This window comes from Folsomia candida, unplaced genomic scaffold (assembly GCF_002217175.1).
Source record: "Folsomia candida strain VU population unplaced genomic scaffold, ASM221717v1 Fcan01_Sc029, whole genome shotgun sequence".
NCBI classification, from domain to species: Eukaryota; Metazoa; Arthropoda; class Collembola; order Entomobryomorpha; family Isotomidae; genus Folsomia; species Folsomia candida.
In genome coordinates this window covers 1,080,633-1,151,483 of record NW_019091221.1, presented here as the reverse complement: position 1 = coordinate 1,151,483, position 70,851 = coordinate 1,080,633, and the positions used below count along the sequence as shown (strand labels likewise).

The window sequence follows — 70,851 nt, the reverse complement described above, 5'->3', positions numbered from 1 at the left end:
TTGTCGAGATCGCTGATCTGTACTGGGGCAGTGTGTTCCAGTGAGAATGGGACGAAAGGTTTTTTGCACGATTTGGATTTGGCTGCCCACATTATTTTCTGAGAATTCCTCGGGAGGAATTACCATTCCATTTCTTCATCAGAGCTACGTTGTAATTTCTCCTTAATTTCTTCTAATCTTCCTTCTAAAGCCGCTGGGGGAACAAACCCCAGCGGTAGCAGTCCGTTTCTGCATTCAGAAACTGCCTGCGAGTGGATATGAAAAAGGGTCTGATAATGCATTACACTATATTGAAGTATAATTGACGCTAAAAACACGTGATCCGTGGAACTTGTGGATCTTGGAAAACCATGCAAAGATCCTACTGCTTCACTAATCATGTTGCCTGCAGTTTTTTCTGTTGAAACAAGTTCTGATTCTAAATTTGGAATGTCGAGAAAATATTTCCAGGAGTTTGGCAGGGCTGCTCGCACCACTATTCTCCAACCCGAATTAGACTCGAGTTGTACCTATATCCATTAATCCCCTTGAAGGTAAATTGCTTTTCGAGTGTTTCGAAAAGCTGAGAGACACCGACAACGGCTTTGTTCATGGGGATAAGTAGATCACAAATGGGGTTGTCTTGTGCTCGGCATGGAACAACCCGAAGCTTTGGAGCGTCCGGAAGATCTGGGATGAGGAACAGTATTTCTTGCTTATCCGAGTAGACACGAGCATCTTCAATCTCCCGGATAACAGCGGACGGGCCAACCCAAACACTGGAGTCGGCTGGGCTCGTCCAACAGGGAGGTAGTAGCATGATGGCGACGAAAGCGGCGAAAGAGACACGACCAGCCATGGTCTGACTTGATACTTCCAGGCTCAGGGAAAGTTTCCACGCGTTTTCTAAAAAAAAGCACAAATATACATATGTAAGGCGAAAATTAAAGACGCAAAAAGTATTTCGTCGCTTTAGGTCGATCAGGTTGCAGGAAAAAATAAATTGAAACCATATAATGTTTAGAAGAAAGCTAATAATAAAATTCCATCACTGAAAACTTTAGCTTTCTAGCTCTTTAAAGATCTTGCATAATGACTACTCTATACTATCTGGTAATTAATTCATATTTAAATTTCATCCATATGATTTGAAATTTAAAATGGGCATGTAGAAATTTATTCCAAAATAATGGTCCGTTTCGATCGGTATGAGTGTTCGAAATAAAAACCTTTAAAAAACATGGTTATCTATTTTTAAGATTAGTATCGATCGGAAGGGTAATTGATTTTATATTATGACTACAAATATATTTATGCATATTCATATAAAATTTCAAATCATCTGTATAAAATTTAAATTTGCATTAAGCAAAAAACCATGCCAAAATAAACCAGTATGCTTTGTACATGAATGTGCTCTTGACCAACAAACTAAACAGGAAAATTACTAAAGACCCAAGAAGTTTACTTTGGTACAACGTTTAAATGGCACTTACCTTTCAAAGACGATATAGCAGATCCAAATACGGATGTAATCGGTATTGTTCCTGTGGGATTAAGTTTACAAAATTAACTAAGTAAATAACAGACGACCCGACACAGTCAGTAATTGCTATTGCAAAATATTACATGTAATTGGTAATTAGTAGTTGAAGTAATTAATAATTTTATATTTAAGCTAATTCGTAATTGAATGAATGTTGGAAATGTGATTAAACGTCGGACTTTGCTTACCAAGGAATAAGGCCAGCTCGGGCAGTTAGAGGGACGCGAGAGAGGAATTAAATTCGACTGGACAGCTCAAAGACTTGCGAAGGACTAATAGCACTGGATATTTATGACGTGCACAAAAAGACATGTGAAGCATGTCACGCCCGTTTCCAGCCCCCCGAGCGTAACGTGTGCAGCAAAATAAACAATGCATAACAATGCACAAACTTGTACACGCACTCCAGTGAATGGTTACTAATTCACTGGAGTGGGTTCGGAGTTATTCAGAGTTCAATGACTCAAATGACTCACTGTATGAAGCTCACTCGGTATCTCTCCAGTGACTCAAAGTACACAGCTCTCAGGTTATCACTCTGGTCACCGGAGTGAAACCCTCTGAGCTGGGTACTTTGAGTCACTGGAGAGATACCGAGTGAACTGTGTAGTTTGAGTCACTGCAAAGATACCGACTGAGCTGTGCACTTTAAGTCACCAGAGACCGGTGACCAGAGTTGGGTAACTTCGTGTTTTTTTTTGTTCCGGATTAGGGATTAGTGATTAGTTTCTACGGATTATTTGATTAGATTTGAATTAGAATTGGTTCATTTTTCTGGTATTGAATTTTTCAGGGACTAGTTTTTAGAAGAACAGTATAGAATAAAGATAATGGAATTATCCGCAATACTTCTTTGGTTAAGGATTAGTTTTAATTTATCGAGTCTCAAACGTGATGGGTGTAATAAAACCTGAAGCAAATAGCATTAAGCTTGGCAAATTGGAAAATACAACGAATAAATACACATTTATTCTTTATATTAATAGGGTTTCAATGTATTTCCTGTGTAAAATAAACGGCTCGTCGGCTGGATTCACGCTTAAAGATTCAATATTGCTGAAGTTTCACATTTATGAACTATAGTGACTTCATATTTAATTTATTTTCCCTAGTGACAATTATCTTCTACTTTAGACGATTGAAAGAAGTTTCAGCATTGAAAGTTTAATTGGGAAGAGGTACATAGATCTAGCATGACAATACTAATGCGATGTAGGTCAATTTATTGACATTGATTTTTGCTTTGGTTTATTATAAAAATAGAAATGTTGCAGTCAAATTTTTGTGAAGCTGAACCAGGAGAATAATACCGAGAGACAAAGAGCTGGCAATACATGCGCGACCATAGAATTATTTAGCAGAAAATGTAATCCCTAAACGTGAGTAGTTTTTGGTTAAGGCTTACATACTTTCAAATTTTCTGTCGGGAATAGGATTAGTTCGACAAAAATTGAATTGCGGATTAACGATTATAGATTAGTTTCAAAATTAGGTCTTCACTGGATCAGGGCTTAGGAATTAGTCAATTCTAATCCGGATTACTAATTACCAATCCCTAGATCCTATTTTTCCCAACTCTGCCGGTGACTCACAATTTAAAGTCAAATAATTTGACTTTAATCTAATCGAACCTAAGACTTAAAGTTCATAGTGTACATAGTATTGCACTACATCATATCAAACCACCACTACGTTGTATGTCAGCCCATTTGATTTCATGTACCACCACATATTTAAACCGTCATGACTTGGTGTTGAGCCCATTATCAAAAACTGTGAGACAAAGGGAGCCCACTGATGGTTATCTTATTAAAAAGAAGTGTTTGCTTACTGAATTATTGATATTGTGAAAAAAATTCCTGTGACATTATTGGTTGGCTATGAAGCACAACGTGGAGTGAATGAATGATATGTTTCTTACTTCCAAGTACTCAATTGAGATGACATAATATCCTTTAACAAGAAATTGTCCTTTATCTATATTTCAATGAACCATGGGTCACTCAGTGACCCACAGTTCAGTGATTCATAGTTCAGTGATTCATAGTTTACAGTTCACAGTGAATTAAATACTCAATAATCACTAAGTCACAGTTCATAGTGTCTCTCCTCAGTTTCTCAACGGAGTTCACCGGATTGAGTGCTATCGTGACCCACAGCTTATCCATTTTCTCAAAATATAGCAGGGGTCTATATAGACATCTATAGGGTAATTTTTTGTAAAACAAATTAAGATAAAATAACAGAAAGAGGGGGGAGGCAAAAATTTTGAACACAAGCTTGAAAATTACGAAAGAATTAGTGGCTGAGAAGTATGGTCGCATAAGTTATTAAGGGTTGAAAGAACTTTATATCTGTCTGTTTCGCCGCCCATGACGGCTGTTGCAGGTCATAATCTCCAGGCCCTGGTGTGAAGTTTACGTTCGAAAGTGAAATTTTGTAGTAGTTTTGGGGTGGGGATTTGAGATATCGGGGTAGGTTTCGAATTTGATGACCCTAAGATTCTGTGTGTAAATTCTTTCACAATGTTCGCAATATTATCAAAATTTTGATTTAGATCTCACTAATTTAAATAATTAATGAGAATATGGGTGGGTATATTTTAATAAAACGGCAGACAGTTTTTGCACGTTTTTATATTTTAAAGCGAAGTGGTTCATTTTGAGTTTTCAACTAGCAGTTGTTTCTCTCCCCTGTGTGATTTAAACTGCTTGTTAAAAATATTTTTTGAAATAATTTTTTCACGTCTTTCAATATTTCAATTGTTAGCTAGTTTCATGCAAAACCATCTATTTTTGAGAAAAAGCTACGCTGCGGGTTACTCCTATCATATAGTTGTTCATATAATGATTGACCTTGTATAGGGAAGTTGTAAATTTTGAGAAACTACATACATCGTGACCAATTAAGTTGCGTCCGTTTCAGCTATTGTAAGGAATCCGGAATATTGTAAGTATTAAAAACAGCGTAACTTAATCATTATTTAAGCAGCATTATTTAAGCATTAGGGTAGGCTAGAAATTAATTATAATTAATTTGCCGTAGGCAGATTTTTCTGAACTAATTTACGAAAAAAATTCCGCCGATGGCATTGCGTCCAAATTAAGACACTTGCAGAAGCCATTTTTTCCTCTGTTGGAGGAAATTGTACATTACTTGAGGATTCGCATCAATCCGCCAGTGGAATTTGGAACACTGTAGCAGTTAACATAAGTCCAAAGTGTATCACGCGCCTAGACAGATTCTGGTGTTCTACGGCATGGGCAACAAATAAAGGTGGCGTCCAGGTAAAAATCTACTTCTTTTGACTATGACAAATTAATTTTTGCTTGAAGGAATTGCACCGAGAAATATGCAAGCAATTAAAGAAGAAGCACACTCCGAAGGACAATGATAGTAGCCAGCGTTCGAGCAGCAAGGGTTATTGCATCTGTGGAAAGCCAGAAACCAATAGCCCAGAGGAAGAAATGCTGCAGTGCGACCAATGTGGAGAATGGTAACACTAATCCTAGATACTAATAAGGAAATCAGGTACTCATTAGTACAGGCTTTATTTACCATTTCACTTTCAACCATCTTAGGCCATCCGGATCCTTAATGCATGAGTAAAATTGTAAAACGGAATCTCACCGGTGCAGATAGGGACGATGTAAAAAAGAAACTGGCGTTTAAAAAGCCGGGTGTAATTATCAGAGAGAAAATGGCTGACAAGGATTTACAACTCACCCCCATCAAAAAAGGAAATGTTACATTAGTTCAAACTAAGTCTGTTTTAGAAAGCCTGAACAAGAAGGTAAACTATGTATAAATGAAATATTTCTAATGTATTATTTATTATTTAGCTTAATTTAGCTTATATTATTTTTAACAGCGATTGAAGGAGCTGGACGTCGACCAAGACATATTTATAGACTTAGTCGAACGCCGTGAGCAGTTCAAAACCCAGGAGCATCTTAAGCCAACGACGGGAAAAGGGGTCAAAGGCTACGTCCAGGAGCTGAGTGCATTTCCGTTTGTGGCTGCCCTGTATACTGATAAGCAGATGGATATCCTCCGGAGGCTGCTCAGATACAAAAAAGAAACAGTTATTCATATGGACGCTCCGGGGGGTCTAGCAACTCACCTTCCCCTGAAATATCGAAGGAAAAGGATGTTTTATTATGCAGCTACAGTAACATTGGGGGAGGACGACCTTGTCTCTGTTGTACCCATATTTGAATTTTTTACAAACAAGCAGACATCAAAGGCTATTTCTATTGCAATGACCGGATTTTTTGACAGGTAATTCAAAAATTTTGTTACAAATCCAGTGGATTTTATCAGTGAGGCCAATTCCAAACATCGAAAGTCTAACAATGGAGGCTCAAACCATGTTCAGCCCAGATTATTTTTTGACCTTATTAGTTTGAAAGAGCAAGTCTCTAGAAACAACATTTGGTTAGGCACTTGGGCAGATGCGCAAAATTCAGCACGTTATGGGCGCCACAAGTTCGCAAAAACGCATAATTTTTATGCAAGGTCCAGCGTGAGCTCACTCTCGACCACTTTTTGCGAACTTGTGGCGCCCATAACTTGCTGAATTTTGCGCATCTGCGCAAATGGTGAACCAAATGTTGTTTCCAGAGACTTCCGAACTAACATGGTCAAAAAATAATCTCGGATGAACATTGTTTGCGCTCCCATTGTAAGTATTTGACCTTTTCAAAAAAAGTGATATAATCAAATTTATCGCCAATTTCTGAACCGATTTTGATGAAATTATGGACCGATTGTTTTTGGACAATTCAAAAACGATGTGCTAGTCGCTTCTCAAATTTTTATTGTTAAGACGTATTGGGAAAAAATAATTGCGGTTACTTTGAGACCCAAATTATCCTAATCCGTTAGGAACTGAGAAAGTTATTCAAATTTGAAATCCAAAATAATTGTCATATCCTATTGACATTGGCAAGCAAAATTACTTATTGTATGCACTTCTCAACGATCTTGATTAAATTTTACACCGATTTTGCTTATGATATACTGTACAAAAAGAAAAGGCCTTATAAATGACCTTTAGACTGATTAGGTGAGTTTATGATCCGGATGATCAAAATCGGTTAAAATATCGAAAAATTATTAATTTGGATAACACAAATTTTTTCAACAACGCAGAGTGTTAATGTCGTTGACATTAAACGTTCTAATTAACAATAAGAATAAGGAATGTATGATGGTTATTATTAAATGTATAAAGAGCTCAAGTTCAAGTATTAAATAAACAATGTCTCAAAATAGGTAAGTCTCAGTGAGGCTTAGTGCAACTATAAGTAATAAATAAAATTAGATTATAGAATTTTTGCGTCACAGGACTTGCCAATATTTAATGGAAGCATGAAATCATCTCATGAGGATCGGAATTAATATCATATCCATATTAATATATCGAAATACAAATTTGTAAACTTAAAGTTTAGTAGTTCACAATTGTTTAGGCATTATATGTGATCTTAGTTAATTTATCAAACTTCTCTACTAGAAACGTCTTCTTAAAATCTCAATTAGTTCACTAAATGTAAGACTTCATGCGTTTGCAAAACAAAATTTAAATTGGATCCAATAAGAACGGTGCAGAGAGCGACGAGGAAAAAATTCTGCAATCTAGTCTTATTTTTCAGTTGCAGTTGAAATTAGCTTCACTAAGATTCCCCTTTTTTGGGACGACCTTATTTATTTATCCTCTAATTGTTTTATTAAGTTATTGCCTTTTCAAATTACTAGATATAGAAAATATCGGTCTCACAACGTCCAGAATTGCGGAATTGAAAGGGTGGAAACAGACGATTCTCTCGCATTAATTGCAGCTACAATGCAGACGTTAGATGCTGGACCGATACATTTTTATCTCATGCGGGCTTGGGAAGCGCTTAACCAACAGCAAAAATTCGGATCCTACGTGCATCATGTGTGCGGGTATCTGTAGATTGATATACATTACAAAACTGGCTTTATACTGCCTGATAATTTTACCACTGTGAGGATGTTACTATCAGTATTTTATTCTTTAGGCGGCATGCTATCAAGTTTATCTTCAACCGCATCGAGATTGACTACAAGAAATCTAGCAGTTCGGACCTGTTTAAGAAATGGGCCATAGAATTCCTAAACGGTAAAGATTTGTGGGATTTCTGTCGTAGGGTTCAAGACGTCTTTCTTCTTGCAGGAAAAAAGTTTTTCACACACTCTGTGAAAACTGCTTGCAGAAAGATTTCTGAAAGTACCAGCAGAGGTAGCTAAATTGTCTTTCTGTATTTCTGCAGATAACATTAATATTTTAGTGTATTAAAGATGATATAACTAATTTTAGGCAATAAACCCTGGGGTACCTCTAATCCATACGATTATGAAGACTGCGCTCCATTCTATGCGAAGTCACCATTTGGAAAATATACCCTTCAGATATGCAGCGAATATGGGATTGCTTTACCGGATGCCATGTATAAGTACGTCTCAGACAACCCGTCACAGAGAGATTATGAAAACCAGGAAGAGGAAGATGAAGAAGATAGCGGAGGAATCAGGAACCCCCAGTACAGCCTGGCATTTTTGGAATATGTACTCCGACACATATTTCCAATGGGATGCTTATTAGATCACAGTCTACTGCACTTAAATGGTCACATACTTACCACGGACACAAATGCCACCTCTGAGTCTTGGAATAATGTAAGGACTTACATACATATATTGAAATAATTTCATCATTGAAATACTGTGCATTAAATTGATGATGTAATTACAAATGGATAGGTACTGAAAGGGAATGAGTTAGTTGGTGTTCTGCCCATGAAAATTAGACGATTAATGAACGCCATGGAACCGATTATCAAAGGTATTAACTCCCTAATTTGGATGCTGAATTTGCCTTACCCCTTAATGGTTTTTAGGACGGATTGAAAACTTCAATCATGGATTGGCTCGCTGTGAAATTAAACGAAGGCGAAGAAATGTTCCACTGCCATTTTCCGGGCAAACAGAGAAACAGCACGCACAAAGAACACTTGACGGAAAAAACAGGGCAGACTCTACAGACCCTCCTGTTAGACCACAAACTGCTCGAAAGAGTACGGGTGGAGTTCCAAAAAATTCCGGAAAACGTCAACCATTTACCCAGAATTGTAAAAAATCTAAGGCACCGGCTACGGACCCAGAAAATTCTCAAGATGTCTGGCGAAGAAAGGGGAAAAAACCACCGCCTCCCTCCCAATCTACGCCCCTACACGGAATAACGAGAATACCTTAGGGCGGAACTATCAAATTGCTTGGTCACATAATTAGTGTATCAAACACATGTAGTGTAGACAACCAGCTTCAAATTCTGTATTCCCTAAACAAACTCGACTATACAACAAAAGATTATTTGGCGACATCGTCAAAAATTGGACAAAATTCAGCAACCATAATCCAGCAAATATTTTCAGCAACCATAATCCAGCAAATATTTTCAGCAATCGATGCTAGTGAGTTTGACAAAGCAAGGGAGCTTACTTTGTTGAACTTGATGAACTGCGCCCCAGCAACGCTTCTGAAAGGCGACGCCTTCAATGCGGAAGATGTTTTTCTAAACTCAATTGGGTTCTTTTTCAGAATCCGACAGCACAAGAATTGTAGTAATTCTGATTGCAACCTGGATAACGAAAATGAGATAAATCCGATCAGCGGGCTAATCCTAACAAAACCAAATGTTATAGAAAAAATTCTTAATACGACAACGGTTTCCAACCCGTGCGAAGTCTGCAATAATGGGGAATGTAAGACTTGGTATACCTGGGGGCCGCAGGGAGCCCATCCGTTTTTTTGTCTCAACCTTGCAGCTACTGCTGATCCTTGCTCCAAAGATGATGTCCCGAAGAGTTTAAATGTTATTCAAGAAAGGTATGACGTTTTTGCCTACACAAGAATGAAATGGGGCCATTTTAAAACAGTCTTTCTGTGGAACGGATCTAAGTATGTCTACGACGGATTAAAGCCGCATATTTTGCAAAAGTACTTTGCTGAAGAAGGAAGCATTATAAGTACTATTTGGTTAAAAAAACGCTAGCTCACTGGTAAGAACATGGTTGAAATTAATTTGAAAATTCGGAATTTTTACGCCCATATTTATAACTATACTGTCTAACTTGTAAATACTATCGTTTAGTTCGTATAATTCACCGTTGTAGCAGCACAATTAAATTAAATTTAGAACTTTAAATCGATACTTATTTCTAAAATTGCCATCCGTATTTTTTAAAACATACTTGTTACTAAATAATTTACAATGCAACTGCTTAATAGTTTGCATGATTATTAATTTTTAAAAAACCTGCCGGAATAGCTGATCGCAAGGGAGTCGAATATTAAAACTCGTAAGCTTAATCTGAGATCAAAATTTACGAAAACGTAAAAACCTGTCTAAACTCTAATTTTATGTTAACAAATATTTATATTTAATAAGTATTAAGTTTCCAAGTACTAGTTCTTAAATTTTTACCTTTAAATCGAATTACAAATCTTTTCCTGATCATAAACAACCAATAATCAAACAATAAAAATTAGAAATGTAAATTGATGCACATCAAATTTCCTTGCTTGAGAAAAAGTCATAACGAAGTTGTACAATTAACAATATTTGAAATTCAGTTAATTAATAAGCCAAATAGAAAGGAACGAAACATTCTGTATTAATTAAATGTAGTGATTTATTTCTTATTTGATCATGTGCTAAATTTATGATTTTTATATACATATGTTATGAATTTTGTAAGGTTTGAAACAATGCAACTATATAATTTATGACCAGTAATTACTTGCCAATGAGTTACGAATTATGAGCAATTTGGTTCCAATGTCTGATTATTAACCAATTTAGACTTAAGTACAAACATTGAAAGAATTTAACATTTTGTAATAAAATTTCTATTGATTGTAAGGTTTTGATTACTTATTGGAGAAAAATTCAAAAGACGAAAATGCATGTTATAGATCTTTGTACAAAGATTATGCAACTCAAAGAAACACAAATGAACAATTTAATATCATAAAATGAATTCCGTACCACATCTGAAGGTACACATATTGTATGAAAATTACAATCCAGTACCCAAAATTTTGTTTCTCAAACTATGTGACCTTTTAAATCAGTATCGAATAAACGTGGGCTAACATGTAAAATAATCAGAAAATCTTCAGTCACTAATTGATCACCCACTAGAAGCATTTGTGAATAGTTTTTTATAATGCTACATAAATTGTGAAAACACAACTGAAAAACGTTGGCTGCTTCAAATAATTTCACTCGTTTTTATATAAACATGTCCCTTCCTTTCAGGGGGTGACCCAAGTAGGTTTTATAATTGTTAGTAATTCACGCCCACGATAGGGTACAATCTTTGTTAAAATAAAATAATTCCAAAAAAGGTGCCCTAAAAATTAAATGTTGGTACTCCAAAATAAACTTAAAAATATCGATCCGTTCCAGCGTTCCGTCTTGTCACGCATACATACATACGGAGACAGTAGCTGAAGCAACTGAAGCAGTGGAGGCGAAATGAGCAACTTATGAGGTCAACTCAGATGTTTGGGGTGATCTTATGAAGGGAAGTTCCGGAGTAAAATGAAGATTTCCCGTAGTGGGTTAATGACATTTTTGAGGTAAAATGAGAAAAAGGGGCTAGGGGTAGGGGCTGAGGCCAGCCTTTAAGGGGCTAGGGGCTGAGGCCCGCCTTTAAGGGGCTAGGGGTTAGTGGCTGAGGCCTGCCTTCAAGGGGCTGGGGGCTGAGGCCCAAGGGGCTAGGGGCTAGGGGCTGGGGCCCACGGGGATAGGGGGTAGGGGCTGAGGTCTACCTTCAAGGGGCTAGGGGATGGGGCCCACGGGGCTAGGGGCTGAGGCCCACGCCATACGAATTGTATTGATCCTGAGTTTTTTTTTACTTTGTCCTCGCGTAGCTTTTTCACATGAATTTATTTCCATTGGGGAAGTTGAGAGTGGGAGTAAATAAGTCATGCAACGCTCTTGGGATATTTGTACCATTACTACAAATTTTGCAGTGCTACTCATTAAGTAGTTGGCCTGAAATTAACTACAACTAGTCTCCAAATTGTGAAAAATTGATTTTTCGACTCCCATATAAATTTGGATTGAAGTTTTATTTACAAGGTTCAAATAAATAAAACGCTTTCAATTTTATTAAATTTCAGATCAAACTGTTAATGAGCCGTAAATATGTAAGTTGTGAACAAGCGGACTCTATCGCAATTTTTTAATTTGTTTGAATTTCTACTATTGCACCCAGAATTTTTCTGGGAGTTCAAAAATGCTAAAAAAAATCAGTTTTCCAAACGTTGGCGACTGATAGACAAGCTCATTTTCAGCTCATTTACATTACATTGCATTACAACTCCTACGCAATGCTATACATTTGCATATGTGATACGGTAAATATGTAAAGTGGAACTACAAAATTACACGTATTGAATCTTTTCAAAACTTCTAGACATCAAAATGCATGTGATTTCCTAAGCAGTGGGTGGAAATTTGTCTCCAAATTATTTGCAGTGTCCACGTGTGCTGTCGCCTACAACGTAAATAAACCCTCCAAACGAATATAAATAAGTAGCCTCAGACCGATTCCAGTTTCCTTTAAAATTTCTCCATATATGACCAGAGGTCATAAGGTCAAAAATTTTAACGTCCTTGAAGTCGCGATCAAATTTCCTTTAAAATGACACTCCATTTGACAATTAAGTATCTTTTTGACCTGTGACCTTGTCCTCAAGGTCATGAGGTCAAAAATATTAACGTCCTTGAATTCGTGGTCAAATTTCCTTTAAAATGACACCTCATATGAAAATTAAAGTTAAATTTAATTTGGACCACACCCCCTGGCGCCGTAGGGTGTGGTCCGATTGACACAATTTCCGAACTCGACCGAGAACTAAAAATTAGAAGCACAATGGCGAAAACCGGGTTTGATTATGTTGACTCGTTCTGAAGATATCCTGCTTACGGACGGACGGACGGACGGACAGACAGACAGACAGACAGACGGACAAAGTGATCACAATAAGTAGCTGACGCTACTTAATAAATTTGATCCGTGTACAAACTCTACACATGTATTTAGGTATTTATGTATAAATATGCCGGCGAGTTACATAAGAATTTAAGGATTCATACATGCTAATATGCAATATTAGCATGTATGAATCCAATATTGCATGCTTTAACAGGATTAAATATTATTTATTTAAGTTTTAAGACTTACAATTAGCAGTACATATATGGAAATAATTATTTAATGAGACACCATTTCGCATGAAATATACTATTTAACGTCTTGTTTTATTAAGTAGCGCAAGCTACTTTATGCGATGAGTTAGTTAGTCTGTCTGTCCGTCTGTCTGTCTGTCTGTCTGTCAACACGATAACAGGAGAACGGATCGAGATAATCGAAATCCGTTTGCGGTATCATACATATGACCCTAGAGGGAGGATCCTGTAAGCTTTTGGGGTCAACCGGACCACAACCCCCGGGCGCCAGGGGGTGTGGTCGGGGCAAAATGAGATTTTTAGAAAAATTGAATCTATGGATGAAGTAGAGTTGAATTAAGTGTTCACGAGTTGTGCCACACACCCCGGGCGCCAGGGGGTGTGGTCGGGGCAAAATGAGATTTTTATAAAAATTGAATCTAACATGTAGGGCAAGTAAAAGAGTAAGATTGATTAATTAGTTAATTAAGATTGATTAATGAAGATTGATAAAACAGTAAAACATGTAAGATGCATGGTTTTTCAGAGTGGCTACATATAAATGAGGAAGTTTAAATTATTTTATTATTTTAAAATAATTCAGATTCTGCAATCTATATTTTGTATCGCATTCTCAGCATTATTGCGCTACTTGTGTACCCTGCGTTGCCGCAGTTTATTTAAATTTCAATAACTTAAATTAGACAATATTGGGTTTGGTTAATCGAACCTAACTCAACGTGTCGCTTTTTGAAACCCGAGTGAATGATCGGTGACTTTGTCGAATAAACGCACCTAAGAATGTAAATACAAAAATTTACAAAATTATTCATGTAAAATTTAGTTGACTCGACCTAAATGCAACAACCTTTTTATTTCTATCTAATCAGTTCGTTATCAAACACAAATATTCAATTACATAAATATGAGGTGACCACGGTGCCAGCTGCAAAGTCCGAGTGGGTACATGCAAATGTCCATATATAACCGAATCAATCGAGCAAACGTGATCATTACGTTTCTTTAAGCACAACTTGTCTTATTATTGCAGAAATGGCGATCTCGAAGAACTTGCACATAAACGGGTTGATTGGTTTTGTGATGGGAATCTTGATTTGCTGTGAGGGCTCTGCTATTGGATTACAAATGGACCAGCTCCCAGTCGTTTCACCGACTCCACATCACTGTGCTAATTGTAAGACATTATATTGCAAGCTTATTATCTAAATAAATACACTTTATGAGATAAGTATATGTTTGGGTATGTTGGAAGGCATCGAACTGCACACGAGTCAAAACTAGTTCACGTAACTCAGAATAAACTTACAAAAAACTTCCTTAGCAACGTTTAAAAAATTTCTTAGCAACCTTAAAAAAATCCTTGGCAACCTTAAAAAAATCCTTGACAACCTTAAAAAAATTCCTTTGCAACCTTACAAAAATTTATGTTGCAGGGTCCAATCCCAATCCCTATCCTACCCAATCCTTAACGACGTTAGGAAATTACATAACCAATTTTGAATTTCATATTCAACGACTAACCATGGTATTTCCTTATTACCTTTACTTCCGAATAATACTTGTGAGTTTACACTATTATGCATAAGAGGATGACTCTATTATCAAGATGGAATTATAATTTCCATCTAGATTCGTAAATGACGCGACTTACATATCGTCGTTGAAGCTGCCAAAGGAGCTAAATCCATTTTGTGTTAAATGCCAAAGGAGCCTAATTTACCTAACTTAACATTGAGAAGGCTCCTTTGGCATTTAACACAAAATGGATTTAGCTCCTTTAGCAGCTTCAACGACGATATGTAACGCGGTTCATAATTTTGGTACGTCGGTTTAAAAGTTTAAGTGCACTCTAAACAAAATTGAGTAAAAAAGAGGATGACACAACAGTCGAGGTAAAATTTGTCCAAAATTGAGTAAAATTTGCCCAACGTTGTGCGAACAAGGTGCATCATCATCATAATTTTACTCAATGTTGGACAAATTTTACCTCGACTGTTGTGTCATCCTCTTTTTTACTCAAGGTTGGGCAAATTTAGTACAACTTTTTTTAGAGTGTGTATTAAATAAGCCAAATTTTATTTCCCAAGCTGAACATTCAACCTTCATTATGATGGAGGTAACCAACTGCACTGAACAACCGTGTCCTATGGAGGTGGGAGGGACATACGAAGTGTCACCTTCATTCGTGCCTGGTTGGTGATGTCAAATAATTTTATTCAAATTCATATTGTACCGACTGGTTAACTCGGTTAATATGTAATATATATTTACTTGTAGCCTTCAACACGACGGGAATGAGCTACTACGCCTTGTTTTTCTACGAAGGTCAAAACTACGGTTTTAGTCCGATCTATTATCCCGATGCTTTTGTGGCTTTCAAGCAGCACAAATTACAACGAGAATTTGTGATTCCGACCAACATCCGTGGGGTGTGGTTTTATTACAATCTTGGTTTTTTAATAAATCATTTCACTGATTTAGACACATCCATATTTTGTATTTACAGCAACCCGGCACCTTTCGAATGTTTCTGGTCGACCGTACCGGTGTAGTTCACATCAGTCGGTGTTTCAGTGCTACTGTCGGAATTTGAGTGTTCTATAGGAAATGTTTTATCAATTTACGATAATATTGAATTCTAAGCGTTAAATTATTCTCATGGCTGATAGTGAGATATTGCCAAATTATATGTAAATTGGCGAAAATAAATAACTTGCAGAAAATACGAAATTCGAATGCGTCATTTGTTCTTTTGCATTTAGTGATGACGAGATATTTGTATTTATGGATGGACGATAAGCTTATGAATAAACTTTATAAAATCATCAATAAAACCAATTTATGTAGAACAATGTACATATTTATTATTCACTTTGACATTGAAAATCGATACATAAATACTAAATATGTATTTATAGACTACAAAGTTTGATTAACTTTTGTTCTCTTGTACACATTTTTCCGTGCGAAACACAAACTTTTCTCGTTCCATGATAAGCGTTTTTTGCATCCCTTAAGTCCGTCATATTTCATTCTGGAAAGGCATTGGTTTCCCAGTGTAGTTCGTAATTGTTGTGTAAATTTGTTCACAATTTTAAAGATATTTTGCATCTTTACAGCAACAGTTTTACACTTAACATTCCTTTCCAGGAGCAATATTCCGAACCCTATTAAAATATACATGAAGCCACACGTCCAAAAGATTGGGACCAAGTGTATCACCCTGACATACAAACTGCCACTAGCATTCACCTCGAACCGTTTCCCGGTTTCCTCCCTCACCCTCATCTCACCCCAATAGGCGTAATATTTCTCCAACAAGGTCGAAATTCCGGCAGCTTCTAAAGCTTTAATTCCCCTAATGATGGGGACCCTTAAGGGATTCTGAACCACCCAGAAAATCATTGTTTGGGAAAACGTTTCTTCAAATTCGTAACAATTTTTGGATGTAATTTTCTGTAATCTTTGAATATACGCTTTCACCGCCCCTTTCTTACTTGTTCCCAGTCCTTTTAGAAAAACTCCGGTGAAACCGATGTTCTCAGGGTCTTGAAGAAATGCGTCTTCCGCTTCGTCCAGGTTTGAGACGACGTGGAAAAAACTGGTTAATTTAGTCTTTTCGGTGTGTGGAAATAGTTTTTTGAGTTCTGGGAAACGATGCTGCACAGGATTTGCATCCTTTGGTACGGCCACCGCATAGCCGAGGTCCATTAGTTCGGCTGAAAATATGATGGGGTTATGTCAAATTTTTAAATTATGCAAAAGTTTGGATTATGCAAAATTGTAGATTATGAAAATTTTGTAAATCAGACAGAACTTTCTAATTATGCCAAATTGTGCATAATTCTAAAATTTTGATAATCTTAAAATTTGCGGAACTCAAATGCTTTCGCAAAATTTAAAAATTACGTAATTTAAAAATTTTGCAGAATTTAAAATTTTGCACAAACTTTTATCACTAAGAATCTTTTAACTATCGAACATTGTCATAGTGTGCAAAATTTGTAAATGACACAAATTTATAAAATATGAAAATTATAAAAATTTTGATAATCTAAAAATTTGCGGAACTATAATGTTTTTGGCAAATTTAAAAAATGCGTAATTTAAAAATTTTGCAGAATTTAGATTCGTACAAACTTTTAAATTAAGAATTTTTTAATTATTGGACATTTTTAAAGCATGCAAAATTTGTAAATTACACAAATTTGTAAACCATGAAAATTATAATTTCAACCCTTACGTAAAGATTTGGCCACATAACGTGGCGCTGGAACTAGAATCGTACTCGTAAATTCCGCCTCGTATCCCAACAAAATAAAAAAACTTGCCAGGCTCATGGTAACCAAGAGTTTTCCCCTGGTGGACGTCTCTTGTCGCACAGTTATGCCAAAACTGCAGAAAAGTGTTTGCCCTAGATTTTTCGCGAATAAGAAATATTGCAGAAAACCAACCGAAATAAAGGAAATTAAATACAAAGCCCACACCCTCGCTTGCATCGGGATCACCCAACTTCTTAATTTGTAGAGAAATCCTTCCATCTGTGGGGAAAAGCCGTGTCGCTTTTCGCAAAATATTACTTGATACCCTGCAGCCTTAATGAGGAGGAGGATATTGGGGTCGAATTCGTATGGATTCGTTACAAATCTGTGGTGCAGCATAAATCCGCTAGGAACGTGTCGAGCGTTGAAAGTGTAGGTTGCCGTAAAGTTGACTTTTTTCGAGAGGATTTCTATAATTGAGATGTGATAAGTGCAATACCTGTCGGGGCGAAGGGACCACATGGGAGATGGGCAGATGGGGAGGGTAGAGGTGTGTAGTTCATATCTAAAGAGGGTGTCGGCTGGTGCGACAAATACACCGATGACAGTGGTACCCTGGGTGGATAAAGGGTCGATTTTATGGGTTTCGAAGATAATCGTAATTTCGTAGGGAGGCCTTCTGGCATACGTTTTTGGCAAGGGAAGAGGGAAATTTTTGATAATAGTTCGAGGGGTCCCTACCGGATATATGTGGAGGTTCCAGTGACCCTTAAAGGTAGTGAGGATTAATTCTAAGTATGGAATTGGGAGAGGTTCCGAATTATGAATTTGATATAAGATGGCGACGGTAGAACATTTAATCGACAAGTTATTTTTCCCAATTATGTCGGAAAATATGGCTACTTGATTATTTATTGTGGTAGTGTATCGTGCAATTGCAAATGTGGCTGGATCGAAGAGGGTTGTGTCATTTTTGAATAAAATGCAAGCTAAGGGTAGAGATCTCTTGTCAATTGGAAGGAATCCGGAAATTAATGGGAGAAAAGTGAAATATATTGAAATAGTTTTCTCCATTTTTAAGCCAGGTGATGATGAGTGGGTGAGAAAGTCAGCCACAGTGTAAAAGTTGTAAAAAGATAAGAAATCAATTGACTATGGAACAAAAATACTATGGAATAGTTTGCCAAGATCACTCAATGTATCCCAGTTGAATTTACAGCCTTTAAAGAAGTCATGAATATTGTGGTCTAGAAGGGAAATGATCAGTTTTTATACTACATATGTACATACTATTGCGTGTCTAGAAATTCATGGCTGGCATTTAAAGGCGGATATAAATAAAATATTATATGTTCCGCGTGGTGGACATGCATACGTGACTGCTGTTTACAGGTATGTGTGCTCGTAGGCAAATTCAGCACCAAGAATTTCATATACATTAATTATTTTGATGTTAAGTGCACTCAAAATAATATAATGAATCGGCACCGTGTGGAGTCAGGATGAGGCGCTACCGACTTCTTGATCATCTAATGCAAAAACGGTAATGATAAATTTTGGGAAATTTGAATTTATTACCATTCGTAAAATAGTATTGCCTTATAGCACTATATTCAGTTTTCTGGAATTTATTGTTATTGATTTGAAGTATAACAGACTACTACGAACTCGATAGAGCTAGGGGATTCAAAACCGGTTTTGCAAAACCGGAGAAAAACCGGTTTTCCGTGAAACCGAAAACCGGTTTTTGCAATTCTAAAAACCGGGTTTTCGCCAAAATTTAAAATTTTTAAACGCTATTATTTTTCGAATTTTGAAGCTATTTAAACAAAATCGATAACGTTCATGCTTAAAATTAAGGCCTGTAATTGTTCTGAAAAACTATTTGATAATTTTTAACAGAATTTTGCTGTTCATTGGATTTTACACAATTTAAAAAGTGGCAAAAAGAATCAACAAAAATAAAAGCAGTGAATTTGAAAAACTACATGAATTATTAGCACGGGGTGGTGTGTTCGTATCATACTAGGATAACCATTTTTAACCTTATTACGATTTCGCATTTCATTCATAAATTAATACTCGGAACTTCAAATTTCTATTTACATAAATTTCGAATAAACTTCGAACTTTGTTCTAACCTAGGTATATGTACACGTGTAAAAATCCGGGAAGTTATAGAATTTGAACAGTTTTAAGTTTTGGCTGAAAATTGTATGAATGCGTATTTTAAAAAGTCATACATACATACCGTAAAAACTCAAATAGTAACCCTTGCTCAAATAGTAGCCGTGTTCAAATAGTAGCCCTGCCTTTTTTCATAATTTAAAAAATAGTGACCTTGCCCAAATAGTAGCCTTGCTCAAATAGTAGCCCTGTCCAAATAGTAGCCTTATTCAAATTATCTCCGTGCGTCAACTTCCAATGTACAGAAGTGTTCCAATGTAGATACATACATAGATACAACCACACATGTAAATATCCCGAGACAGCTCATTTAAGCAATTCAACTACGATTAGATTTAATCCCAGATGCACAAAATCGAAGTGAACAAGAAATTCTGCTTATCGAGGAAATTGATTATGAGCAGGCCGAAACAATAGGATTGGCATCGATTATGATTTTAAGAGAGAAATTTGTGCCGTTATTAAAATTTACTCTGAACTTGATTCCGGACAGAAACATAATAGGTGTGCTCAAATAGTAGCCCTGCCGTTTTTCGTAATTTGAAAAATAGTGCCCTTGCCCAAACAGTAGCCGGGTCCCTGCCTCCCATTTTGTAAATAGTAGCCCCCGGCTACTATTTGAGTTTTTACGGTATGTAAATATGTGCGGTCCCACTTGTACATTTTAGAAAATGCTTATCTTGTCCATGAATGGATAACAAAATTTCCGGTCGAAATCCATTGCAAATGTTACGTAAGGTTGCTCGTATAGACATTCGCCAAAAATGCGCAACCTTGAAAATGGGTTAAAATCTTAAAGATGACACGCTGGTCTCTATTTTTATCTCATTTCCTACGAATGTAGTATTTTCTTCTGGATTGTATATCGAAGTATATCATGCTTTCGTATAATTTTTAGAATACAACAAGGCTTCGGTTATATATTTACAATTAATTGATATTGTCGTATTACGTTAATTGATAATCCATTAATTTAGGATATATTTTCTCAAAGAATTAGAGACGATATATTTTTTAATTAGTTTGACGTTTTTCGTAAATCTTTCTGTAATGCCATTGTTTTTAAGATTAGGGTTTTTAAACCTAGGATACCCACATACTCAATTTTTCTACCCTTCTAGTCCGCAAAACATTATTTTCGAAAAACGGTGAAAACCCGGTTTTTCACCGGTTTTGGTGGGTGGAAAACCGGAAAAACCGAAAACCGGTTTTCAGAAAAGGGTCGGTTTTGAATTCCCTAGATAGAGCCTAATAGTGACTCCGCAAAGTGGCGATTTATTAGAAAATTATTATTTTTTAATTGTACATTTGTTCATGGCATCAAATTTGCTATCCACGTGTGAACCGATTCTTTTGAATGCTTCAGTGAGATGGGGGTAAGGCATCAATAGGTTTGAAGTCTGCAGTTTGGAGAATTTTAAAATAGTAAACCTGCACATTTTCTAAACTTAAACACTTCGGTTTATCGATCTCATTCGCAAAAATGGAAGAAACACGGAAACACGATTCAATAAAACTTAGCATTGCTCCTAGCTGGTTTTGACTGGGCAGGATTTCATATAAATTTTTGATAAATTAATAGGTTGCGTGTTTTTAAGTTGATAATTTAATTCTTGAGGCATGCAATCATTCTTGGGCATATGAGATAAGAATAGATTTATTTTAAAGAAGAAAAGTTCAATTGTTAGGATTGCGCCGGTATTATTCGACACGTGGAATTGATTAGTCTCAGGTCTCGATCAATTACTATATTTTATTAAAGGAATATGTACATTTCAGAAGGAAAATAATTTTCTTTTATTTATTAGCTCACCCTACGCGTAGTGTAATATAATGCCAGGGCAGGTCCCAAAAGTCCCTAGGGGTGTAACCCGAACTAAATATGCATATGTGTAATCAGAGGGACTCAGTAGACGCATACCAAGATTTTTAGTGACCACACCCCCTGTGGGAGGCGTTAGCCCCCAGGGGGTGTGGTTCCTGAAATTTTTATATTTTCGGAATCAGTAACTCATACTGTCTCCAAATCCAAAATTTTTTTAATTAAAAAAATTTTTTGGCCAAGATAAAGCCGTAAATATAACCAAAAACATGCGTATTTTGGAAATTTTGAAGGGGTGCACCTTTTTTTGAGCAGCTACCCTGCCGAGTTATTGGCGTTATCTAATACAAATGGGGTAGTACTACAGGCCACAATAAAAAGGTCCGTCGGGAACCTGCTCACTTGGCGGTTATCCAATTTCAAAATTCCTTGAAAAACGTCCATCTGCGCCTTTTTGTAAAGGTCCGATTTCAAAAGTTTTTCTGAGTTTAGCGGACGTAAACTATAAAACCAGACTCGAACAAACATTCTACGTTCGCTAAACTCAGAAAAACTTTTGAAATCGGACCTTTACAAAAAGGCGCAGATGGACGTTTTTCAAGGAATTTTGAAATTGGATAACCGCCAAGTGAGCAGGTTCCCGACGGACCTTTTTATTGTGGCCTGTAGTACTACCCCATTTGTATTAGATAACGCCAATAACTCGGCAGGGTAGCTGCTCGAAAAAAGGTGCACCCCTTCAAAATTTCCAAAATACGCATGTTTTTGGTTATATTTACGGCTTTATCTTGGCCAAAAAATTTTTTTAATTAAAAAAATTTTGGATTTGGAGACAGTATGAGTTACTGATTCCGAAAATATAAAAATTTCAGGAACCACACCCCCTGGGGGCTAACGCCTCCCACAGGGGGTGTGGTCACTAAAAATCTTGGTATGCGTCTACTGAGTCCCTCTGATTACACATATGCATATTTAGTTCGGGTTACACCCCTAGGGACTTTTGGGACCTGCCCTGGCATTATATTACACTGTGCTACGTAGTATGAGAGCTATTGAATTCCTCTTGTTTGTCTGTCTTTCCGTCTGTGTGATCACGAGTTTTTTCAATCAATTGATGCCAATTAAAAATTCCCTTGTCCATTATTGATTAACTTATTCGCACCCTTTGGTATCCAACCGATGCCGGAAGTTTGGTCCAAGTGGCGTCTAAACGAGGGAAAATTAGACGTGGGTAGTGTGATGGGATACAATGAAAGTTGTGAAAGAAGATGTGGGCGTGCATAAATCATTTGTAATCCAGTATTAAAATAATACCAAACGGTATTCATGTCTACCCTAAGGCAATTTCGTGTGTTTTCACCCATTTGCTTCATCTCATTTGCAACGGTTTATTATAATAAAATTAAGGGATGCACTGACTGAGTAGTGAAAATCACGCCGGCCGCAAGTACTCGGTGGCCAAGTACTCGATGGATCACTAATTTAGTTTCAATTTCCGATTAAATAGTGGGATGAAATCAGTTGAAAAAAATGGCCGTTAAAATTGCTTTGATTTTTCCTTAAGGTTTTGCGTCACGAGAGGAGGAGAAATCGGTGTTGCGGAATTTTCCCAGTCTTGCTGATTAGATTTATCTTTCTCTGGTTAGGTTACTCTTTCTTCATCTGATGGTACCTTTTTTTAATTTTTTGGACTCGGGGGAGGGACTCAAAATCTTTTACCAGTCTACATAAGGTTACATTAAGAGCTGCCCGCATATTGTAAGTGTCAGGACGTTTGGACCTGCAGAAAATGAATGCATGAATCAAATCCAACGAAATTTTTGTGCAATACTAATGATGATCATTCCGAGGTTTTTTAATCGTTTAGTGGTCCAAATACACCTTCCCAACCGGAGGAGAGAAGACTTTGTCGCGCACCTCTCATGAGCGCATATGACGAATTTCTCTATAACCCGCCGAGATTTTGGTGTCCTTTTTTCATGAGAATAGTATTTCTTAATTTATGCCCAAAATCATTCAATGGGTCGACACTGAGGTACTTTTGGAGCGCAGTCTTTCTTATCGACGAAATCAACGTTTTTTCCTCGGAGGTCCTCGGCCATTATTTTGGCATTGTGGCACGTACCCAAGTTCGGCGAAAATAAAACGTGTTTGTTTTCGATAGAGGGGGTCAATCTCTTGATGACACACTCTTTCAAATAAAGTTCAAAGTTCACGTTCTTGGTGGAAGCGAATGGATTTGAGACGCTCCCATTTTTATCGATCGTCAGCCATTTTATGTATTTCATTAGAAATTTTGCTTGGCTTTGAATTTATATTTCTAACGAACGTCATTTTTAGTTCTACATGAGTAGAACTTTGCGCGATTGACGCTTCAAGGTCAACGGGGCAGTAGTTTCCATGATCCACGACGACAAACTTCTGGGAGTCGATTTCAACATTTTCTCGTCAAGTTTTCGACAATTTGTTTTAGCTCCTGTTTTTGTGTCTTCATTATATTTTGGTGCGGTTTTAGTGTTGCAAGTTTTGAAGCCCATCTTATTGGCTTTGATCTTGCGCAGATAGGCCTTTGAAATTTTAAGTTGTCTGGGTGCAATCCTCACGGATCTGTTGCGGTTTTCTGTAAAAAAAATTCCACGTTTTTCGTCAGGGTTTTGGTCTGCTGGGGGACAGGTCGACAAGGCCAAATTTTATATTTTGCATTTTCACGATCCTTACATCCGTATAGTGTATGATTAATTTTGTCCGGTGCATCCCTTGAGGGATAAAGTGGCACCAGCCTATTTTCGATTCGAGAAAATCACTTTTTCGCACGATTGGCAAACTAATTTTTCCACCTCCTCTTAATTTTGTGCTGTCATTTTTTAACGAATAGAGATAATCAAATTCTGTTTTCGGTTTTAGAAAGCTTATTAAATTTACCGCTTTTGATGCCTTTTACATTTGCAAAATTCATTTTTAACTCGGTGAACCAATAGAGGGAACCTTGACACTTTCAATATGCGGGCAACTCTTACTTGATTGTAGTCAGGTTGCAATAATAAAAACCAGAATCTCGAGGGCCACAAAAAAATTGATCCTGTTAAGATTTTCATAGTTGGTAGAGGTGATTTTTGTGAGTACAACGGTACCAATACTTTGGTTTAACTCCGCCCCTTCCCCCTGGGGGAGGGGCCGAAAGTCGCAAAAATTGTAAACCGGACAGCGGATTTCTCGATGATGGGTGAAATCGAAATGCTACTTTCACCAAAAGATTCCTATTTGTTTTCTCTACAACCCTACATAATCGAGCGTTTTTGGAAATTCGAAAATAATATTTTCAAAAAATAACTTTATAACAAAATAATAATAAGATTTACTTCATAATAAAATTTTGGATGAAAATTGCATGTCTCACATCACCCTCTAAATAAAAATGAGTAAAATTTACTCAAGGTTAGGTAAAAAAGAGGATGACACAACTAAAAGGTAAATTGTACCCAACGTTGGGCAAATTTTACACAATTTTGGTCAAATTTGGAACAACTTTGGACGAATTTTACCCGTTAGTTGTGTCATCCTCTTTTTTACCCAACCTTGAGTAAATTTTACTCATCTTTATTTAGTGCACGGAAGCACGAATGGGAAAAACTCAAAAATATTCTTCTGGCCCTATGTTTGTATGCAAATATGCATATATTTATATCCAACTACCTGCATATGCAAATATTAATCAAATCAAATTTTTTTATGACCCTGGAGCTTCCGGTTTTCATTATTGCTACTCATTGCTACTCGTGGCTTACATTACTTATGTAAGAGCAGGGTTCAGAAAACCCCGGGGTTTTTCTAGAAAAACCCGACCCCGGGGGTTTTTCCGGGGTCTTTGGGGTTTTTGTGGGTTTTTGGGTTTTTGTGGGTTTTTGTGGGTTTTTGTAGATTTTGGGGCAGGTTGAACCAAAATTCCTAAAATTATATATTAGAGAAAAACGAATTTAATATACGAATTTAGCATGCAATTTTAAGCGTTATCATTTACTTGGACTGTTACATCGAAAATTCATGTTTAACATGTCAATCTGGAAATATGCAATGATACTTGGAAATTCAAGTCTCACATTAAAATTCTCAAAACTTCATGATGAATCCGACAATTTAATTAGCATTGATCTAACTTAAAATTTAAGGGATTTTGTTTCAATATGCCTTAAAATCTTACAAAAACCCCGGAAAAACCCACAAAAACCCACAAAAACCCTCAAAACCCCAACCCACAAAAACCCGGGGTGGCGAACCCTGCTTAAGAGACCCGTTGGCACCGTTGTTGCAAGCATCACCTCATTTCATTAGTTCCTCGCTCTCTCTTTTCTCGACTAACGGGCCAATTTGTATGTTAGCACCAAGACAGTTAATATAACTATGCAAAGCAGACATACAGGACAGACGATGAACAACGAGTCTTGCTTCTGCCTGTAATCTCTCCCCAGCTGATTGTACATACCCCTGCCGGTTGAAAAATCATTTATTGTACAGACGTCATCATCCGCACTTTTTGGGGATAATTAGCGAACCACGCCCCCCAGTGTATTTTTAACGAAGAAATAATATTTTTAGTTGTGGAGTAAATACGAATATCACGTGTGTACATATTTACATACGTACAAATACATCTTGTGATCACTTAATAATTACAATTTAGCAAACTGATACGAACCTGGAAATATTAAAATCACCTTGGAATGGAATTAGCACATCAATCGAATTCCTGCCTCGTGGAAGATGTAAGTAATTATTCGTTTAATTCGTCCTTTTTTAGCTAAATTTTACTTGAGAGCTTTTACTGCTTAGTTTTTTAAGGGTAGAAATATTTAATTGGCATCGTACGTACATGCCTTCTAAAATTTAGTCGATTATGTAATAAGGAATGAATAAATAATTCATTAATTATTTAATAAATTTATGAATAATTAGAAAAAAATCTTACAATGGAGGTCTCCCAACGTATGCTCACAGACTTGGATCAAACTAGCGTCAATCGATCACAAATATAATTAGTATGAAATTTGCAAATCGAACTATCTGCCAATGTGCAGGTTTGGCGGAGATATTGGTGGAGATATTTTGGCGGGAAAAAATCAAAATTTATAGCAATTCGAATGGTAACCAACTATATTTCATGGTGACATATTTCGACACACATTATGCAAACAAAAAAACATTCAGTTTTCATGTTTCAATTTGGGGGCCCCGTTCGGGCCCGGTAATTCATGATTACGGCACTGCATCCCTGGCAGTCATGTGACGAAATCTGCAGCTGGATTAACCATACAACAGAAGGCTATAATAGTATCATTGCGGAAAGAGTCACACGGCCTCTAATGTAAGAGTACCATTGGTATGGATTTCGGTCTGGGCTAATTTTGTGCAACAAATTTCAAAAAAGGAAAACTGTAATTTTTTTGTAAGGTGACGTACCTATTTTTTGGTGGAATACGAATTATGCAAACAAAGAAGAAAAATTTTACGTTTTAAAATTATTTGAAAATTAGCCCGTGCCTAAATGCTTGCACAAATCCGTACCAAAGGTATTAATACCAGAGATGAGTCGGGACATAAATTTTTGATTTTCCCGATCCGTTTTTCGGGCTAGAAATACTCATTTTGACCCGACCCGTTGTTTCGATTCTCCAAAAAACCCTACTTTTTTCAAATCGGAGCGTACAAAAGTGTAGACAACAGGCTTGATGAGGAGTATAGAGAAATCCATTTTATAAGTCGATTTTGAGATGAATGAATAGAAATATGAATGATGAAAAAAATATTTATTTTCAAGCTTTGAATAAATTAATAATGAATATTTTGTATCAAATTTATTAACTGGACGAATTTCGAATTAATAAATATCAGCGTCCTTACTTCGATTAAACAATCATTATTACACATCAATTAATCCATATAATTAAATTGGTTCTAGGTGGTCATCCTGATTTGCAAATCGTTGTCCGTGAAAGACATTAAAAATGCCAGATTGGTCAGCAAAGTGTGGAATTGTGGGGCGTCATACCGATTAAAAGAGTTGACCCGACTTCACGTGGATTTCAACCCAAGAAACTTGGATATAAGTTTGATTAAGGAGCAATTAAATTTCTTCCCACACCACGTGTGCATCCTTCTCAGAGGGATGACGCGGATAAAGGCAGCAATGTTTTCACCGGAATTGGTTCCGTCGGGCCTGAATTTAAGAAGTTTGTGGATTTCGGGCTGCCCACGGAATAAGTGGGACGACCTGGTGGTGACGTTAGTTGGCGAAATGCTTGCCAATAGTTCCTCATCTTTAGAGGAAGTTAAATACTATGGTTACATCCGGCCAAAATTTGGGGAAGGAGTGGTGTTTAAAAAAGTGAAAAAATTGAGGGTTTATTCCCTCCAGTTGCGAGAATTGTCGCATATTTGTCGAATTTTTCTAAATACTTGTCCCAACTTGGAGCGGCTGGAGATGGATTATGCAGGGAACAATTTGTGGGTGAGGGATCCTGCACGGTTTCCGAGGTAGGTAAATTTGGAACTTTGAAAGTGGTTTAGTAAAGTTTGATTAATCGTTAAAAATAGTCATTCATTAACGCAGTCAGTGAGTAGTATACAAATTACAAATCAGAAACACCATCAATAAATTAATAGCCATCATAGCGGACATAAAAATCAGAACCCAGAAGAAATATTTCCAAGTAAAATTAGTTTCAGCATTGTTTATAGTTTTCTCAGATAACGAGCGTATTTGTGTTTTGTAGAAATGTGAAAAATTATTTTACGTAATGTATCTACGGATTTTACAAAGTGTGCTAGAACTGTCCGTTTATTTTAAGTTAAAATGCGTTTATGTTTCACGTCCTCCTCCCAATTCGATTTTTTGATTGGCTGAGCGAAATTATCACTACGACAATTTTAACCAATCAATAAATAGGATTTGGAGGAGGACGTGACAGTGATGTGAAGCATAAACGTCACTTTAGAAGACCAGAAAATTCATGAAGGCCTTTTTTTATATATTTCCCTCGTTTTTCCTATGATTTTCATTAGTTATATTTGGCATAAAAGGAATTTCATAATAAAATATTGCGGCAGTTCACGGAAGGCTTAGTAAAATTCGTAACTTGTGCAGTTACGAATGCAGTAATTCGTAACAGTTAGTCAAAATAATTTGACTAACTGTTACAAAATAAAATGACGCCCTTCATCTGAGCAAGTTTACAAAAAATTTGCAAGTTTATTATAAACATGAGTAAAATTCTGAAAATGTTTGTAAGTTTATGGAATTTTATAAAGTAACGAAAGATTACGTGAATTGGCTATCAAGTAAAATTTCTTACCCGTGCTTTCAGCTCCTTGACGAGTCTGATCTTCAACTCGGTATACCTTCAGGAAGCCTGGATTGGGAAGAATTTTGCCAAACAGCTTTACCTAAATTTTCCAAATCCTCTCCGAGTCCTGCATTTGAGTCAATACTGTGACGAACCGGAAATGCATATGTCGCTATATGACCTTCTACAAAAACATGCCAGTACCCTTGTCGAGCTGGGTGTAACCTTGAAGGCATACCACCGCGATCTGTATCTTCCTCCCCTGCCCGTTTTGGAATTTCTGGAAATTAACGTGGGCCGAGATCACGAACTCTGGTGGCTGGAGGAGGACGAACAGGGCGTGGACCGGGAAACGTTAGGCTATGCAAAATTCTTGCCGAAATTATCCCGCCTCCATTTAATGTGTGGTCAGCATGTGGATAGTACTTCTTTGGTGGATTCATTCATCCCAGTTGACCCAAATGAGTTGGAGGACTATGCCGGACCGGGTTGCAGAACTGTGAAGAATGTCGTTATTCGTGAAAATCTAGTGGATCCGGCAAGATTGAAAGATCGGTTTGAACAATACTGCTATTTGTGTAGGGTTTGGCCGGAAGCGGAAATAAAGTGGGATACGTTCCCTTAATGGCATTCAGTGTCCGCATGCATATTTTGGTGATTTTAGAAATGGCCAGGGCTGTGGTACTTAATTACTTTTGTACTTAATTACTTACTTAATTACAGAACTTGAAGTAATTAGTAATTGGTAATTGATTTCAATTACTCCGGTATTTGTCAAAGTAATTAATGGTCATATTAACAATCGAAAGGACGACCTCAACCTAAACTCATCCTCAACTTAGGATGAGGAGAGGTTGAGTGGCTCCTCAGATTTATTTGATATAAATAATGAAAATCGCTCCCTTCCTCAATTGAGGAGAACCTTGACCTCCACTCAACTCAGCCGCTATTATTTCCGCTCAGTTTTTTTTGCCCAATAACACAGTTCCCAATTTGTTTCGAACTTATTTTCATTTTAGCTCACTGTAAAGTATTTTTGAGCAAGTTTTTAATAATTTCGAGAACAATTAACATGTCACACAGTGATTGTGAAAGTGTCACAACCAATAAAAATTTGTCCATCGGGACAAAACTCACACCGTTTACTACGTTAGAAACAAAATTACTACAGAGGTCAACGCCGACCAACTTGGCGGGGGCGGCGCCAAGTTTGGAGATTTTTCGGCTCGGCGCGGCGCCTCAATGTTGAAGGAATAGGGAATTAGCTTTATCAGCGGCGGCGGCGCGTAAAATTCTATCGGCGTATGGCGGCGCGGCGGCTTGAGTTCGGCGGCGTTCACCACTGAATTACTACTCTCCCTCGTTGAAACTAAAAATAAAATTTTAGAAGAGAAGAAGACAGATTTTAAGACAGGTTTTTAAAATCGTAGGAAAAAAAAGCCAATCGCCATATTCATAATTGTAGTCCATGCGATTGTCGACCTATCATAAAAATGTCATCCAAATCCGTCCATAAACAAAACAGTTATGAGCCAGGGAACCTCGGCGACAGTCAAAAAACGCCGACTTTAGGGGCGTGGTTCTACGAATGGGTCAGATACAAACCTCCAGAAAAGGCTCTAAATGGTAGTCCCAGATGAGATCTACGTGATCCAGGAAGAACGGAGATCTTGAATCTGCCCCTTCCCAAGATATTAGCTCGGGAACATTGAAAATAATCATGTCGAAATTGGTCAAAACGGGTGAAATTCAACATGACGCAGAGCAGCGAAAATCGATATTTAGCTTCAGCTAGGCATTAAATGTCTGTCGCAAGTGAAATTAACCCATGTCGCAAGGGAACGACGTCGACATGTCGAAATTTCGACATGAAGCTAGAGAGCTGAAATTCAAAACGAACACTTCCATATTCTTCAAATTACATATTCAAGCACTTTTGACCATGTCGACAGCCTATGGCGTTAAACTAAATTCCAATGTTGAAATTTCGACATGCCAAGGCTGATATTTGGGGATGAAATTTTTATGGTAGGTCGACAATCGCATGGACTGCAATTTTGAATATGGCGATTGGCTCTAACTCCACTAGGAAAAAACCACACCCAAAGTGGGTGTGGTTCTTCGGAATATTTAGAAACAGTTGTTCGACCCCTCAGGGCTAGGATGATACAAAAATATCTCCTAAAAGTGCTCCTGGAAATTTGAGCGATAATTTGGTTGGATTTCCCATTGTGTAGATGGGGACATTAGCATTGTGGGATTAGGGGAGGGGCTTATTACGACGATTTTGCTCAATTTCTGGGGGGACTGTCCCCCTGCTTCCGCCACCACAAGTTTTTTGCGTTGGCAGCGTGGTGCGACGCGGCGTCCCAATGTTAAAATTAGAAATCAGATTTATCGGCGGCGCGTAAAATGCTACCGGAGTTCGGAGGCGATCATGGGTGGAATGTACTCACCTCTGGACTTATCGGAAAGATAAGTCTGGACTGATGAGGTCCGTTAAAAATAGCTATTTCCGTGTACATATGATACCGTGTTTTTAGCTTGACAGCATTGTACTACTCGAGAGGATTGTGCATATCTCGAAGTCTGGTCAGAGGCATTTTGCGACCCGAATTTGTCATTCCGGACGATAATTAAAATTTACAAACCATAAAAGTGATTTTTTGGCTAATAATACTGCTTTAACCACAAAAACAACGCTAAAATTGTATGTAAGTGGCCGTTAAGGAAGGTACATGAGGTACCTTGAGAATTGAGTGAAAAACTCAAGTTCTGAGGATTAGGTCAACCTTAAGTTTTCATTGTTTATATGGAGAAGTTGAGGTGAGGTTGAGGTTAAGGGTCACTTAAGGTCAAGGTGAGGTTGAGGTTGAGGGATCCCTAAGTTTTCATTGTTTATATAAATTAAGGAGCCACTCAACCTTTCCTCATCCTTAGGAAGCATTATTTATAGGGCCATAAGTACTTAAGTACTTGGAGGACCTGGAGTAATTAAAATTGGAAGTACTTAATTAGTTTGCCAAGTAGTAATTAGTAATTGAATACTCAATTACTTTGATCAATTACTTAATCGAACATACTTGGAATGAAATACGACAAGCCTCCCTCTCCCGAAGAACTCGAATTATGTAAATATATTTTGTTGTGAACGCTTTGGTCATCATTCCCATTCAGCTTTTGGACTTCAAGCTTAGTACAATTTTATATTACAATTGTTTCGACCACCTGTGTTCCATGAACTGCAAAAATTACTTCAGCAATCTCGTTAGTCAGATTCAGATAAAATACATTGGGTAGAAATGTACGCATTAACAATTTTAATGTTGTAATTGTGGGAAGAAAAGGCCATTATCTATCTGGAGTAAAGATCCACAGCAATTTTAAACTTTTGGATCATATAAGATGAACTGTTTGCTGTACCAAGATATTTATAAAAGTTTTATCCTATTCGGAAATGAATGTTTGGTCGAAAGTTAGCCTTTAAATAGCGTTTAATTAGTCTTAAGTATGAGAATTAAGTAATTAGTAATTAAGTAATTGACTTTCAATTACTAATAAGTAATTGGTAATTGAAAGTCAATTACATTCTCGCAAAGTAATTGTAATTGATAATTAAGTTCAATTACTGGACAAAGAAGTATTTGTAATTAGTACTTAATTCCAATTTTCGCAGTCGGAGTAAATTAAGAATTAATTACTTCCATTGGTAATTGAACAGCCCTGGAAATGGCTCCTTGATTTTGAAAAAATATTGGCAATCTTAGATTTAACTTTGAAGGAGCTCTATTGTTAGATAATTATTTTAAAATAAGGGTGAAGTTTACATTCACATATGAGTGTTTCATGTTGTGGAAGCTATTGTTTTTATGCATGCATGCACAAGAATACATGCACAAAAATGGGTGAAATGCAAGTTTTGCAGGGAAATATTTAGTTTCTAGAAATTTAAATTTTGGTACCCCTCAAATAGGGGTAGGATTGACAATGCGATGGTGTGAAGTGTAACCGTCCGATTTGGTTGAAATTTTGAAATTATGTGGTCCATGTAAGTAAAAGCAACGTTTCCCTGCAAATACGTAGTTATCGCTATTATTATCCACGCATGTACTGAAATGCATGGTTATTTTCAACAAAGTGCAGTCCTGTCTTAATTCGAAAAAGTAGTAGTATGTAGAATTATAATGCTAGAAACACGTATGTATGTAAGTGCACAACAAAAGCTAATAAAAGCCCCAAGTACAATTCTACTATAAAGAGGTAACTAATTGTGCATGATTATGCTGTGAGTCGAAATATGTATGCATATCTTCGCAATCTTATCAAATCTATATTGTGACTAAGCATACGTAAGTTGGCTCAAATTAAAATTAAACAGTTTCAAAGGATCATCTTGTACGAAATTCTTTATAATTTTTAGTATTTTTTGCCGTCCTATACACATTGCAGTTTTTTAATTTGCGGTGCGAGAAATGAAGGAAATTCACAAAAAAACGAAATACTGAAGTTGGACAAAAAATTTATCGACTTGAAAGTTTAATTCATACAAATATTTAAATAAGTCTTGTAAATTTCTGGACTGTTGAGTTAATTTTCCAGCAAATCGGCTCCAAACTTGGTCCAACTGCAACATTTTAAATAAGTCAGATTGGCCAATTTTGGTCAAAATGGTTTTTATTTTTACGGTGCGTGCAAAATATTGCTTGTTTAAAAACTCAAAATATTTAGTTGTAATCTGACGTATGTATTAAGCTTTTTAAATAGGGCAAGACACACCACTCAAGATTGAATCACTTCTGCATGCAAATCTTGACACAAAGCAGGATAAGAAGTACTCACCACGTATTTACATAGTTGTAGTTGTTTGTCTGTAGTATGCATGTACAGAGTGTGAAAGAGTGGTGGTGGGTTTACTTATTATGTAAATGTTACATAATGTACCTGTCGTCAAGCCGGTGGCATATATATGTATAATTACTTTGGTACATGGAATACTATGCAGCATGACTAAATAATATAAAGGCTGGTTAGCAGCTGGAAGGATTAATCTAAGATCCAAGACATTCGCTTCTGGCGAGACAATTTTTTAAGTACTGATAAAAAAAACAATTTACTTAATACAAGGTTTCGATGCTAGACTTGCATCATCGTCGGGAAATAAGTATTTACTTAGCATATGGATTTATTCATAACATAAGTAGAAAGAAGTTCGGTAATTTTACCAAGTTGTGGGGAAGAATTGAGTAAACACGACAACCTGATTTCGTAACAGTCCTGTTTTATTTTTATTTACATACCGAGCGGTCCAGAAACCAGGTAACAAAAGGGGCGAATTTTCGTCCAAATTTTTTCAATGCTAGGTAACAAATTGTCATTTTTCACAAAAGAAAAAAAGTGCCAATAAAATAATGTAATTTGGAAGGAACCATAATTTAATAAAATTTTAATAATTTTTCGGAAAAGATATAACCCGTGGTTACCTTATTCCTTGACCGCTGCGTACTTATTTACATACCATTTAATTTGTAATAATAAAACTTTTACAGGAGTCGAAATGTGTTCAGATGAAAAATACACGCGTATTTATTCTCACGGTTGGAATTGTGCAGTGTTTCCACTCCTCTCCGCAATTGTGCTGGGTTGTTTAATAATTGTTGGAAAATTGATCATAACCCCGAATCAGGATTCGCAAAGTGCAATATCACCTACTAAATTCCACTACTTTTTAAAAGGTCGGAAAGACGTAGATTTGACCAGGGAGAAAGTTTTGGCCCAGTTATCGTCATCCACAAGACCAAAAAGTGTTTATTTCTATATTCATGGATTCGACAGCGGTTCCCTTGAAGGGGCGGAATCACTCGTAGTTAAGGATGCCATCCTAGAAACTCAGCAGGTTTGAAGGTTTAATAATTACTGCTAAATATTAAAAGGGATTAAATTAACGACCCACCTAACATTAGGAATTTTGCCCCCTAAATTGTGCGAATTAACCCCATTGATTTTTGCCCCCACATAATTCTTTTTTTACCCCCTAAATATCAAACGAATCCCCCTAATAAAATGACCTGAGAAATACTGAAAATCAAGTGTAATTACATATACTCCAAACAAAGTTGAGTAAAATTTGCGATGACACAACGAGTTGTGCAAAATTTACCCGACGAAGGTAAAATTTAATCAAGGTTGAGCTAAAATTCTACAATGTTGGATAAATTCTAACTTTCATAGTGTAAATTTTACCCAACCAGTTGTGTCATCGCAAATTTTACTCAACCTTGAGTAAATTCTAATCAAATTTATTTACAGTGTATATTTAGATCGGAATTATCAAGGATAATCAAACTAATTAAAATTTAAAGATATTTTATCTTGCGGGATTTCTAAAATATTTCAATATTTTGCAAATTTAAATTTTGCGTAGCATTTTTACATATAAATATTCTACATTTGTAGGAGATTGATCTGGTTGTTGTGGTCGATTGGTGTGAAGAAAGCAGCCGAGGACTCTTCACCTATCCGGATACGGCGTCCTTCACCGTGCCTAAAGTTGCGGAACACGTGACCCAGGAGGTGAAATGGATTGAGCGGAATTTAGGAATTCCTCGGTCTCAAATTAACATGGCAGGCCATAGTTTGGTACGTATTCTTTATTTATACCCAGTAGTTGTAATTTTTGCAAATATGTACATTTTTTAGGGTGCCCACATTATGGGAAGAACTGGAGAATTACTGCAGGAAAGTGGGGGTGGAAAAATCGCTCGCATGACCGGCCTGGATGCCGCGGGGCCAATGTTTGACGATTTTTTTCCACAAGATGACCACAGACTTTCGAAAGGAGATGCCGATTTTGTGCTGTGTATTCATACAGATGACATATTGGGAACGACTAATCGCACCTTTTGTCATGAACATCGCTTCCCTGCAGTGGACAGTTGTGGAGTTGGTGGGTTTTGTTGTAGGCATAATTCCGCGAAAAAGTTGTTTGTTGGGTATCTCAACAATTGTGGCGGTCTTGTCAAGGAGGATGTGGGGACTGGGGCTTGGTACAAGTGTTGGAGGTGGCTCCTGAATAAAGTGCCGTTTAGAAATATTGTAATTACGGCACATTATTCGACATTTTTGTTAGTCCTGTATTTCATCATGTTAGGACTTATTGTCCTGTGTGTTACATCGTTCCTCTCGTGTTGCTTTGCTGCTCGGATTTGTCAATTTTTTCAGCACAAGGTAGCCTGTGGAGGGGGAGGATATGGTCCGGCAGCAAGGGAGGAGAATATTGAAATGGTGTAATTGTAGTTATTAAAATAAACCAGGGATTCTAAATATATTAATAAAGTACTTTGCGGTTTGGAAATTCGTTTTCAAACGATAAAAGTGGCAGTCATGAATTTTGCAATAGTTACATACATAATGTAAATTTATTAAATTTATTCCCGAATAAATAAGCATTATTCTTCTGATCTACTTTTAAAAGTAAAATTAGATTTATATTAAATATTCTTAACACTGACATTCTAAATTGCAATGAAAATATACGGTCGTCTAATATTAACTTGTTTTTTTTTTTCGCGCTAAAATTATTCAGGTAAGGTTATTGGTTACCAATAATTTAGTGTGGTTTTATCCTACGTCCATCGATGGGCGTGGGGTTGGCAAGTGACGTTTATTTCGGAATGATTCTTCCTAAATATTTATACCGACTGAAAGCTCGTCACATTTAAGGCGTAGACAAAATGTCGGTCAGGTTTCTTATTCTCACAGCCGGAGATGTATGCACAGTAAAACTTTGTTTACAATCGCCCTATATGTACAACTCTTTAGCCGTAGGTCAACATTGACTTATCTATTTGACATGTTTGATTCAGTAGAAATGAACATTTCTTCATTTATGTATGCATGTGCAGCTCTACCCTTTTCATGTTATTAAGTTCAAGTAAGAAATTAGTGACTGAGTGTCTGAAAACACTCTTAACAATTAAGAAAAAAATGTTTTTTCCTAGATTCAGTTAAACCACGCGAAATCGAATCCTAGCTTAGGTACCCTCTTCTCCTCTTGATTAGTAATTAAGGGACAAAGTTCCTTTATGCATGCGTCAAAGTCGTCCATCCTTCCGTCCGTGACATAAAATCCTGCAGTTACAAAATTTCAAAACCAGTTTTGACTTCGTAAATCTAACAAGGGAACCTTAAGTACTGTCCCATCTCGATTTCCTTTCGGATAGTCTTATTTGATAGATAATTTAGTGTAACTTAAACTTTGTCATAGAATATACGGTGCAAAATCACGTTGTCGCGAAATATTTGGCGAGAGCTGGTCCAAAACGTGTCATTTTTCCAATGCTTTTAACATAGATAACAGCCCTCGGAATGATGAATGAAATGAAGTTTATAAATTATATACCTGTCTGTAATTTCATGCTGATCACCAATATGTAAAAACAACTATGCAAACATTTGCAATTTTTTAAATTGCGAAATTCTGCAAAATTTTCTAAATTTGAATTTCGTCATTTTTTGACATTGCAATAAAATTTAAATGTTAAACTTCCTTTAAGCATTATAAAAAAGTTTTAAAAGCCCAATTTTTCCTTACTTCAACACAATGGACCAAAATTTTCAAAAATTGAAAGTCACGATTTTTCGTGGAAAATAATAACATGATGAATGCCAGTCTATTTAACGTATTCTTCAAAATTGTTTGCTAAATTCACTTTTGCAAGTTGTAATAAATTCTGTAAATTTGTATCATCAGTTTTTAACATACTCAATAAAAGAACTTTTCTATTATAGAAATTCTATACCTACTTCCAGATTTTAAGCTTTTTGGAAAACTGGAAAAATTTTCATCTGGGAGGGACCCGATAGGGTCCCTTCAGTATGCTATCTATATACGACGTCGTATGACAAAGTTTAAGTTACACTAAATTATCTATCAAATAAGACTATCCGAAAGGAAATCGAGATGGGACAGTACTTAAGGTTCCCTTGTAAGTCAAAAATTTTGAGTCAAAATTATTACAGACGTTCTTATCTATGCAAGGTCTTGGTTTTCCCTAATTGCCAAGTTGCACCGCATACACAAGCGAGAGCAGACGAATGGAAAACCGCTCAATTTTTAAGGGTGCATCCAATTTATATATGACGGGAATGAAATAGTTTAACACAGAGTGTAATTCTTATCATTGAAATGTTGTCGTCTATCCTGCTCCCCTATTTGAGACGTACGTTTTCTACTGCCGACCGCTATTCGTGGTTGTCCTTCACGTTCGACAAGGATAAGGAAGTCGTTACATTGCGACAGGGACGATCCGCTAAGTTGGACCGCCTATCCTTTCTGACCTATCTGATCCATGTTGCTCATCAGGCGTATGGAATCCTGTGGCGGTTGTGGCACAACTCCGGTTCCAGCGACGTGACGCAAATAATTTCTGCAATGTTCTGTCTATCCTATGTCGTCACGTTGGTTATCGGCCTGTACTGGGAGGCTGATCAAGGAGTCCCACCTTTGCTGAATGTGATCACAAAACGTTCAACGGGCCAAGAAGCGGCAAATGGTGAGGTCGAGGACTACAGATGAAATAATCATTTCAAATTAGAATATTTAATTCTTAGGAATCAACCCTGCCCGCCTTACGGTTGGGAAGACGGTTCACCTACCATTCAGATTAGGGATCCCGGCAGCACTAATTTCAATCAAGAAAGACGTCATTAAGTACCATTCGAGCAAAAGTAAGATTTATAACGCGTTCAATCTGTAGTAATGATAATGAAAGTTAATATAAAGTTAATCTCTCCATTCCCAGATTCTTCAGAAAAGGCGCGAGTCATTGTCCGGAGCATAACGCAGGTCATGTTTCTCAACATGGAAATTGCCCACTTGATATTCCCCCTCGTTATTGCCGCCCTTGTGCTGTTCATCCCATGCCAGGAGCCCTTCCTGGGTTCGATCCTCCTTCATCGGAATTCTTGCCAGGCTCCCGGACCACTTATCCGCGTAAGCCTGGCTACCCTTGAATTTGCCGCAATGCACTACATGACCATGGGTTTGGGCGTGTCTGCTGCTTGTGTCTTATTTGGAGGAATGATCCACCTCTGGCTGGAATGCTCTGTGTTGTTTGAGGTCAACCGCGTAAAGCTAACCGGAACATATAGAGGGCTCCAAGTGTACGAAAAACTGCTCAACTCTTGCATCCAGGGTCGCATATTTCCCGTCACCATGTCGATCAGCCCCCTGCTCGAAATTCTGGGTGCGTTTGCCTGCATCCGCCTCCGTGAGGGGATGAACCCCCTGGTATTTTCATTCGTCGGAATGGAAACCCTGATGGTCACGGCCTTCACGTGGATCCTCTTTTCCGGTGCGGGCAAGATATTCACGGGCAGTGCGCAATGGTTGCGGGATTGTAAGGCGGGGACAAGTATGCGGTTAAGTAGAAAGATATTGGCTTCTTTGACACCACTGAAAGTAAGGTTTGGTCAGAATTTTGTAGATGGATTGACCCCACTTGTGGTACAACAGTTTTGCACGGATCAGTTGGTTAATTTACTGCTGCTGTTTTAAAAAATTGTGAAATTTATACTGAATGCGAGTTTTATTTGTACCTATGTACGATGATTAATTTATGTATCATTTACTATATACTTAGGGTTGACATGACGTATAAATCGAACTTATACATACATAATTATAACTTATAAACTGTACGTAGGTATGTACGCCAGACATTAAATTATAATTTTATGTAAACCTCTGGCAACCGTTTTAACTATAGGTTATACTTTATACGTCATGTCAACGCTAAGCGTGTACTATCACATAATATGTTTATTATGTTTATAAACATATTATGTTTACTAAGTTTTCAAAATCAACAATTTGCAAAATTCATTATACATAATTGCAGTGGGCCTGTTATTTAGTAAATGTAGCTTATCTGTCGTAAATATTATATTACAGGTAAATATTATACACATTAAAGTGTGTGGTCAATCCACAAATAAAAATGCTAGGAACCCAGTTGACGTCTTATCACTTACATCAGTTTATACTTATTCCATAAAAATGTATCATCTTCACAACCAAACAACGTTTGCCATGCTGTTTGCCTTTCGCAGTACGTAGTATGTAAATGTGTGTATGTAGTGGAGCACGTAAATTCAGTTAATTGATCGACTGGTATGCATATAGTCATGCAGGCAAGTTAAAGGTGATCGACAAACATGTTTAATAAAGGTAAATATTTGATTTAGGCTGGGAAAGTGAGATCAAATTACCTAGACCTTCATGCGTAATTTCTGGTTTGATGTTTTGTAAATATTTAAGGGTTAAATTTAATGCACCACCCAATAAGCTGAAATCTACCACAAATTTTAGCTGAATTCGCCACCGAATGAATTTTTTCCAACATTAGCCTTTTTAGCCACCGATTTAGATGGTGGTTACCACAAATTTAGATGATTTGCCATTACCATATTTAATGAGCATAGGATTATAAAAGCAATATAATTTACAATAATATGATTTATTTATTTGTATAATACCTCTGTATACATGTCTCTTTTATAAATACACCTGAAATTAAATAACCTAAGCGCTTTTTTAGCTTTCGCAACCCTACATTCTTACGCTTTTGACCAAATGGAACGGTTTTGGCTTCTGGTCTAACATCGAAACGCGTATTCTGAACTTCTAAACCAATTATTTCCTTGCGTCCATTTTTCCAGGTCTTCCAACAGAAATTTATTTATAACAGAAATTAAAAATTGCTAGATGTCTCTCCAGCCGTAACGGCAATACTGGTTGGGTGAAAAGTTCGGTTTTTTAAGAGACCCCCACTACTAGCACAGGAAACCAGAGTGTAATCGGATCGATTTTTTTAAATCCGATTCGATCCGACTTGGTCGGATCCTTATAAAATCCGATCCAATCTGACCTGGTCGGATCCTAAAATAATCCGACCCAATCCGAACTGTCGGATTCGGATTGGACTGGATTAGTCGGATTAAATTCGATAGCCTACTGTTCTATAGTATAGTCGGATTGATGTTTTTTCAAATCCAATCCGATCCGATCTGATCCGACTTGGTCGGGTCATAAAAAATCCGATCCGATCCAACTTTATTGGGTCAGACAAAATCAAGCCAATTCTACGCTGTCGGATTCGGATTGGATTAATCCGGTAAAGTATATCTCCTAGTACTCTCTAAAGGAATATTAGACGCAACTGGGCTTGAGTTTCTAAAATTTGGGAGAATTTTCCTCAGAAAGAGAGTATTCGGTATCACTGGTCTAATTAAAAACTTGCGAATACGTCATTTCTTTGGTTTTAAAAGACGTTGTTCAGATAGATATATTTTAACTGCAGGACAACTGTAAGAGTAGTGATGACCACCCGAAAGGTAATGCATACGTCACTTCTCCTGCCCAGTCTAGTCAATGATATACAAATATATATATATATTTGTATACACAGCCTATGTATACAAATATATATGCTGCATGTACCTGTGTAACACAGGTACATGCAGCAATAAGGTTAGCAATCAGGAAATTAGCATGATTTCTTGAGATTAGTGTGCTTATATTTTTGTACAAATATATTACCCATGTTTTTCGTCATTAAATGTGGTGATGGCAGCTCATCTAAATTTGTGGTAACCACCATCTAAATCGGTGGCTGAAAAGGCTAAAGTTGGAAAAAATTCATCCGGTGGCGAATTCAGCTAAAATTTGTGGCAAATTTCAGCTTATTCGGTGGTGCATTAAATTTAACCCAATATTTAAAAAACAAATGACGAAATGCAAACCCTCACAATCGGGTATTTTTACAATTTGCACTTTTTTATTCATCACCAAAATTTAAAACCAGATTACTGGTTGTATGCGCAAATGAAACCGAATATCGAATAAGTGCATAAACCACAACAATGCGACACATTAGTGAATGGAACACATGACACAATTCCTGGACCGCAGGATCGCTGAAAAATAGATAAATAACTTGTCAAAATCTAATTTCAATCGTACATAAAACCAAAAAATCAAACCCTACTTACTTGGACTTCCTTGGCTCCCACGGAGTCATCCACTTCAATGGACATGGATGCCGCGTTGATTACCGTGACCGCCAAAATGGAGCAAATTATTGCTGAAAAAAATACCTGGGATTTTACCGACATGATTTTGCGACTTATTGAAACGGATAAAGTTGATCTGCGTGGTCGTGCAATCGACAATCCTTTATATTTGACCACGTCCAAGTAGCTACACCCATCGCGTATTGTAAGATTAAAGTTCACAATTACCAATTTGATAAAGAAAACAGGGAATCGTAATTAAATCTGTGACAACTTTATTACACGTGTGACATGAGTGATTGTGAAATTCGAGTATCGCCTGACAATCGTGACATGATGGAAATTTTATTATTTTGCTCATTCCAATGCAATTCCCAGTTAGTAACACGAGATCGACGAACTTATAACTGATACGGTATTATGGTATCTGTAATTTTTAATTACAGATGTACCTAGTCAGGTACGAAATTCTTTGATAAACCTTTTTTACTGCAGAAAAATAACGGGTAAGAATTTTTAATTAAAATTTTCCACATGGATGCATAATATACCTGTGTATAATATAAAATTACTAAATATCCAAATTTCCTCTTCTGGAGCACACAAACTTACAAAATCTGATGGTAAACTGATCGCCTGGATTACGCACGGTTTCCTGTGGAAACTTATCCCAAGCCCTGCGTAAATTTAACAAGGAAAATTAAAGAATTTGCACTAAGCAAAAATCATACATACCCCTGGAAAATGGAAAACGTCGAAGATCTCATCCCCCTAAGTCCCCTAAGGTTTGGATTTGAATTAATCTGGTGGAGAAAGCGAAACCCTATTTTTCTCTAGAAGGGGTTACAGTGCAAGCCAAGAATTACAAGGGACACTAACGACCTGTCGTTTGAGCCAGGGTACCCACTATGTTTTTTAGAATCTACTAGGACCCCAGATGAAGGATTCATTCATATTTCCGTGTAAAACTTATATTTGGCGCCATGGCGTGGCGCTAAACTTAAAAATTTGCATTTTCGACCAATTTCAAACCCCCATAACTTTCGCAGTTTATGTCGGATTTTTAAAATTTTATGCTTAAAATGATCAGAAAAGTCGAAATTTTAGAGAAAAAAATCAAAATAAAAAAATTTTAATTTTTGAGATATTTTTAGTATTTTTTCGACGAACCCGAAATTTCGAAATTTTGCGAAAAGTTAAAAGCGATAATTTTGGAGAAAATTTCATAGAATACGAAAGTTGAACTCCTTGTCATGATTTTTGTAAAAAATTTTGAAAATCCGTCCAGGATTTCAAAAGTTATGGCAGTTTTAAAATGAAAAACCATCAAATTTGGCGAATTTGGCGCCACGCCATGGCGCCAAATATGAGTTTTACACGGAAATATGAATGAATCCTTCATCTGGGGTCCTAGTAGATTCTAAAAAGCATGGTGGGTACCCTGGACTCAAACGACAGGTCGTGAGTGTCCCTTGTTAGTGTAAAACCTTTGAAGTCCGGCCTATTGAAAAATAGAAACTGAATTTCTTAAAAGGTCACGGCTCAGCCATATGGTGCAAAAATTGTCCAAAATTGACTCTGAGCTCATTTCATCCATTTTATTTGGTCACAAAAATTCCACTGGTAATAGAAGACCTTAATCATCTGGATTATGACTTGCGGCTTAAAATTGAGACCATGGTCTGCTCTAAAACTTCCACTGGTGCAGAAGTTCTCAAATTTTGTTTCTCAACGCTTGTGACCATTTTCCGGTAGAAACCGCGCGTGCTCCAAGCGACCGGCCGTCCATCAGATTTCTCAAGCGTGTGTACTCCGGGAGAGGAAATTTGTAAAGGTAGTATTTTTATGTTATACACAGGTATATTATGCATCCATGTGGAAAATTTTAATTAAAAATTATTACCCGTTATTTTTCTGCAGTAAAAAACGTTTATCAAAGAATTTCGTACCTGACTAGGTATTTAAAAAGGATTGGTTGCACTTATGTAAATGTGTTCATACTTACTGTACTAGCGTATGAGCCCGTCTCACGCCGGGCGAGAGTTGATCTGATTCTCGTAATTTCACAAATTATATTTTTTTAGATGTTTATTAAATGAAAGTTTTTTGAAGGAAGAAAAGCAATTTGTAGCGAATATTAGGTGAAAAACTGAAAAACAAAATCCGAAATTAATTTACATGCTAAGCTAATTAACCGGATCAAACTCACATACGGAATTAGCTTCAGCGAGTTATCAATACTAAAAATTGGGTAGTTACGTGTGTGGTGGTGTGTTACCAGTTGAACTTGGCGTTCGTATAGCACATTGCCCCAGACGGGCTTAGCATGCCCCAAACCCATCTACTCGGGTTACTCAACTTGTTTGAGGAGAATTTATACGTTAATTCTCTTTATATTTAAGTATTTAATTTCTCGCCAGCGATTATTTTCAATTTATTATTTCACCCCAGTCATCGCGTTTGTTTTATCTCATTTCATCCGAACCAAGCAAATGACAGCGCGGAACACTTATTTTCACTCTATTTTATCTATAGCTCAAATGTCACCAAAAATCTTATCTAGCCCCTACTACACCCCCTGGTGGACGGTGGTTATCTGGAGGTGATGGCCAGACGGTGGTTATTTTGGGGGTAGTTGACGGACGCTGACTATCTAGAAGTGGTTGTCTGATGGTGATTATCTTGAACATAAATTTGTGTTAAATCGAAATTTTTGAATTTTTGCGCCATTTGAAGCGTGACTTTCACTTCCGTTTCGGAAAATTTGTTTTCACTTTCGTTACAGAAAGACATTTCCAGCTTATAATATAGATTGATCTGTACTCACGTTCAGAATATGTCTGTGTACGTATTTATATTTATATTTATATATTTCTTCTCTTTTTTGGAAATTAGGTCACGGTGACCGTTTTTAGGTCAAAATCCACAGCATGTCAAATTTGCCTGAGAAGTCAAAGTCTCGCATGGCCCCATAAATGGGGTATCGTTGGAAAGGTCTTGACAAGAGGATTAAGAATATATATACTTTGTGGGGTGTATGACCACTCCTTGGTGTTCCAGAGTCAGAACAATATTTTTGAGTTTGTCCAATCTATTTCTATGTTAGATCCCCAATCTGCTGCTGTGTTAAAATCTGTGGAGACTGAAAATTCCTATATATTGCCTCTAGAAGATCAGGGGGTGGTCATATACCGACAAAGTATATATATTTAGAATCCTCTTGACTAGACCTATCTAACGATGCCCCATTAATGGGGTTATGTGAGACGATTTTCGAAAAAATTTGAAATAATGCACTTTTGGACCTAAAAACGGTCACTGTGACCTAATTTCAAAAAACAGAAAAAGACCCGCAATTGTATTTGCCCATTGTAGGCTGATGTGAAATTTGGCGCCCCTGCGTGCAATAGCGGCTGCGTAAAGGTGGTATCTCAAGGGAAGCCACACCCCCTACTATCATTGAAACCGCAAAAATTCGGAGAAAATTATTTTTATGCATATTTTAAGATCCTCTAACACATAGTTGAAGGATTTCAAAAAAATCAATTTTCGACAGGTCCATTACCATAACTGGAAATCAATCAGGAAATCAATCAGGTCCATTACCATAACTCATGGAGTAACCCCTCATTAACTTAAAAAATGTGAACCGAGGTCGACAGATTGAATACTAAATAAATCATTGGAGTTGACTACACTTCAATAATGAATAATCAACTTTAATTCCAATTACTCAAAGACAAACAATAATTACAACAATTAACTTTGTAATTTTAACTCAACATAAAATTGCTACTTGCACACACGCACGTTCACAACTCAACTCTCAAACTCGAACTCAAAACTCATACTGACTCCTTTTTCACACACTGCGTAAAAAACGAGGGAAGCATGCCCAGTAGGTGGCATGCTCAACATAAAATCTCAATCATAACCAACTTATTATAAAATCATAAAATATCTTATCATAATGTCCAACATACCCCACCCAGTGATTACTTTGTCTTTCCCGCTAGCAACAACAACGACGCGGTCTGGGACGAGCAAAAATCCTGAATTACAAGTGGCGTCAGGGCATCCGCAAAGTTTGATCCAAACTCACCTCTTAATGGCCTGAATGATGACACAGCTTTCATCTTCCACTTACTGTTTCGAATTTTGTCATCCTTCACAAATTTAGTGATCCATCCCACCGATATAGTATTCACCCTAGCAGCACCCACAAATACGAGCATATTAAACACAACACAATCCACATACATTCCGACATACATTGGGAATGCAGCGAAACTAATTTTATCGTGGAGTTGGATCATGGAAAAGCAGAATGCAATTTGTAGTATCGGCAGTGTCCAGGCTACAATTGGGAATATTCGTTTTTTGAAACAATCATTCAACAACTTTTCGAGGACTTGAATTTCGCGGAACTTAGAAATTTCCATGCGGTCGAATTCAATTGCGCGGTTGCATTCCATAACCACGTATGCAATACCGGGTAGAAGACCGTCAATATTGTAGAAGGTTCCGGCAACAAATATTTGAGTGAAGGATACAGCCTCAACGATAGCGAGTCCGAGGGACAGTCCAGACACGCGACTAAAGTTCTGCCTCTGCTGACAGTGGTCCAGAGGCAGAATGAAGGACCCAAGAAATGGGGGCATGCACGGATTGAATAAGACGACAAGGCCTAGTCCAACCGGAAGTAGGATATTGGTTGTACTCATCATTTTGAAAAATATTTGGAGAAGTTTCAGAAACTTTTGGTTGAAGTTGGTATCTGCAATTGTAATAGTACTGGAGAGGTTAATATGTCTGAAATATCTATATTATAGGCTGGAAATGTTTGTCTGCAACGGAAGTGAAAGTAATTTTCCGTGACGGAAGCGGAAGTGGAGAGAGTTTCACTTCCCTTGCCAACAGACTTTTCAGTTAACAATATAGATACAATAAAAACAAAATTCGGTGGAACTATGAACAATCCCACTTAATTTTCATGAAAATCAAATAAGCCCGTCGCCCGGTGGGAGACGGGCTTATACGCTAGCTAAAAAATTACGGGATTTTGCATTTTGTGCACCTTTTTGAATTTCTTGGCGTGTTATACAATTATGCAGACTCAAAAGGGCAAGATCTGGTTCCCATGACCACCACAGTCCAATACAGATGATATTAAGGGTTGTGAAGGATGCGGATTGTGCTCTCTCCACGACTCCCATCGTCTTAGTAAAAATTGAACATATTTGAAAAAGGACGTAGAACGTGTTCAAAACTAAGAAAAGGCGAACAATATTTATTCGTTTCTTGGAATGTAGAATGATACAGTTCTCTTGGGGACTCCATCTGAAAAAAATACAGGCAAACAAAGTCCCAATTTTTGTTTGAAATTTTACTCTGAATCACAACCTCCTTAGTGGTCAACAAATGGTCGGATGATGTCATTTACTTTACATTGTAATTTGGAAAGACTTTGTTTTATTCCAAGTGGTCAAAATCCAACAAATAAAGTTTTTATACGGACCGTCTATATAAAAGGAAACCATGCAGGGAAGTTAATATTGTATGTAGGATATCCAACCAGTATAAAAATCATGTGGCGACTTCTGCATAATATTTACGGCACACTTAGTCGGCATAATGATTTATGCATAAAAAATTGTTAATAATTCTGCATAAATTTCTGGAGAGTATAAGATTCTACATAAAAGTTTATAAACTGATATTTTTATGAAGAGACTTTTCTTCATACAAAGTTTATGGCTAGAATTATCTCTTTTCTATAGAAAAATCTTAGCATAATTATGCATAATACTGCACAGTTTATGCACAAATTACCCTGCATAAATTTTTGTGCATAAAATCCAGCCAAATTGCTGCATAAAATCCGTTAAAATTTTTATACGGGAAGGCTCTTTAGATTATGGAGACATTAAATAATCCCTGGGGAAATTGTATCTACAGGAAGTGCTGAATTCCTAATCACATACAACGCAATGTTTCAAAAATGTATGCGAAGGAGGTTGGTTTGCTAAAACATGTTGCAAATGTTGTTTTGATGAGGTTCAACATGTCGGAAATGTAATAGAGAATATATGCACAGTCATGTAATTTGCTGGTTGACTTAAATATTTAATTATTTTTTGGTTTGCCTTGTTGTGAAATTTTTAGCAGATACAGATATGCCATTTACCGTGTTATCTAGCACTTGACATATCATAAACCATTTATGTAACCAATCTGGATGGAGGGTGAGATAGAAATTACTGTATCTTCTACATTATAAGCTATAAATGTTTGTCTGCAACGGAAGTGAAAGTAATTTTCCGTGACGGAAGTGAAAGTAATTTTCCGTGACGGAAGTGAAAGTGGTGAAGGTCCGTTGCCAACCGACATTTCCAGCTAATAATATAGATACAATACAAAAATAATTCGGTGGAATTATGAAATACTAGGGTTGCCGCGGGTAACGGGTCGGGTACCCGTTACCCGCATACCCGCACGATTCTTGCGGGTACCCGTTATCTGCGGGTAGCAAGAACTACCCGCACGGGTAACGGGTAGTTCAGTTTTTATTTAATTTTCGACATAAATCAGTTCACAAAGAAAGTTAGCAGCAACTTAGTCCATTTACCTATAAAAGTGACAATTTATTATTTATCCATTTCAAAATTTGCTATTTGCCATTTGCCAGCAACTGGCGTTTATAGCGAGCGTGTTTATTCGGAGGTCACAGAAGCCTACGGCAGCCTCAAATGCTTATCACATCCCGAAAATGCAGAGAAATTATTGTTTCTCAAGCATAATTAGCCTAAAATATCAATAATAATTTGTCCTGTATTAGTGTCTATTTATGTTATACTGACGAGATTTTAATTTGTGCTTTGAAGGTGAAAACCTCAATCCGACTGAAAGCAAAAATTTTATTCGTAGACAATTTTGTATTGAAAACTTCATTGAAATCAAAGTTTAAAAAATCAAACTAAAAATTTAACCTTTTCTCAAGGTATACACGAAGATTGTCTAGCGAGAATATCAGAAAGTAAAGCCAAAAGTTTGGAATCGTGTGATACTTTCCGTTGAATGTCCACTTTAAAGAAAAACATTGGAGCCAAAGTTCAATTTTTAAGTAAATGATCTGCATCTTTTGCCTCCACTGGACGAAGACCATGGTTGATGGTGGACTTTGAACTCTCCCCCCCATAGTTTTCTTTAAAGGGAATGTAACGGAAAGATCAGTGATAATTCATAAGTTTTGGCTTAATTTTTTTTATATAATTTGCTAAGAAATCCTGGCATAGCTTGAAAAAGGTTGCATTGTAAGCAAAAAGTCTGGTTTGAGAATCATCTAATGATATCTAGCAAATTATGGCATTCGTAACCTGCACAGCATTATCTCAAACTACTGAACATCCCAAATTAGCAAATAATTCGTTAAATTTAATTAATTCTGAAGGTTGGTTAGTGTTTAAATTAATTCTCATAACGGGTAGCGGGTACGGGTAGTTGTGCTGCGGGTAGCGGGTCGGGTAACGGGTAGCGTTTTCGCTACCCGCGGCAACCCTATGAAATACCACTTAATTTTCATGAAAATCAAATAAGCCCGTCGCCCGGTGGGAGACGGGCTTATACGGTAGTATAATATATACTGCATTTATTGACACATTTCCTGCATGGAAAACAACTGGAAGATAAGGGTTGGGTTTTGGCAAGTTTGTCAGATTATGGTTCAATTTTATAAATATGTAGTTACATTTCCGCCTCAGTATTCGGGAGTACCTAAAAACATATATAAGTCAATCCTTCGAATAAGTACATTGATGTGTTTGGAGAGTATACATACACGTATTCTAAAATTTATTTAACCACTTTAGACGTACATAATTAAGTAATTGAACACGATTTGCGCATTGTTCTTGTGTATGTACATAGGTTAAAGAAACTGTTAAAAGACTTGCAATTAATACGTTTCAACATTTCGGCATATCCTAGTTTTATGGAAAAAATCCTCATAACTGTAAGTCCGTCCTAACCGGAGGCCTTGACCTTGACAGCTGAATTTTGCACTTTCCGGTAGGAGATTCAGTATACTTAAACATGCGATATGTGCGAATGTAGATGTCCAATTTAATATCCAAGTTTTACTGAATCCTTGTCAATCAGCATGAATTACTTCTTTACAAGGTTTGCATTTACTTGGTTCATATCAAAGTCGCTACATATAAATAGGTATGAATAATTACTTGTGTAGATATGTATGCAAGTACATATTTAACCTCATTATGACGAAATTCGTCAAATTTATGACGTATTTCATAACACGTCTCAAAGAGACCAAATAAGTCAAATTTCATATTGCACAGGTTATATCAAAATTTGATTGACTCTCGGACCAGGATTTTTTTGTATTCTTCGAAAAAAAACTGCAAGCTTGACAACTGGTCGAAATGATTACTGGTCTTTTATTGGGAGGAGCAATTACTTCCGAGCTGATGTGTTTACGGAATCAATATGGTACTCAAGGGAGACGGGGTGACAAATATGTAAAGACAAATATGTAACCGACAAATATGTAAAGACAAATATGTAAAAGACATTTATGCCACCCGACAAATTTGTAACCCGACACATATGTAAACGATCAATATGCAAACGACAAATATGCAACAAATAGGATTTCGCGAATTTTCAAAACGACAAATTACAAAAAACGAATTAAAAATTAAAATTGAATTTAAAAATTAATAATAAAATAACAAATTATGAGTTAGGTTAAATTTACTTCATCAATATCGGTTAACCGGTTGACTCCGAGGGGACATTTAGGGGGGTATTGGGTAGGACTGTGGTACAATGTGCCAAGTTTTTGAAATAGCTGAAAATTTGGTAATTAATTACTCAGTACTTAGAAAGAACAAGGATGAGTTTAATTTTGAAAATTATGTTTTGATTATTAAAGTTAAGTGAGTTAGTTGAAATTCGGTTTTATGGTTAAAATCGAATTGTTTCGAAAATACGATTGACTAATCCGAAATATATAGACGAAATCCTATTTATTGCATATTTGTCGTTTGCATATCGGTCGCTTACATATTCGTCGGGTTACATAATTGTCGGGTTGCATAGATGTCATTTACATAAATGTCGTTACATAAATGTCTTTTACATATTTGTCGTATCACCCTCAAGGGAGGTTTTCTTTTAGAAGTATGTCTGGTTACATTGAGGTAAATCCAGAGTTTGTGCCTGTTCTCCCATAAATTTAGTACGTATTAAATGTATTTATTTATGAAATGTCCGGTGAAAGAGAGTGTTAAGTTTCCCCATGTTTGTTTACCCAGTCAAACATTAATTTTTTTATTTATCAATAAGCATAGAAATAGGAAAATTTAATAACTGAAAATAGAATTTGAGTATCTTTTTTTGTTGCAAACTGAGAGCAAAAAATTCATAGGAAGTTGCAAAATAAGTTTGCCACCCAAAAGGGAACATTCCCAACTGCTTGTCGTGTCCGGGCGTGCATTCATTTTGTGCTGGTCAAAATAGCTTGACACTTTTTTTCATCCGACAGTCCATACATGCGAGAATCGCAATATGCAAAGGGGCTATACAAAAAGTGTGTAATCGATTCGAGAGGGGTTAAAGGTCCAGGGCCCCATTTCACCAGAGCTCCGGACGCCATACTCCACAAAGAATTGTGGATATGTGGAGTGGAGCGTTTCACAAACGTAGTATTTTGTGAAGTGCAGAGTCAGATTCTAGGGAGTGCGGAGTGAAATTAGACCTTCCCCATTTCACCAAATTTTACTCCGCGAACGGTCATCGCAGTAAACTCTGCACTCTACATCTTTTTTTGCAAAGTGCTTGGACACTACAATTGGCTTTTTAACCCGTGTCAGGGCTTATGTACGTCACGTCCGTCTCTCTGTCTTGCGATAACCGTCGTAAAACTAATCCGCTCGACTTGAAAGTAACCCAAAAGATTCGCTCAAAATTATGCAAGAAAAGAAAGCATGAACTGCATCAAGAAGAGGAGGAAGAAAGTGAAGAAGTTTTTATGCCCAAGTCCTTATCCACCACGTCATGGAAAAGATGCTCCTTAATCTTCAGAGAGGACAGAATCCCCAACGGCTGTTACATATATCTGGATGTGGAGAAAGTCAGCCTGAGACGTCAAATCAACCCCCTACTAGAGAACAGCCTCGTGGCAGTCAACAGAATGGATCACGAGATACGATTTCGATGGGAACGACGAATGACAAATGCAAACGTGCATTTTCAAGCTGGAGTACTAGTCGGTCTCGTCGATGAAAAAGGGGTCATCATTTTGTATGCAGTCATTAATTGGCATGAAGACCAGGTGTGCCAATATCACGAGTCTCTGAGCGAAATAACACCAGCTATGTTAAGTGGTGGTTATGATTTAGGCTTAATTCAGCATCTCATACGCAAATGTTTGAAAAATAATTCATTGGTAGTACAGAGTGTCGATGGAGACCTCAAGAGTTTATTAGTTTGCCAAGAAGCGCATCGATATGAAGATTTAACAGATTTTTACAGCGACGGACATAACCAAGCATATGGTTTGAAGGCTCTAGCTTTGGCATTGTTACCTGACAAAGGTTTCCAGGAATCAGTTCACTCTGTCCTGCAAGATGCGAGGATTACGCGGAAGCTGCACATAAAGAAACTTGAAATGTTATCCAATAACTGTGTGCCTCCTTTTTTTTCTTATAACAGGCCAATCCGTGTCAAAACCACAGGCGAATGCAGCTGCCCGTGAGTAAAGCAACAAGTCAAGAGATGAAAGGTCTCCTCTTCCTTCCGTTGTAGTTGTAAATAATTAAGGGGTAGTAACTAAACACTCGTGTTAATTTTATGTGTCTCGTCCTCCGAGCAGGCTGAAAAATATTACAAACGATCTGCAATTTGTATGTTAGGAAAGCTAACTAAGATCACGAGTTTTTCATTTTTTCTGAATAAGTGTAAGCAGTTTGTGTTTTCTCGTACAATCCTAACCAGAGATAATAATAGATAATACGTGACATATGATAGATAAGATTATGACAAATTTATGAAGCGTTAAGTGTCCATGGGTTTTTATTTTTCTGAAAGGCTTCTCAGTTTGTGTTTCCAATGAGAATTGGAAGTAGTTAAATATGAGTAACATAATTTTAGTTGTTATCAAGTTCCATACTAGAAACACAAATTGAAAATTCGATCATGTAAAATCCTAATTTTAGATACAAGTTATTTTCTCATTACTTATGAGTTTTATTGTTTCTGTGTGGATGTGTAACCTATTCAGTTGATGTAAACGGGTAGTTATTATTTGCTACTCGTCCTATTGCCTTGCTGGTGGTACAGAAAGAGATTTAAGCAAAGAGAGTGTCAGCATTGTCATCAAGTGACTAAGATCTGGTCGAGAGTTTCAAGTTTCACCCAGCCAGCAACAAAGTTCCAGCCAGCAGCAAACTTTATGAGGCATGACTCTTGACCCATGCCGAGGCGTAAGAAAGTGTGCATGCAGATAATCTTAGATTTAGGTTACAAGTATGTATGTACACAAGTTTTATGTAGTGGGGGAGAGAATGAAAATGAGACGAAAAGGTTGACATTGTAAGGAAGTGGAGATTATTGGGCTTTGGGACAGCAAAAGGGAAGGAGGGAATAAAAGTATGTGAAGTCAGACCACCAAATACTGAGCCTCAAGCTGCATTAGTTGGGACACAAATGTCCACCAGTTTTTCGCACAAGAGTTCCATCCTCTCTCGAGAGAAATAAAACATACCAAGTTCACAACCACGGAAAATCATTTGATGCACAAGTAGTTACATACTCGCACGTCCAATAAATTAATGGGCCACATTTACAAACATAATTTGCGACAGTTCTCATAATATTAATCGTATTTTTAGGTTCGTACCGAAACGATCGTACCGAAACTACAGCCATATTTAGTTATGCCAAATTTCCAACGGGGGTCAAGCTAGGCCTCCACAAATCTCTGCGAAACTTTACGCACGGTCCCATACATACGAACGGGACGATTTGTTTAGTCTTTTTTCGTCGTAAAATTGACTATAAAATCAACTTTAATTCCACGTATTATATTGATTGATAGGAATGTCTGCCACAATGAAACTGCTTAAAGAAAGTCCAAAAAATTTCGCTTTGCTCGCCACTAGGCTCCAGATATCTTATTTGCTTCTGCACTTACGGAACAAAGTCTTGCAAGGTGAGTATGAGTGCTTGGCGGTATACGATATTGCTTTAAGCAAACCAAGATTTTCTGTGGCGGACAACATGTTGAGAGATGAGATTGGGTTGGGTATCAAAGCCCTAGACCAGGGAGGATTTCCAAATCTATGGGAACAGGAATTGATTAATTTCATGAAATTAAAAGCGATGGAATGGCCACGGATGAAAGAGGCGTCATCTCTACTTTCTATGAACATGTTGTGGCCTCTTGAACATGTTTCTTCAAAGCTTTAATAACAACAATGATCCTCGTTGTAATTATTTGCATAATTGAGATTGTGTCGGCTGCTAAAAACAAGTGGGTTGGATTGTGGCTATTGGTGTAGGGAGTGTGTATATTTGGTAAAACATTTGTTCGCGTTTGGACAACCAAATTGCGTAAGAAGCTAGCATGGAAAAGTGAACTGTAAGCTGAGAAATTAAGAAACGATTATGTGTATCGCGAATCGCGATTCGCGATTAACCTAAAGAGTAATAACATTTTCCTAATATCACCAAATAATATTTATAGAGTGATAAAATCTAGTGCATTCGTGTAATCCCCGACCTTAACCAAAACTAGGAGCAAAACCTCAAGGAGTTGGCCTTGTTATAAATCAATGCATGAAGAAACGAATGAAAATGAAGAATACATTGCCAAACTGGAATACTTTATTTAAACTCTTCCAATTATTTCAAATGAATAACTACCAATTTTCTATATGGACCGGACATTACTTTATTTCCACACTTCCTGTCGTGGAATTTATACGACGCGTAACATCAATAATAAACCCGGTTCCTGGGTTAATATAATTAGAGACGAATATGAATAAAACTATATCGTCGTGTTCGAATATTCCGTTATTGGTGGTGAGTCTGCAAGGTAATTATTTTACTCAAGCTTAATTCAATTAAATTCCAAGTATTGCTTATTATTTTTTAAAAAACCAACCGCCTGTAGTGCGTCCATCCGCCTGGGTAATGGAACTGATACGCTTCGACGAAATCATTATCATTTATGGATCCTTGTTTCTTTTCGTGAAAATTGTACCTCAGGGATTCCCCGTTAAACTGATAGTTCGGCTTGTTCACGAGAAAACTTGATAATTCATAGTTCTTATAATACCCGGGTTCCACTGGATGCATGATAAGTTCCTGCTCGGCCACGAGGACACTATCATCTCGAGAAGAACGTGTTGTGTTGTCTGGCGTGGGTCCAACTGAGCGGAAATAAAGATATAGCCCGCCATAATTTGATTCATTTCCCGTTGCAAACGTAATAATTGCAAGTGACCCAGGAACAGTGCTTTCAAAGGTGGTGTTTGACGAGCTTCTATGGAAAAAATTAGACGACTAGCATCTATATTATAAGCTGGAAATGTTTGTCTGCAACGGAAGTGAAAGTAATTTTCCGTGACGGAAGCGGAAGTGGAGAGAGTTTCACTTCCCTTGCCAACAGACTTTTCAGCTAATAATATAGATACAATAAAAAAAATTCGGTTGAAGTATGAACAATCCCACTTAATTTTCATAAAAATCAAATAAGCCCGTCGCCCGGTGGGAGACGGGCTTATACGCTAGTAATATTATATTTAAAATAATGGGTCAAATCAAGTTCTTGAACTTTCTTACATTCTGTGATTTGCCATTAAAGGAACATCCGCATTCGTGAAACTGGTCACAAAAGCAAAGGCCAGCCTATCGAACACGGGCTGTAAAAGCTTGAACGAAAACGTTGTATGGTTTCTGCCATCAATTGTCCACGTACAACGCTCATGAGGACCATGACCATTATGTGGTTTATAATTAATAGCTTGCCATGTCGGGGTACCTTGCAACATCCCGCCACATCTGTGTCCTGTCATAGATTCAAATTGATTAACGCCAAACTTTATAGTGGTAACAGTTCCGTGCCGTAGAGGTAACAATTCTGTAATTATATGGAACTCTACCGCTATAGAAATTATTTGTTACCACAGTGGTAGCATTGTTTATTAAAAGCACATCTGTGTCCTGTCATAGATTCAAATTGATTAATGTGGCAACAGTTCTGTACATGTGTCTTAGAGGTAACAATTCTGAAATTATATTGGACTCTACCGCCATGGAAATTATGTTGTTACCACAGTGGTAGCATTGTTTATTAAAAGGGCGGGCTGAAGTTATTGCATACTAGGTAGCAAAGCATCATTCAGATATCTAGGTATGTTAGAAATACCTACAAAAATGCGGGTAATTCGAAGTCTGTATCTAAAGAGACACACTTGCAGTAGAGTCCCAGTAATTATTTTACAATACCAGGTTTGACTGTAGATGTCACTGTATTAGTTGTTCGAGTAGTTTCTGATTCGCTTGTAGTAGTTGGCGACTGGGTGGCCGGTGTAATATTTTGATTTGGATAATACCTCGCCGTAAATCCAGTCCCACCCCGTAAATCTTCCAAATCGGTGAAGAAAGCGAGTAAAAACGTTCCCTTTAAATTGGAAAAGTCCACGCTCGCCTCCTCCCCACACATTCTCTTGGTCTCGTTTAACTGTCCAGATGTCCCAATTTGATACAAAATTAATGCATCACACGCACATCGATCTTCACCCCCATCTAGGGAACATTCCTCTAACCCGATCTTACTAATGGACAGATCAACGTTTGACACCGGTTTGAACAACCATGTCGCGGCCACGCTGGTGGGATACGTTCCGGTCACCGGATACTTAACAATTCCCTCTGGAAGTGTGGAGTATGCCGACGCGTGTTTGGTCCGTAATGGATCAATCGATCTGCCAGACCAATTTAGTTCAAAGCCCGACCCCGGAGACAAATTTTGTGATCCAATGTGCAAAATTACGACGGCAATGGTATGCCCGAGAAAGAATTCTTCAGGAGGTGGGTCATTATAGCAAAATCTGAAAAGCACAATTTTGTAATAAAGGGAAAACGTTTTACATAACTTCTGACCCCAAATGGTGCATGACGCCTTATTTAGAGTATTATTTTCTTTTTTGACTACTTTTCACCATTCCAATTTATAGTAAAAAGTGAATATTTAAAAATAATTATATTTTCACTCGCAAAAAGTTGATTGCCTGTCAACTTTGCAAAATGAAGCAAAACAGATTCGCAAACAATGTGAATTGCACTATAAATTAAGAAAAAATAAATTAAAGCGAAAATGTTGACATAGAATTAATTGTTAACGAAATCAAAATTAAATATTTACATTAAACAGAAACTACAACGACATTAATGTGTTACTCTAAATAAGGCGTGATGAATAAATAAACTTGATAAAAAATTTGACCCACTCACGAATATCTCTGCGACTCATCCGGCCCTACTAGATTGGTCAACGCGTAAATTCTAACACCACCATCTCGACAGTCCAGGAAGCCAGAGTTGATGTCAAATTTGGAAAAGTTAAAGGAGAACCACATCCTGGCCTGGAGATGGATAACCCAAACGCATTCATCGCCACGACTTAAGGTGGGGGATCCAGAGTAAGTGATGACGCCAGAGTCGGACTCTATCGTACCGCCACAGACTGTCAAGTCCTTACTGATTCCATCATCTTGGACAAAATCTGGTAAAGATGCGAGACAAGCAGTTGGTAAGATGACGATCAATAAAAATAATTGATAGGCCATTATTAAAGCAAGTATTTTATTATACGGTGGGTTTAAGAATGGAAATGAACATGACATTGTGTTGGACTTTATAGGAGTGAATATTTGATAAGTTTGTTGAAAGAGTCAATTAACGTTATATAATGTTGTTTGATCATGACCTGCCTGAATGCCTGCCTGTCCAGCCTGATAAGGTTAATTGAATCGCTTTGGGTACGCAGAAATATATAAAACAAGGTCACGAGCCCGTCATATGGGGAGGCTGGTGGATGGTAGTAGAAGTGTGAAGAATTAAAATAGAGAGGTCGGATTCAGATACCCCAAATCTTCGCATAGTGCCATTAGTTTGATACTGGTTTGTTTTGAATTGACGAGCATACTGTGTAAGCAAGTAATTACGAATTAACAAGTTTTTATGTTGCTAAGGATTTTTTTTATGTTGCTATGGAATTTTTTTATGTTGCTAAGTAAGTGTAATTGCAGTGAATTATTAAGTTGTGCAAGCTCATTAATGCAATGACTTCGTTGGTCTGTCCGTCTGTCAACACGATAGCGGGAGTATCGAGATAATGGAAATCGGTTTTCGACATCACACATACCATAGGTATGACGCCAGGGGGAGTTTACCAACAAATTTTGGGGTCAACTGGACCACCCTTATCAACCAAATCAGAGGATTACACTTCACACCATCGCATTGTTAGCCGCCCCGACCCTCCGAATGACATGCTGGGCACTGCAGTGGCGCAAATAGCATATAGGCAAGGTGGGCAAAAACTAGGGGCCCCGCGACATCTGGGGCCCCCAGTGTTTGTACCTCAAAAAATTAAGTAGTTATTTTATTAATTAAATAAATTCCTGATCAACGAATTCAATTGATTTTAAACTTTTGTGAATATAAGTTCTACCAATTTTTCAAATTTAACATGTTTATGGTTAAAGCTTAAAATTAAACGGCTATAAAACACATATTATGCACAGGTTTGACATTTTTTTGTAAAAAAGTAATTTGAAACGATAATTTTAAAAAGTTTGATATTTGCCGCCCTAACCAAAATCTATTTCGTTTCGAATTTTGCAATGTGCAAAAAACTATCTCAAATGGAAAAATTTTGCAAAACACATGAACTCGGAAATAGTTTAGCAAATTTTTAGCAAATTTGCCTAGGGGCCCCGAAAATAAAGTTTAGCCACTGCTGGGCAGAGTGAAACTGCGGTAGAGTTCATCAGCGATGCGCACACACGTGTGGACTCGATAGTTTAGTGAATAGATTATCAAACAAGTACCACGTCAATATCTCGATACACGATATTTTTAATGCACGTAATGATGTACCTACATAACTATCTGTTATCTAAAAACTGACGCAATATCCAACGAGAATTTCATCATGTAGAATAAGTATGCACTCCTTTGTTAATTGATTTTATGATTTATCCAGCAAAACATTTCCACTCTAGATTAAGTAATTTTACATAAGTAATCAATCTCGATTGATTTAATGTGGTTAGTGCTTTAATTACTCAAGCCTCGATAACAATGTTATTTCCAAGTCACGCCATGCAAGAGGTAAAATGACCGATATGTTCCATACCCTTTCGCGTCGATTTCATCGAATTAAATACAAAACATTGCAAGCGATATTGTGGATACAAGGATAAATGTAACATAACACTTTTTAAATTATGCCCCCTATAAAAATATAGGAAGAAAATTGGAAAAAATTAGAAAGCCAATGTACATCCTGTAGGACAAGAGTTAGACCTATTCTTGTATTTGCCATTTGACTTCCCCCTTGAATACGAACATTTTGATGCATCAAGAGTTTCAAAATTCGAAAATTGGCGGTTTTTTTGACGTACACATAAATCTTTAAAAATCTCATGGTCCCAGCGTTTCCCTTCGGGCAACCAAAGGTCAGATTTTTCTACTTGGGAAGAGCTACATTTTCAGCTCTTGTTGCCCGAAGGGAAACGCTGGGACCATGAGATTTTTGGGGTCAAAGTTTCTGAGGGAGGGTCTTATACAGCAAGTGCCATAACAAACGAGGGCTAATGATGTACCAACATTTAAGTTTCCAACTTCACAGACGTGCACACACCCGGCAGTTTTTTAGTCGTGCTCCCTTTCAATCGCTCTCTTTCCAGCTAGGATATTTATTTTGTTTCGTTAATTAGTTAACTACAGGTAAGCAAATCATTTACTAATTTCGGATTTTAATAATTCTTACATATTTCTAGAATTTTAATTTATGTAGTAGTGTACAAGTTAGAGGAGCTAGTTTGTAAGGGACTTAATAATTCAGAGTCGATAATATTGAATATTGGCTGGCGTGAATAATACATAAACGTCGTCCACTTCGTCCGACTTAATTGTATAGCTCGAAAAACACATCCCCTCAGAAATATATGCGGTAATCAGTTTCTCAGCATTCAATAAACTTTAATTGATAAATCTACTTTTGATAAGTAATGTGAAATATTTTAGTGCTTGATTACGACGTAATAATTTGTTTTTCAATGACTCGTCGTGTTGCAGGAACTCGTCCAACATTCTTTATTAGCGGTTCGATTGTGTCGCTGATTTTCATTCCATCATGAGCACGAAAAAGTTGAAGCAACGTTTGCGAAATATTTCTATTCGCGACAATGGTAAATAAGGAATAAAACTAGTAAATTTGAATATAAAGTGTATTTTTATTAGAATTTACGTGCGTTTTTTCACTCCCAGGAACCGAGGCGGCTTTGGTGGACGATCTTTTTGGCGTTGACAACAACAATGTTGATCTTGGAAGGAATGCAACAGGTCGAAAAAAGAAGAGGAAAATCAAAATCTACGATATTTCAGAGCCGGTATGTAGGAATTTGTTTTTATATTGAGGAAAATTATTTATTACTTTGTTCCATTTCACTTTAAATTTTTAGGTCCTTGTAAAAATTTTTGAATTCTTGAAAGGTACCTACACAAATCTATCTGACAATGGAGGTCTCCCAACGTATGCTCACAGATTTGGACCAAACTAGTGTCAATCGATCACAAATATAATTAGTAGGAAATTTGCAAATGGAACTATATGCCAATGCGCAGGTTTGGCGGAGATATTTGCATCCAAAGCTGGAAAAATGCGCAGGAAATTTGGAAATGAAAAATATGTCAGCCTTTTGGTGCGTTTTCGCCTCTTTCTATGCAAATATCTCCCCCAAACCTGCGCATTTGGCAGAAAGTTCCATTTGCAAATTTCATACTAATTATATTTGTGATCGATTGACACTAATTTCGTCCAAATCTGTGAGCATACGTTGGGAGACCTCCATTGTGAGTTTAAATCCGTAAAATTTTACTAGTCAATTAAGCCCAGTTTAATTCTCTTGAATTTGCTAGAACCTGACTTGAAAGCTCTTCGACTTGTTTCTAAATTGATGTCGCGCTCTGCCACCCAAATATTTCGAAACATTCACAACCCCGTCGTGATCAACTCGGAGATGAAGATTTTTTCCTTCAAAGAAGACATGGACCGGAGCGATGATTTCCCCGATTCAAACTCGTCCTAAAACCGATTCCCCGACATATGCTCATCTCCTTCACGTCGCGGTATGAAGAGTACATCAAATACTTGAAGATTGAGCCTTTCCTGACTCCCGCAGAACATGGAGGGGAAGGATTCGATCCAAGTCAACGCCTCGTGTGGAAACTGACCGGCGTGATCCAGGAGCTGATGGATATCGAAGAATTGGAAATTATGTTCCCATCCTTCAGCGATTTTGATTATACGAATTTACAATTCGAAAACGATTTTGACCTCCCTTCCCTCAAAATCCTGTCAATTTTGTTCGCATCGAATGGCTTCTGTCCGTTCAGTTCGGACTTGACGTTAAGGTGGTATAGTATGCGGGTTTTGAGTTTGAATTGTTTCGTCTCAACTTTCCCTTCTTCCATATGTTCAAATGTCGATTTTGAAACCTCATCATCTCCCTGAGTTTTTTTGCAATATGAAGATTTTAGTGCACCTAAAAATCGATAATTTTTAGGTTTACAAAGTTAGGCTATTGTGATTTTGATTTTTTTTTCTTCCATGAGAAAATAAATATGAAATAGACGAAAAATAATCAGTAAAACTTAAATATTTTCTCATGGAAGAAAAAAATCAAAATCAAACTTTGTAAACCTAAAAATTATCGATTTTAAAATGTTCATATTGCAAAAAACTCAGGGAGATGATGAGGTTCCAAAATCGCCATTTGAATATATGGAAGAAGGGAAAGTTGAGACGAAACGATTCAAACTCAAAACCCGCATACTATACCACCTTAAGTATCTTGGAGCATGCGGAGGATCTGGAAAAACTTAAGGTGAAATTACCCGAACCGAAAGATAAGCTTGTGGAAACCGTAGAACTGCGCAGAGTTCTCGAAGCAGCGGGGGGAGTTCCGTCAATTTCGCTGATTTTGAAAATCGACACGAACCATAACGTTCTTCTGGGCACAATTTCGGAAGCAATCGAGTCACAAGTTAACACAAATATTCAAAGTGTCACCTTCCTTTTAAGCAAGTGGGTCACGGAGTATAAAGAAATTACGAAATTGCTCCGCTCCGGGGAAGGCAACTTGGTTGGAGTGCAGATTTTCAGACGGTTAAAAATGGGGGAAAAATTCTACCCGGAAACGTCAGGAATATTAGGGTTACCCGGAATGAGCAAGTTGAAATTCCTGGAGGTGGATTCATACCGGATTCCTATAAGAAAAATAGAAAAAGGCCAATTCCCCGAGCTGATCTCGCTCAGTTTGCATATGCGCTTTGGAAATGAGGAATTTTACTGTAAAAGCGTTCTCCATCCGGTGGAAAGGCTCAAGCTGCATTTTCATGAGACGTCCATCATGGCGGTGGAAATTCCGGAAGTGTACTTGGATAATTTGGTGTCGAGTCAGCTGAAGAGATTGGAGCTGGTGAACCCTCCTCCGGGGCATCTTAGCTTCATGTCGGGATGGGGAGGGAATATCGAGACGTTGATAATTTCGTCGCCCAAGGACGACCCGACCTATTCCGTGGAAAAAGTGATGGCTCAATTAAGAGGTGCGACCGACCGATCGAGAGGATATTCGCACCAGCAACCCAGCCTGATGAAACTGCAATGTATGAAATTTACATATTTATTGTGGAAAATTTATGAATTAATTAGTTACAATGCGATGGTGTGAAGTGTAACCCTCCGATTTGGTTGAAATTTCGAAATTATGTGGTCCATGTCAATACAACCAACGTTTCTTCAGGCAGTTTCTGCGATGGTCAGAATCTGGCAAAATATTTGAGGTTAAAGTTGAAAAAGGTGCAATTTTTAGCACGGGAAGGGAATGGAAGTTGAGTTAGCTTCCTCCGCCTGCTAAAATTCGCCCGTTTTTCAACTTTGACCTCAAATATTTTGCACCATCGCACAAACTGCCTGAAGAAACGTTGGTTGTATTGACATGGACCACATAATTTCGAAATTTCAAACAAATCGGAGGGTTACACTTCACACCATCGCATTGTTAGAAAATTGGGAATTACTAAATATTTGGAAATGTATTTCAAGGTTTAAGGAAACTCCATCTGTTCATTCCGATCGATGAAGCAATGGCTGATTATTTGTGTGATTTGGACCCTCTTTATGAACTAGTGGTGGATGATTCGAAGGTATATTGGGTTAAATTATTGATATCATCTTTAATTTTGTAGATGTTTTTGACTAAATATTTCTTGTTTTGAATTGATCACAGATTTGTGAGGAATCGATTCAACAATTAAGAAGCAATCACAACATCTACATCTCTCGGCCATATTGTGACAGTCTGGAATAATTTGTTATTTCTTTGGTGTATGCAGAACGGCATATAAGGAACTCTTAATATTTTGTACTACTTTTGGTTAGTTTAGAAAGAAGTGTGGTTTAGGCTTACATATTACAAAAATGAACTGAAAAAACACTGAATAGTCTGAAAAATTCCGGCCATCCATAATAAATTACGCTTATTATCAATCAAACTATGCTCTCTGAGCTATGAATAGGAGTTAGACTAATTTAAAGATAATTTAGATACACTAAGATTTACAAATATGTATTTCTGCGATTTTGCGACATTTCACAGACATTGTTCTATTTATACTGAGGAAATAAAGTAAACTGATCATAAACTATTCAAATTGGCATAAATGCAAATAATGTTCAAGTACTTATCTGATATATTTTATTAAATAGTGCTATTTAACTTGGATTGAACAGTAGTCTACATTCACCAGGAAAATTGCGTTTAATTAAAGTACATAATCATCATCATCAGCTCAGAGGTTATCGCCCATGCAAATATTGGAGGCGGCGTCTTGAATTTTACTCAGGCTCAGCTCGTATTATCCGCCACGGTGGTGATAAATTTTAAATAGTTTTTTAAGTTTTATATTCATATTTTCTACTTTCTCGCTGGGAAAATAATGCAGCTCGATAACAAAAATATATTTACGCAATACCTTCATGTTTTTCTTCTTATGATATTGCTAAACCAAGTAAAATAAATAAGTATTTCCTAAAAAGCCAGGCTACAGCATAGTATGTAAATATGTAAAACCTACCGTGCTCTCGTTAAAACAATAATCTATCTCAATGTAGAAAAGGTTTAAACATTTTCAAACTTGCTCATGCATATGTATACTTCCTTCATTATTTTCCTATTACATTAATTTTTATCATTGAACTCGGCAAATACACATTTATTTCTTATTCCCCATAACTCTGATCTTAAACACGACTTCTCCGAAAAAAATAATCAAAGATGAAATGGTCAATACTCCAAACAAGGCAAACACGGTAATCAAATCAATCAGAGAGAAACGTTTGACCCCGTTCTTCCTTCGGCGCGGATCTTGTCCATGCAAAATGTAGTCTACACTAGCGAGTGGAATATCCCTCGACAAATCTTCTTTAAATAGTCCTATCCCTTTTTTCAAGTCGTCATGAAAATAATGCTTATCATAATTGTCATGCCACCATTCGAATATACCTGACTCATATAATGCCGCAATAATCGGGGAAATCACTTGCTGTGAAAACTGTTTCCTGATTCGTAAGCAATTCCGACTCTTGAACTCGACGAAAGATGGACTTTTTTGGATAATTCGGTCACTGAACCCCCGAAATAGGAGGCCCCCATATACAACATCCAACTGCCACGTGGCACCAATCAGGACAAAACTTCTCGGAATGGACAACTTCCCCTCGTTGGTCGCGATTTGAGACGCGTCAAGCACAAATTTTATTGGGTTTTGGTTTTGGTCATGCCGAATCACATGCATTCTCTCGACCAGGTGTTCATACTCCTTATTACCTTCGGCAAGTTTTTCTAGCTGGAGAATCAAAACGCTTACAGATTTATTACCGTTCGCCATATATGACATTGAAAAAACTTCCAGCGGAGATATTGCCAAGGAAGCCAGATCAGGAAAAAGGGCAGGGACGGACATCGACGTAAGATTGGTCATCAGGACGCCTTTATAGCCGTTGATTACAATAGTCAGCAGTAGTATCCAGGTGATACTCATAATAGCAGAGGCTGATTTACCGACGGGTAATATTTTTTTACCCGTACCTAGAACCTTCCTGAAAGTCATGCCCTGCTCTAATAGGGTACCCAACAAATAGAATACCCAAGTCTTGAAGATATCTGCTGTTTCAGGGGGATCTAAGGCACCCTTCTCCGATTTTACCAGTAGTTCTAGCACACCTGTTAACGTTCCTGCAAGTAGGGGAATAGATGCTAAGATAATTGTCCATGTTATCCCGTCAAACGGTTTTGAGAAAATCAGCATCAAATCTATCTCCTCAACAATGATGTAATTATAAGAATTGAACAGGATGGCGTAAGCTGGCCACTCAAACAGGTCAAAGTTGCCGATACCGACGAAGTCGCTGTCGAACTCGCCGTAAGCTTCGACCCCCTCGGCAGGTGGGGTTGATACACTGGCATTTAATCTTATCTGCAACTCTACCAGTGTGCAATGGTTCCACCTTTGATAGTACCAAGGCTTCGTAACGTCCGCATAATTACCACAACCTGCAGATCAATATTTATGTGCAGTTCAAATCATAATTAATTAACGCACTTATAATGTATCAAATTTACGATTCGTATTACCAATATCTTGTGGTAAATTTCTCCCTGAGAAAAACTTGGTCCATCCGTTTCCTCTGCTTTGTATGTAGCGTTGATTCATATTTTTATTCGCAGTATACCACACGTGTTCCAGTCCAGTTTTCGTTGTTGATCCTAATGCTGGGAGATCTATGTGGTGTGCAGAAGTCATACTTAGCATGCTCAATCGCCACTCTTCATTATGCCAATCTGCATGGATAAACTTGGTTGGAAAATTAATTTTAAATAGTTTCAAATCGTCAATGTAAGACATGGGGGTCCTATGAGTTACAAGAATAACAAATGTGGGCTTGTACTTCCAAAATAGGGCAAAAGTCGGGTGCAGATCTATATTTGGTAGAATTGCTGTCGGCATAATAATTAAAATGACGTGACAGATTACAAATTTCCTGGCGTTCAGATAGCTCATCTGGGTCGTTGTGTCTCTACCCTGATCCTGTGTCTCGATGGTACTTGGATTTAGCCATGGATAACTGTAGGTATCAGTGTCATCAGTGTTGTTATTGTGCATTCTAATAAATCGTAAAGAACAACCAGAGAAGGCGCCATTGTCTAAAAAACTAAGGGTGGACTTTTTCAATGATGGAAAAGTTGTGGCCATTTTGAACAAACCCAAAATAAAATAAAATTTGAGGACCAAATTTTTATCCATGTCTGAAATCCTACTTTTCCAATGCTGGCAAGAAACGAACTAAACAAGGACAGAATCGACACCCGACGTTTAAAATAGGGTCAAAAATTACTTTAATTAGATTTAAAAATGAAATATGTATTATTGTAAAGGCCGAGACCACATAAATCGAACTTAATAAATGCCTACCTACCTAAAAGTGGGACAAGGTAAGCTTCAGTTAAGGTTTAAAGTTGACATTTCGTCAGCTTTAAATTTAAATTGGGCCATGCTGCATAGCCTATGCCAACAAATGAAAAATTGTCCTTGGTACACAAACGGTCTCATTATTTCTTCGTCCACTTAAGTTCTCAGGAAATAAATTGAAGTCGTTTAATTGGTACTATGCTTGTTAGAATCTCATTTATTTAAAATGAGATACTTGTAAATATAAATTTTTAGGCAGGTTGAGACATAAGACTCTTATGTATGATAAGAGACAGGTTTCTAATTTCATTATTTATTACGGTATGTATTTTAAGTATAATAAGAACTTTTTTCTTGCGTTTTTTGGTATGTAGGTTAATTGGCCGACCTTCTAATGCCAAATACATTGGATATCGACATTGTAACCAATTTGTGTGTTGTTGACCGATTTTCAAAGTTTTGAAAGCTCGTAGGTTTCTACGAAATATGTATTTTCAGAATTTTCGAATACAACCACGCCCCGTTGAAATTAGGGTCACAAGTTAAAAACATGTAAAATACAATTAATTAATGCAATTGAGTTTCAAAGCGCAAAATTCTAATTGCATGGCGAAAAAATAGACCGATACTCAGGTCACCCTCCACAAGGTTCGAGTGGCCCATGCCTCACCCCAATGGGTGTGGCGCTGGGCGAATTTACAACTTTTTGCCAAAATATGGGTTTTGATATCTCATTTTTTTAGCTCGATGAGGGCATCGGATGCCCGGCATCCCGATGAAATAATAAAACTAATCAATAATAATAATAACTTTTGGGGATAATTATGGACGGTAACAACTTTATTTCTTATAACTGTCAAATTTTATGATTATGATTAATCCAAATTTTAAATTCTTGTAATTACATGTTTGGATTCAAGAAATTCATTTAGACACATTCATCGTAGTTATTAAAATTTTGAAAACGTCCATGGCCACATTGGCACAGATTTGAACTCCCGAGTCGTTGATTGTACCCGAGAATCTGGCCAAAATTCTTGGAAGAATTACCAGCCCCGCTTGAGAAACGAAATCCAAGACTTGTCGCTTATTAGCAAAGAAAATTTCGAGAAACTTGATACTACTGACTCAGAATTACTTTACCAAAAATTTGATTCCCGCTTCGTATCCCTACCATACTAAAAGCATGGGAAGGATACCAGCGCGGGATGGAAAAGAAAAACTGAGTTGATATTAATCACGGTTGCTTAAAAGATACATAAAACAAATTACTACAAAAACATGTAAGACAGGAATTCTAAATTAAATAGAATTTACCCAAAAACTCAATTTTATATATTTCCAACAGTTTGCTTCCCGTTGCTATGACAGCATCGCGGAATTCTGCCCCCATATGTTTCTCTAATTGGGTAGAAATGTCTTCGAGCTGGTGTATTTTTAAGGAAAGTTGTGATAAACAATTTTTTCCATATGTTTTTGTGATTTTGGAAAATCCATCCTTAAACTTGCGACACTTGTACAATTCTCGAAATTCTTTCAGGTTCATTTTCTTCAATTGCTTGTCAATTTTTGCCATATCCTCTGCTATATCTTATTGCATTGGTTTAAAGCTTGGACAGAAGCATGTAGTTCTTCTTCACTATTCGTATAGTGGTGTTTTCGTCCATCAATTTTTATTGTTGGCCTCTCTTCTTCCCTGGAATAAAAAGAGCTGTTACATATTTTACTATCATGCAAGAATTGATCAGTGATATGAAGATTTGAACATGGCGCCTAAAAATACTTACGTTTGATTTTGTTCAAAAGAATCAGCCATATCGTCTCTGATGCGATTAGTTTTCAATAAGTATCAATTTCAAGTGGGACACAATAATGTATAAAATTGTCCGTTGTGCAGTAAATGCAAAAAGAGAGTGACGCGGACGCGACAGTTAAATAAATTCAGAATCAAATGATAAATATAAGTGCAAATATCTACCTGACCTGCTTCAATTATATGTATATAAATGTGAAAACTTTTATTATCTGATATTATTTGTATAAGTGAGCTGTCGATTTGCGTATGTATGTATAAGCGCAAATACAAAACACCTCGTCAAAAAAGTTTTTATTTATTTTATTCAACTCTGGTTTAAAATTGGGTCATGCAAACACGAAGGATAAACTTCCTCCATAATCCCTTTCATCCTGTAAATTGTCGTTGGTTGTTTGTTCTGTATGTATGTAACGATTTTAATTTTTTTAGGATAGCTCATCCTTAATATTTACATATTTACATAGTAACTATGTAAATAGATGAGATGGGTTTTGTGCGGTCTCATCTCGACTTGTCGGCTGCGTGATGAGGACTTATTCCATGCGTGGGTATCAATTCGGAAAAAGTCATGGGAAGATGAGACGACACATATCGCCCCTAACAAAGTGGTGGTGGTGGTCAGGAGGAGAGCGGCATGAGAAGTGCCGTATGTTCTCCCTACTCACGTCGAAGTTCGACACTATGTCAGAAAGTGAGAGCGTATGTGTGTATGGTGTCGTTCATATGCCACTGAGATTGGGAACATTCGCAGTGTTTTTGCAAAAGTTCCCAGCCAGCTAAGAGTTCAGATTATTTTACACAGCAAAGCAATACAAGTACATGTATAAAACTCTGAGTCAGAAAAACTCTTATAACTTTCTGCCGCCAGCAATTGGGAAACTTATTTTTATTGCATTAAATAATATTTTATCAAAGGCACACGATAAAATATTCAAAACTTTCCCGATCGGTGGCGGCAGATGTTTAAATTGGGTTTCAAAATTGCATTTAAAACTGTTTTGTTTTCAGAATTTTGAAGTTCTGGAAGTTTATGTGCAACGAATATGCGGATAAAATCTTTGTAAATTACAACCAATAAACCAACCATTACAGTTTTCATAATATTTAAGAATTTTGGTCAGTTTTGAATTTTTTCAAATGGGAATATTTCCGTAAATTTTCAAAATAAATTAAAACGGGAAAACACGTCAAACTTAAATTTTTGTGTCCGATCATCATGATTTTTTATGAAATTACTAGAAATTTCATGCCGGTCTCGATTTGATAGTTTCACTTGGAATAAGCCAACAACCAACGACAATTTACAGGATGAAAGGGATTATGGAGGAAGTTTATCCTTCGTGTTTGCATGACCCAATCTTAAACCAGAGTTGAATAAAATAAATAAAAACTTATTTGCGCTTATAAATACATCAGATGAGATGCAGCTTAAATGAGACATTCAAAATTCTCATTTGCGATGGTATAAGATGAGATTCCTTGCCACTAATTGATCTCATAACTTATGTAACTCGGTAAACACATGTGTCATCTCCCAACTATTTATTAGTCGACTCAGGCCGAGGTCTCATTTTATTTAGCGACCATCTCATCTCAAACTCATCTCATTTTTCGGAAATTCCTACACATTAAACTGTTTTTTGCTCACTCAACAAAATTACATCCCTCACAACGCAACAATTCCATACTTTTCCCCCTTTCGTTCGTTTAGTAATCTTTCTTCTTAATGAATGTAAGAGTGTTTGTTCATAGTTTTGCCGAATCTTTTCCATTAGTAATATAAAAATATGTGACAACCTAAATCAGAAATTGTTATCATATTTATTCTAAGAGAAGGGCTGACAGTTTAAATATATATTCGGTTAAGCAAGCATAATGTTGACAAACGAATCGGGATAAGTATTTACTCGTTTTATTCAACCGGCTAACGCAAATAAATTTATTCCACTTTTCCGGACACGCTAAAAAAGATAGCGTTCTCCTCACAATCTTGGTCAAACAATCAATTCACTTGTGCTTTATCTTGGGAAAAGTTATTTGAACTGGTCATTCGCCCTCTTTCTAAAACCGTTTATATTACCCTGCCACTGTCCCACTTGCGTCTGGAACATTCACAATAACACTTGTCAAAACTTAATTCTCGACATATTTAAATACATACTTCTCCATCATGAGTTGTGAAGAAGAGCGTAACATCATTCAAATCACGGAGCTTTACCAAGAAGCCATTGACGTCCTTGAAAATATATTGGTTAAGGCTAAGGCTGCAAAAACAGGAACCGAAATAGGGCGTGGAGCAGGGATTGGTTTGTCTATAACTAGTGCTGGGGCACTTGGCCTTGGCTTAGTATCACTCTTTGTCCCCCCACTTATTCCACTTGCCCCAGTTTTTGGTTGGGTAGGCTTCGGAGTAGGAGTCGCTGGAGGGGGAACGATTGCTAGTTCAAAAATCGAGAAACAGATTCTTAACAAAAAATTCATTGGGGAATGGAAGGTGATGGAAAATGCGATAAAGAAGGCTGCCAAGCGAAGTGAAGATAGTTTCTTGGAGATTGAAAAAGTTGTAAAGAATCTAGAAGAAAAATACAGCAACAAACGTGAGGATTCAATCAAATATATCATTTACTGCTTAAAGAATGGGGAAAAATGGAAACATTTGGAACTTCATGCTTTATCTGAAAAAATTAAA

General features: G+C 37.0%; 6 protein-coding genes and 2 long non-coding RNA genes across 11 annotated transcripts; 4 read left to right on the top strand and 4 right to left on the bottom strand.

The window, feature by feature from the left end:
• The first annotated feature begins 13,756 nt into the window (after nt 1-13,756).
• Nucleotides 13,757-15,545, top strand: LOC110860154. The gene is made up of 4 exons (XM_022109216.2): nt 13,757-13,989; nt 14,903-15,007; nt 15,093-15,244; nt 15,322-15,545. Exons 1-4 carry the CDS (start codon nt 13,848-13,850, stop codon nt 15,406-15,408), a joined length of 486 nt encoding a protein of 161 aa, XP_021964908.1. The 5' UTR covers nt 13,757-13,847; the 3' UTR covers nt 15,409-15,545.
• A 9,983-nt stretch (nt 15,546-25,528) lies between these two features.
• Nucleotides 25,529-32,673, top strand: LOC118439041. Its single transcript, XM_035860058.1, has 3 exons — nt 25,529-25,846; nt 27,040-27,614; nt 28,445-32,673. Exons 1-3 carry the CDS (start codon nt 25,805-25,807, stop codon nt 29,046-29,048), a joined length of 1,221 nt encoding a protein of 406 aa, XP_035715951.1. The 5' UTR covers nt 25,529-25,804; the 3' UTR covers nt 29,049-32,673.
• Nucleotides 32,674-33,402: 729 nt separating this feature from the next.
• On the top strand, nt 33,403-35,899 carry LOC110860123 (phospholipase A1 VesT1.02). Of its 4 annotated transcripts, none has more exons than XM_035859996.1 (4): nt 33,403-33,666; nt 33,970-34,316; nt 34,877-35,059; nt 35,120-35,899. In XM_035859996.1, exons 2-4 carry the CDS (start codon nt 33,978-33,980, stop codon nt 35,708-35,710), a joined length of 1,113 nt encoding a protein of 370 aa, XP_035715889.1. In that variant the 5' UTR covers nt 33,403-33,666; nt 33,970-33,977; the 3' UTR covers nt 35,711-35,899. The 4 variants fall into 4 exon arrangements, with proteins under 4 accessions (XP_035715889.1, XP_035715888.1, XP_021964877.1 ...); XM_035859995.1 differs by having other exon boundaries at nt 33,403-33,694; XM_022109185.2 differs by having other exon boundaries at nt 33,403-33,739.
• Nucleotides 35,900-41,237: 5,338 nt separating this feature from the next.
• On the bottom strand, nt 41,238-41,678 carry LOC110860176. Its single transcript, XR_002548916.2, has 2 exons — nt 41,474-41,678; nt 41,238-41,398 (listed from the first exon to the last, which is right to left on the bottom strand). It is a non-coding gene; the product is annotated as an uncharacterized LOC110860176 (long non-coding RNA).
• Nucleotides 41,679-54,371: 12,693 nt separating this feature from the next.
• Nucleotides 54,372-57,426, bottom strand: LOC110860114. Its single transcript, XM_022109177.2, has 5 exons — nt 57,038-57,426; nt 56,030-56,634; nt 55,364-55,589; nt 54,684-55,064; nt 54,372-54,607 (listed from the first exon to the last, which is right to left on the bottom strand). The coding sequence occupies exons 1-5, from the start codon at nt 57,370-57,372 to the stop codon at nt 54,463-54,465; spliced, it is 1,692 nt and encodes a 563-aa protein (XP_021964869.1). The 5' UTR covers nt 57,373-57,426; the 3' UTR covers nt 54,372-54,462.
• Nucleotides 57,427-59,454: 2,028 nt separating this feature from the next.
• Nucleotides 59,455-63,504, top strand: LOC118438995. Its single transcript, XM_035859990.1, has 9 exons — nt 59,455-59,539; nt 59,610-59,765; nt 59,891-60,003; nt 60,083-60,204; nt 60,277-60,307; nt 60,734-61,228; nt 61,665-62,482; nt 62,922-63,022; nt 63,106-63,504. The coding sequence occupies exons 6-9, from the start codon at nt 60,921-60,923 to the stop codon at nt 63,184-63,186; spliced, it is 1,308 nt and encodes a 435-aa protein (XP_035715883.1). The 5' UTR covers nt 59,455-59,539; nt 59,610-59,765; nt 59,891-60,003; nt 60,083-60,204; nt 60,277-60,307; nt 60,734-60,920; the 3' UTR covers nt 63,187-63,504.
• A 586-nt stretch (nt 63,505-64,090) lies between these two features.
• On the bottom strand, nt 64,091-66,040 carry LOC118438973. The gene is made up of 2 exons (XM_035859955.1): nt 65,512-66,040; nt 64,091-65,430 (listed from the first exon to the last, which is right to left on the bottom strand). The coding sequence occupies exons 1-2, from the start codon at nt 66,038-66,040 to the stop codon at nt 64,091-64,093; spliced, it is 1,869 nt and encodes a 622-aa protein (XP_035715848.1).
• Nucleotides 66,041-67,156: 1,116 nt separating this feature from the next.
• On the bottom strand, nt 67,157-68,272 carry LOC110860134. Its single transcript, XR_002548910.2, has 2 exons — nt 68,134-68,272; nt 67,157-68,042 (listed from the first exon to the last, which is right to left on the bottom strand). It is a non-coding gene; the product is annotated as an uncharacterized LOC110860134 (long non-coding RNA).
• Between the last annotated feature and the right edge of the window lie 2,579 nt (nt 68,273-70,851).

Excerpts from the sequence above, each read along its gene's own strand:
- LOC118438973 (XM_035859955.1), bottom strand. The coding sequence starts at position 66,040 with ATGCACAATAACAACACTGATGACACTGATACCTACAGTTATCCATGG. Across the intron at positions 65,431-65,511 it reads AAATTTACCACAAGATATTG|GTTGTGGTAATTATGCGGAC; the intron begins GTAATACGAATC and ends ATTGATCTGCAG.
- LOC118439041 (XM_035860058.1), top strand. The coding sequence starts at position 25,805 with ATGGAATTAGCACATCAATCGAATTCCTGCCTCGTGGAAGAT. Across the intron at positions 25,847-27,039 it reads ATTCCTGCCTCGTGGAAGAT|GTGGTCATCCTGATTTGCAA; the intron begins GTAAGTAATTAT and ends AATTGGTTCTAG. Across the intron at positions 27,615-28,444 it reads GATCCTGCACGGTTTCCGAG|CTCCTTGACGAGTCTGATCT; the intron begins GTAGGTAAATTT and ends CCGTGCTTTCAG.
- LOC110860154 (XM_022109216.2), top strand. The coding sequence starts at position 13,848 with ATGGCGATCTCGAAGAACTTGCACATAAACGGGTTGATTGGTTTTGTG. Across the intron at positions 13,990-14,902 it reads TCCACATCACTGTGCTAATT|CTGAACATTCAACCTTCATT; the intron begins GTAAGACATTAT and ends TTATTTCCCAAG. Across the intron at positions 15,008-15,092 it reads GTCACCTTCATTCGTGCCTG|CCTTCAACACGACGGGAATG; the intron begins GTTGGTGATGTC and ends ATTTACTTGTAG.
- LOC110860123 (XM_035859996.1), top strand. The coding sequence starts at position 33,978 with ATGTGTTCAGATGAAAAATACACGCGTATTTATTCTCACGGTTGGAAT. Across the intron at positions 34,317-34,876 it reads CCATCCTAGAAACTCAGCAG|GAGATTGATCTGGTTGTTGT; the intron begins GTTTGAAGGTTT and ends CTACATTTGTAG. Across the intron at positions 35,060-35,119 it reads ACATGGCAGGCCATAGTTTG|GGTGCCCACATTATGGGAAG; the intron begins GTACGTATTCTT and ends TACATTTTTTAG.
- LOC118438995 (XM_035859990.1), top strand. The coding sequence starts at position 60,921 with ATGCTCATCTCCTTCACGTCGCGGTATGAAGAGTACATCAAATACTTG. Across the intron at positions 62,483-62,921 it reads CAGCCTGATGAAACTGCAAT|GTTTAAGGAAACTCCATCTG; the intron begins GTATGAAATTTA and ends ATGTATTTCAAG. Across the intron at positions 63,023-63,105 it reads TAGTGGTGGATGATTCGAAG|ATTTGTGAGGAATCGATTCA; the intron begins GTATATTGGGTT and ends AATTGATCACAG.
- LOC110860114 (XM_022109177.2), bottom strand. The coding sequence starts at position 57,372 with ATGGCCTATCAATTATTTTTATTGATCGTCATCTTACCAACTGCTTGT. Across the intron at positions 56,635-57,037 it reads GATGAGTCGCAGAGATATTC|ATTTTGCTATAATGACCCAC; the intron begins GTGAGTGGGTCA and ends TGTGCTTTTCAG. Across the intron at positions 55,065-55,363 it reads TTAATGGCAAATCACAGAAT|AAGCTCGTCAAACACCACCT; the intron begins GTAAGAAAGTTC and ends TTTTTTCCATAG.